Genomic DNA, 72,089 nt, shown 5'->3' with positions numbered 1-72,089 from the left:
TTGATTCACCGAATGAAGGGATTGGAAATTGCGTCATGGCAAAAGACCCCAAGGTATCACACCCCGTGTATTTTGACTTTGATAGTGACGAGGATGACTTGTTAGGAGAGGATGACTTCCTCTATGATAAGACTAGTGATAACATTGAAAATGAACATGATAATAATCATGCTAGTCAAGAGATTGAACGACTAACTAAAGAATTGAACACTCTGGAGTTAGCTCATGAAACTAGTCTATAAGATCATAGATATCTTGCAAGAACTCATGATAAGCTACGCTTCGAGAAGCTAAATTTAGAGCAAGGGCATGAGTTTCTGAAAGCAATCAATGACGATCTTCGAAAGAAGAGTTCTTCCGATCTATACAAAAAATTTCTCTTATCTACTTTTGTTCCACAAGCTAAACCTAAGAACACTAGTAACAAAGGCAAGAAAGTTTCTTCATCTAGTAACAACAATGCTAAAGTTAAATCAAATAATGTAGTTACTAGTATCTCTCTTCATTCCACTAATGATTCTCTTAGCCAAGTTACACTTGAGCAAGAAAACAATTTATTGAAAGGAATTATAGAGAGAGGTGTCTTCAAGAGTCTTGCCGGAAGTAAAGTTCGATGAAATTGTGCGCAAGCAAGGATGACATCGGAAGAAGCATCGTGTTGGCTACTTCAATGCCAATGGAGTTGAATGTGAAGAATGTTAATAGGCCATCCCAAAGTTTTCTCCCCAAAAGGAGAAGTATGATCCTATTTTCCCCAGGGGAACAAGCTCTCAAGATGACTTTCTAACACAAGACCAGAAGGGCAAGGGAAAGCTTCAGGAGGAGATTGACTCATTTGAGGAAGAATCCCAAGACAAGGTCAAGTGGATTCACAAGGACACTTCTAACACCACTTCATCTAGTTCTACGAGGACTCCAAGGATCCCCATCAAGTTGATGTGGGTACCCAAGAAGAAGAACTAGAGAAGTTCTTGAGGGGTGACTCCGCCAATGAAATTCACTCTTATTCATTTTGGCATGAACTATATGCAACCAACTCCAACCATATACATTAGTTCAATGAGTCACCTATTCCCTCATAGGTAAGCACGGGACAAGGTAATTAATGTATCCTTGGAGATCATATCATATGCATTTTATTCCATGCCCATAGATATTCTTGCATATGTTCCTTGTGCTTTGGGACTAACCCATGTAGGTGAGAAGAGTAAGAAATAACAAGGATTGCTCCCAACTCAAGATGAACTTCATAAAAAATGAGCATCCACCACCACTACACCTACTTGAAAGCATAATTTCCCCCTAAAGTGGTTTTGGTAATTAATCACAACCATATGTATGAACTAATGATCTTATCCAAGTATATTTCAGAAAAGTTCAAAGGTGCATTGGCCAAAGGATTGTGAGGAGAAACCCCTTGATCCAAGGAAAGGAATAGGATTGGCTCAAGCTTCAAGCAAGAGAAATCTACATTTACATTTGTGAGAAATCACTTTGAGTCCATATGTAATCCAATACTAATAAAATGCGGTGAGGTATTATGATGAATTCGTTGCTCAAGTGCTTAGAGATAGCCACCAAAAATATTCACTCATTCTCCCATAAATATCTCTGTCCCATGCCAAACAAGCAAAATCGGTGCCGCCAACTTTTCCACTAGGCCCTACCGAATTCCTAGTGACAGATCCTTTGCCAAACCCTAATCTCTCGATACCACCAAGTTTCACATCGGTGGCACCGAAAGCATCTGACCACTTTCTTTTTAGAAATTTCCGAGAATCAGAAATTTCGAGATTGGAATCGGTCTCACCGAGATTTGGAAACCGCTTTAGATCATCCTATCGGTACCACCGAGATTCATATATCGGTCTCATCGAGAATTCAAAAGTTGCCACATTTAGTGCAACTCGGTACCACCGAGATTCATTTCGGTGTCACGGAGTTGGGCAATAATGTTGTAACGGTTGGATTTTGGGGAATGCCTATGTATACCCCTCCACCTCCTCTCATTCACAAAGGAAGCACTCATAACACACACCCACTTGCCAGATCCATTTTTCTAAGAGAGAGCCACCTACTCATGTATTGGGAGCAAGAGATTCCAATCCAAGCATTTGAAACTTGATCTCTAGCCTCCCCAAGTTGCTTTGCACAAAATCAATCTAACCTACACATGCCAAATATGTGAGAGAGTGATTGAGTTTTGAGGAGACTATTTTTTGAAGCACAAGAGCAAGGGGTTCATTGTTCTACCGCATCTATTACCATTTGATGGATGGTGTCTCCTAGATTTGTTAGGTGTCACTTGGGAGCCTCCTACTTTGTTTTGTGGAGTTGAACCAAGAAGTTTGAAAGGACAAGGAGGTCACCTAATTTGTGAAGATCTACCATGAGTGAGGCTAGTCTTGTGTGGACGCAAGCCATGGTGTAATAGACTAGGCTGCTTCTTCGTGGACCCCTTGTGGGTGGACCCCTCTATGGGTTGAAGTCTCCACTAACATGGACGTACGATAGTACCACCTATCGGAACCACGCCAGAAATCGCCATGTCAACCTTTGCGTTTGATCTTCCTTCCCTACCCTCTACAATACATTTGCATGTCTTTAGTTTCTGTTGCTATACACTTAGATATGGATGTGTAGGGTGAACGTGACTTGTCATAATTACTAAAACTAGCCCAGAACTAAAATTGGTAAAAGGGTAAGTTTTTATTTTGTCAAGTAGTCTATTCACCCCCCCTCTAGACATACTTCTTATCCTACAGATAATGATATTGTGAAATTAAAATTGTTTCTTTTTCACTAAAAGAGAAAGCCAAAGCTTGGTTTTCATCTTTACCTCGTAATAGTATTGGAACATGGGATAAGCGTAAGGATGCTTTTATTGCCAAGTATGTTCCTCGTGCAAAAATCATCTCCCTTTGAAATCAAATAATTAATTTTAAACATCAAGATCATGAACATGTTGCAGAATCTTGGAGAAGGATGAAATTGATGATAAGAAACTTTCCAACGCATGGCTTAAACTTGTAGATGATTATCCAAAATTTCTATACTCGACTAAACTTTGTGTCTAGAAATCTTCTAGATTCTGCCGCAGAATGTACCTTCATGGAGATGACCTTAGGAGAGGTCACCAAACTTCTGGACTACATCATGGCACACTATTCTCAATGGCATACCGAAAGAGCTCGAGTGAAAACGTGGACGCTCTTATGAATTTGGTTGCTAATAAAAATGCTTATGTTCATCCTAATGATATGCCTTTGTCTACCTTAATTGAACAAAATAATGATGCTATTGATGTGAACTTTGTCTCACAAAATAGTTTCAACAACAATGCTTATAGGGGTAATTTCAATGCTAGGCCATATCCCTGTAATAATCCTAATGGTTATGGAAATTCTTATGTTAATTCTTATGGAAATTCCTCTACAAATTCTAATAGGATACCCTCTCATCTCGAGAACACAATAAATGAATTCATTAATTCTCAATTTTTTTCAATATTATGGTAGAAGAAAAATTGCATGTTGTTGATACTTTGGCTAAAACATGGATAGGATTTCTCTTGATGTAGAAACTCTAAAAAAGGCTTCGCCTCCTAAGCATGATTTTAGTGATACTATTAAATCTATCCAAGTTTCTATTAATTAAAGTAGCGAGAGGACCGCTAAGCTAAAAGCTAAGCGGGAATTCCTAGAAAGAGCTCTTCCACCCAATTTTTACTGAAATCATGATGAAGATCTTAAAATGATTGGTACTTGTCGTACTGAATCTTTTTTTAAGTATCTAAATGTTAATGATAAAGGGACTTGAGATGAGTCAACTCTAGCAAAGGAGTATCCCATTTGTTTGGAGGGTGATGATTTTTATGCTAAAACTGAAAAAGTGGGTTTGGAGAGGTCGAAACTTTGACTAATGATGTGCCCACTATTTTGGATTACAAGGAATTTAATTATGATAATTGATCCTTAGTAGAATGCATTTCCTCGCTTCAATCCATTATTAGCTCAGACAATGTTTATGAACAAAACAAAGCTTTTAATCAACATATAGTGGAAGCTACGGTAAAATCTTATGATGAGAAACTTGAGCTCGAAGTTTCTATTCCTAGAAAGTTGCATGATGAGTGGGAAGCTACTATCAAAATTAAGATAAATAAATATGAATGCAATGCTTTGTGTGAGCTTGATGCTGGTGTTTCAACTATACCTAAAACTTTATGTGATGTGCTTGTTTTCACTAATATAGAAGAATGTTCCCTAAACTTGCATCTTGCAGATTGTACCATCAAGAAACCCTTCGGCTTGATATTGATTGCAACCCTACATGTACAATTATACTTGGAAGACCCTTTCTTCGAACTATAGGTGCAATCATTGACATGAAAGAGGGAAATATAAGGTCCCAATTTCCATTAAAGAAAGAAAATGGAACACTTCCCTCGAAGGATAATTAGGCCACCGTATTAATCAATCATGAGAGCCACTTATGGGTGGAGTGTCAAAGATGAAAACATTTGAAACTATGCAATATGCCTAGCAAGGGGTGTAAAACAATAACGCTTGTTGGGAGGCAACCCAATAGTTATCTTTATGTTTGCTTTTTTACTTTCTATTTATTTGTGATAACATGATTATTTCTACTGTAATGATTGTGTTTTTATGTTTTAATTAGTGTTTGTGCCAAGTAAAGCCTTTGGGATTATTTGCATGATGAGTAGAATTGATACGATGCAAAAATAGAAACTTTGATGTCGAGTGCAGAATTTTTCTGATTTTACTAGAACATCTTTTTAAGCTGAAATTGTTACACACTATTTATTTGAAAATTCCTGAGTTTTTCCTAATTTTTTAGAATTTTTGGAGTTACAGAAGTATAGGTTCATTACAAATTACTACAGACCGTTTTGTTTTTTCAGATTTTGTTTTTTGCATGTGTAGTTTTCTTGTTTTGATGATACTTTGGATTGTATCGGAGGATATAATCTATGGAGGAGTTAATATATAGTACCCTATGCTAAAATAAAATAAGAATCAACTTGTAACAACACCTCACCGTATTTGATATGTTGGTTATACTAACGGATCTCACAAAGTTTTGTTGAGTTTTGTGTAATTGAAGTTTTCAAGTTTTGGGTATTGCCCTGATGGACAAAGGATAGGAGAATAAAAATCCTAATCCTGGGGATTCCCTAGGCACCCAACGTATTATTCTAGGAATACTCAAGCGTCTAAGCTTGGGGATGCCCCGGAAGGCATCCCCTCTTTTCATCTCAATACATGTGCATGTTACTTGAAGCTATATTTTTATTCGTCACATGATATGAGTTTTGCTTGGAGCATCGTTTAATTTTTTTCGCCTTTACTTTAAGTTTACCACAATCATTGTTTGCTAGACACACCTATTTGTGAGAGATACCCCATCATCACAATTTGTTAGAATTCTCTATGTGCTCCACTTATATCTTTTGAGCTTAGCAGTTGCTCTAGTACTTCACTTATATCTTTTTGATCAAGGTAGCGTGTAGATTTTATAGAAATAGTATGCTCTTGTTATTAACTTATATTTGTTTGAGAGCTGGACAAATGGTGAAGGTAATTTGCATAAGTCATAAGACTAGATCAGAAATAATGGGTATTCAATGAGTGATAATTAAAAACCATCATCTAGCACATATACAGAAGTTGTGGGTTAATGATATTGACGTGGTAATATGAAAAAGGTGTGAGTACATTACTATTAATTCAGAGATGTGTATATATTAAGTGGTTTTAAACTTCTAGTCCATCAAATTTTTTTAAAAGGGCATGGTAATGATGTGTGAGCATTTCTATTCCTCGTTGAAATCCTAATGTTCTTTTGAGTCGGAGTCGCACGATGGTTAATTCCTACCAACCCTCTCCCTCGAGCCATGTGTGGGGACCCTGACTTATAAGTCGAGATCGCCGAATGTATGTGTATAGTGATCCCAAAGTTCAATGCTCAGTGAACACACAGAAGCTGAATACAAGAGTCTTACATCCATACATACCGTGTGATACAAATAGAGACCATTAAGGTCAAGTCTTACATAGATAGGGCCTCGAAGGCCGACACACCAAACATAACTAGCAGCGAATAACTTTATCAAAAGCGTGAACCTGAGCCATCTTCCTTAAACCTGTAAGCATTCTGACTGGGAAGCGTCCTAGTTCGCGTGCTCGACCTCAACGAACTCTTCTCCATATTCCTGCTCTTCCATGCCTGGCCAATTAAATAACCAGTGGAAAGCCAAGGAGTACTTTGAATGTACTCGCAAACAACCCATGATGTGGAACAAGGTAATAATAATGCATGACACGGTGCTAAATAGGTAAGTTTTTTCGGAAAGCTAATATTCACATGCAATGACATGATCAAACTTGTAAAAGCATGCATCATCTTGACGTAGATATCCATATGAACAAGTTATAGTTATCATCATAAGCTGGGATTGAACGCCCCATGTTCAATCCTCATACCAAGTCGTCAGACTTAGCTAAGTATCTTCTTTCTCATATCATCATCTTTTCCACATTCTCTCTCTCTCTCTCACACACACTTATTCGGTTTATTCGAAAACAACTGGACGTAGTTTAAGCAGCACCACGGAAATGTCCTTGACTATGGACACGACTATTCGAATAGTTTTACACTTTGTAGAGGTTGTGCGATGTACCCACGAGACTCGCGGTATATCACATACCCGAGGCAAGCACCCGAACAATGCCTTTCCCCTGGCAACACTAAACAAAGAGTCCACTCGATTGTTACCCAGCCCACAAGATGTACCTCATATGAGCCTCGCTCTAGATCATATCATCCACTTATGGATCAACGGTGTTGAAAGGATCGACATGGTTGACTAGGGGGGGGGGGTCGAATAGGCAACTACCAATTTTTAGCTTATACAAAGTAAAGGTAAGAGATAACCGCAAGTGGAACCAATGGAGACGAGGATGTGTTACCGAAGTTCCTTCCCTTTGACAGGAAGCACGTCTCCGTTGGAGCGGTGTGAAGGCACAATGCTCCCCAACAAGCCACTAGGGCCACCGATTCTCCTCACACCCTCACACAATGCGAGATGCGTTGATTCCACTATTGATGCCCTTGAAGGCGACGACCGGACCTTTACAAACAAGGTTGGGGCTATCTCCATACAAAGCTTGGAGGCTCCCAACTAGACCATGAAGCTTCACCACAATGTAATGTGGCTCCGAGGTGACCTCAACCGGCTAGGGTTCTCAAACAACCAAGAGTGACAAGATCCGCGAGGGATTAGTGGGGGGAATCAAATATCTCTTGGTGGAAGTGTAGATCAAGGCCCTCTCAAGCAATCCCTAGAAAATCAACAAGTTTGATTGGCTAGTGAGAGAGATCGGGCAAGAATAAGCTTATGGAGCAACAATGGAGCTTGGAGAGGTTAAAGGTGAGCTCCTAAAAGAAGAAGAAACCTTTATATAGTGGGTGGGGGGGTCAGATCCAACCGTTACCCACCCACCACAACAATAGCCACGCGGTACTACCGCACTGGGAGCGGTACTACCACTGTGCATCTCACCAACCACTACTATCGTGCCTAGTACTGTGGGGGGGGGAGTATACGAGAAAGTCCATCGGAGCGGTAGTAAAAAAATACTACCGCTGTGAGGGAGGTAGTACCGCTCATGGAGCGGTAGTAAAAAGTTACTACCGCTCTTAGAGCGGTACTACCGCTGACACTAGCGGTACTACCGTTGGCCATTTTGCATAAACATCAAAGATGGGAATGGAGCTCCATTGTAGCTAGGGAAAAGTTGGTGCACTAACTGTGTACCTGATGATTCCATCCAAACCTTTCCAACGCAGAACCCCTCTTAATAGTACGACTTTCCTACGACTCAAATCCACCAAAGAGAAACGTGGAAAGCAACCGTCTTCGAGAGATTCTGAGGGCCATCGAATCGTCTTGTGCCTAGATATGAATTATCTGAAATGCTCAATGCACACGATTAGTCCGCACATGCATTGTCGTCAATCACTAAGACCACTCAAGGAGAAATATGCCCTAACAATCTCCCCCTTTTTGGTGGACTGATGAAAATACATGATTTGCACATAAAGGATATAGAGGAAGCATATGCAAAACCCAAAATGTACAAACTAGAGACAAGCTCCCCCTGGGTGTGTGCATACCAACACACAACCAAGGAAAAACACTCCCCTAGATTTTATAGACTAAGCAATCCTTGCAACAAAAAGCGTAGATATTTATATATGGAAGCAAGGCATAACATGTGAGCATGAAGATAAAGGCACAAGATAATAAGACTCACAAGCTATTAATAAAATAGATAATAATGAGATAAAGGATAGGGAAGATATAGCATATGTCTCACACCATATGATAAAGTCTGACGTCTCATAGTTTCACCCATAAAGCAAAGACAACCAACGAAAGCAACTAAAGTTCAACAAACAAAACAACCACGAAAACGAGAAAATGAGAAAATCCTACACTCTCCCCCCTTGGCATCGGGACACCAAAAAGGCAGAGAGGACACCTACGAGATAGGTGGTAGCTCGAACTCGAGAGAATATAGCCATCAGTCTTCGGTCTCCTCCTGAACATAGTCCTTATCTGAGTCATCATCAGAGTCCTGGTCAGACGCAACCCATTGTAGATTGTTCTTCTACATCCACTCAGCCTCCAAGGTGATCTCTCACTCAGATCCACTAGAGATGTGCACATCAAGCTTCCTCGTGATCAGCTTGTCACGCTGACGACTCTCCTTCTGAGCGACATGGGTCTTGTACTGTCCCTTGGCCTGCATGCAGAACAAGGTCTTCATCCTGTCGGTGAGGTTTTTGGCCCATGACGGCTCGACAGAGGAAGGCATATGTGACTCTGGAGCAACCTCATCCTCATCAGAAGCCCTAGGGGCAACATGTGTAGTTGAGGTGTTTGCCCATTTGTCCTTCTGGCGCAGTTTGATGGGTTCATGACGAATCCAATTAGGAGCAAGAAAGTCAATAGCTGGAAATGCCTTGGTCCACGTCATCTTGATTAGGTAAAACAGGTAAGGACCATAGATTGGGACCTTACGGTTGAAGACCAGAGAGTACAGCTCGCTCCGCATAACATGAGAGACATCCAATAGTCCAGACGGGCAAGTCCGCCCCTTCTAACACACGATAAGCATATCTACCAGGTATGAGTGGACCTGGTCCTTGTTGCCAACTCTAGGAAATAGGGTGTTGCGAAAAATGCGGTGCAATACATCTAGAAAATGGTTCATAACATAGGAGACCTCACCAGATGGGGTCTCCTTCACAATATAGAATGGTAGCAACTTCTCCTTGGCTATAGCAGTAGGGTTAGCATGTGGGCGCAGGTCAACTGGGTGGTAAAGCCCCTCATCCTGGACATTCAGAAGATCCATGAAATCCTTCCAAGTAGCAGACAATACTTCCCCATTTGTCAGCTAGGTCATGGTGCGGTCATCATCAGTGTGAAAGTGAACAATAGCGAAGAAGTGTGCCACTACCTCGTAATAAAAATCTTGCTGAAAAGTGATGAGATCCTCAATCTGAAGCTGTTCCACTATGGACAGAGCATCACCAGAGTATGCAAGGTCTTTCTTCAAATGGTTGATATCAATCCACTGCACAGGAACATACATATGCTTCTATGATTGGATGACGTCTGCAAAAATAAGAAACTGGTCTTTATTCCAGAACATTGCACCTCCAGGGAACTGTTCCCTATTGCTGTTGTAGGGGTTGATCTTTCAGCGCAGCTGAAACTCTGCAAGTGGCATGGTATTCCAGTCAACAGTTTTCCTGGGCTTCTGAGCAGTCTTCTTGAAATTGCGCTTGCGTGCTTTATAACCTTCGGGGACATCTGATGAGCGGGGACGCTTGGAGCTGGCATCCTGAGGTGGGTTAGAGCGCCTGGAACCACCACCTATGATACGCAAAAAGAAAACTCAACACAAAAGGACACAATACATCAAGGAAAATATCAAGAATCAACGGAAAATCCCAAAAAAAGGAGAGTGCAATGTGTATGCTAAACTAGGAGCGGTAGTACCGCTCTGAGAGTGGTAGTATTGCTGCTCGAGTGGTACTAAAAGTTTACTACCACTCTAACAACGGTAGTACTGCTCCGTGGCGGTAGTACCGCTCCAGGAGGGGCGGTAGTACCGCACGCAAAGTAGAGTGCTAGATCTGACAGTTGCATGAAATAAAAACTCCCCAATCCTTCTAACAAAAATCCGGATCTAGAACTATTGCATAAACATGTCCATCACTAGCACGGCATAAAACACAAAAGGGGTTAAAATCGCCGACAGTGTTGGTGGGAGTGGTTTTTCCCTTCTTGACATTGTCACCCCTTCCTTGTTGTTCATCTTATTATGAGTACTCTCACCCTCTTTGCCAAAGACGTCCTTGAGAGAGCAAGATGTCTTGGTCTTGTTTTTCTTTTTCTTCTTAGACTTGGTTGCAAACCCAAGTCCTTTCTTTCCTGCAACTTCCTTTTGATTACTCAAAAGATCATTTAGATTTTCTCGCCTTGGATGCACGTAACAACACCCTTTTGAAGCCATTCTTTCAACTTTGCATTCTGCTCCACAAGATGCACATGCTCACAACAAGGGTTAGTAGCACAAGCATTATCAATTGAAACAAAAGGAGCACAAGTAGAAATCTCCTTAGTTTGTTTTACTTGGAGTTGATCATGAGACTCCTTAAGGGAGGAATGAGCACTTTTCAAGACCTTGTGGGCCTTGTCAAGTATGTCAAATTCTTACTTGAGTCTATCATGGCCAACCCCAAGTGCAACTTTCTCAGATTTAAGCACACGAGTAAGAACACTAGCATGATCAAGATTCTTTTGGAATTTAGCATGATCAACGTTGTGTGACCCCTCAAGAGTCAAACGAAGACCACACTCTTCTTCTAGAGCAATGGATAGTTCTGCTATCTCATCGACGTAATCACGACTATGTTCTTGCATCTTGGAGATAATATCCTCATGAGTCTCAATGAGATCATTGGATTCACCAAGTTGTTCCAAAAGAGCAACAATGTGTCTTTTTCACCCTTGATCTTACACAAGAATTTATCAAATTCATTTTCATCAAGTTCCACTACCTCACTATTGTCAACACAGTCTAAAAAGGAAGGAGAGGTAGTGAGAGTGGTCTTGATGCTAGGGGTTACCTTATTGATACCTTTGGCCATCAGGCACTTGGCGATATGGTTCTTGTTAGTGGCACGAAAGACAAACCTTAGGGGAGGAAGTGGAAATGGCGACGGTGGCCGTTGCCATCCCCTCACGGCCTGTATCGTCTTCATCATCATTGGAGGTGTACTCTTCATGGGCCACCAAGCCTCTTGGATGAGTCTTCTTGGTGAAGGTGTTCTTGCTAGGGAAGGACTTGGGCCTATACTTGCGAATTAGCTTGCCCCCGTTGTCCTCCCTCTTCTCATAAGGACAATCTGCAACAAAGTGACTCACATTGCCGCAGTTGTAGCATGTCCGTACTCGTTGTTTGTTCTTGGACCCACTTGAGTTGTCCTTGGAGAAGTTGGGTCTTGAGTTTCTTTTGTTCCCCCAAAACTGCCTTGAAGCAAGAGCCATGTGCTCATGATAAGCGTATTTTGTGTCACCCTTCGATAGAGATCACTGGGATCCTCATCTTCTAGCATCACAAAATCATCAGCCTGATCAAGGACCACTTCAAAGTTAGACCGTTGAATGCTTGAGCTCCCCTTGTACAACACCATGATGTGCTCCCAATAGCCCTTTGCACGAGTGAAGGGGCGCATGTGTGGGAGATCTTCTAGTGGAACTGTGGATTGAAGGATGAACAATGCGGAATGATTGTATTGGTTGTCCACCTATTCTCTTGGAGTAAGGTACCTTGGATCATGAGGGTAATAGCCTTGCTAGATGATTCTCCAAAGATTTGTTGAGCTGTGATTCAAATGACTTGATGAAAAAACCCAATTAGCAAAATCACCTTTAACAAGTTTTGGAGGAGGTCCTAGGTTACTAATATGCGGGGTAGGAACTGGTCCTCCAGAGACTGTGGGAGGGGGAACTGAGGCAAATGTCCTCGTCCCATTCTTGTCATGTGGGGAGGAAGTTTGAGTACCTTTAACCGCTTCCTTGTCGGAATTGGCCTCCGACACTGATGAGGTGGGTTTAACCACAAGCAACGGGTCGGGATAATTCCTCATCCTCTCAAGTAGTTCTTTAAGCATGGATTTGACTTCGGTCGACACATGCATCTTGAGTGAAGCCATGGCCTCATTCAAATAGTCCCGTGTGACCAAAACTTCCTCCACGGCCTTGCACCCTTCGGGCCGATCCTCACCATCGTCAACCATACTCTTCGGGTGGTGAAACCCATAATAAAGAGACGTAGCTCTGATACCAATTGAAAGGATCGATATGGTTGACTAGAGGGGGCTAAATAGGCAACTACCAATTTTTAGCTTATCTTAACAAATTAGGGTTAGCAACATAAGGTTCTCTATGTGAACAACTAGGTGAGCAACCTATATGATGCTAACTACAAGGATAACAAGTGCAAGCAAAGGATATACCATAACAACAATAAGTACAAACTAAAGGTAAGAAATAACCTCAAGTGGAACCGGTGGAGACGAGGATGTGTTACCGAAGTTCCTTCCCTTTGACAGGAAGTACGTCTCCGTTGGAGCGGTGTGGAGGCACAATGCTCCCCAAGAAGCCACTAGGGCCACCGTATTCACCTCATGCCCTCACACAATGCGAGATGCCGTGATTCCACTATTGGTGCCCTTGAAGGCAGCGACCGAACCTTTACAAACAAGGTTGGGGCTATATCCACAGAAAGCTTGGAGGCTCCCAACTAGACCACGAAGCTTCACCACAATGGAATGTGGCTCCAAGGTGACCTCAACCGTCTAGGGTGCTCAAACACCCAAGAGTAACAAGATCCACAAGGGATTAGTGGGGGAAATCAAATATCTCTTGGTGGAAGTGTAGATCAAGGCCCTCTCAAGCAATCCCTACAAAATCAACAAGTTTGATTGGCTAGGGAGAGAAATAGGGCAAGAATAAGCTTATGGAGCAACAATGGAGCTTGGAGAGGTTAAAGGTGAGCTCCTCGAAGAAAAAGACACCTTTATATAGTGTGTGTGTGTGGGGGGGGGGGTAAGATGCAACCGTTACCCACCCACCACAGCAATAGCCAAGCGGTACTACCTCTCTGGTTGCGATACTACCGCTACTAGGAGTGGTACTACCGCTCTTCATCTCACCAACCATAGTAGTAATTTATATTAATACCGTGCCTACTACTATGGGGGAAAAGTATGTGAAAAAGTCCGTCAAAGCGGTAGTAAAAGAAATTACTACCACTCTGAGGGCGGTAGTGTTGACATGCAACTATTCCTGAGTTGATGCCTCCACGACAATGGAGCCAGAAAAGAGCTGCTCCCAATTGCTCAACAATTAGAAATTATCTTGCAATAGCCCACCAGCGCATGGGATTGAGGCAGTTTTCAAGGGTAGAGTATTCAACCCAAATTTGTTGGTTCGCGCGACGGGAGGAAAAGAATATTCTCCAGTATTAGCAGTTGAGGCATCAGCTCAACCACACCTGAAAGATTAGTGTGTGCAAGCAAAGTATCAGTAGCAAAGTAGTATGATAGCAACGGTGCCAGAAACGATCTGTTGACGAGGCAGACTATTCCTAACGGTTGTATAAATGGCGCCAGAAAAGTATAGTAGCAGGTAGCAGCAACATAACGAGTAACAGCAGTGGAAAGGAACAACAGTAGTGATATCAGTAGCAAGTAATAACAGTAGCAAGTAGCAGCAGGGCAAAGCAGGTAGCAACAACAAAAAGTAACAGTAGCAGCAATAGTAGTAACGGCAGCAGAGCAAAACAAGTAACAGTAGCAATGGGACAAACTCGTAGGCAATGGATCGGTGATTTGTCAGATGACATTCATCATGTAACAGTTATAACACGGAGAGATATGTGGCTAGCTCCCGTTCGTCAATGTGATGTAGGCATGCATTCCGTGTGTAGTCATACGTGCTTAGGGAAAAGAACTTGCATGACATCTATTGTCCATCCCTCCCGTGGCAGCGGGGTCCAAATGGATACTACGGGATATTAAGGTTCTCCTTTTAATAAAGAACCGGAACAACGCATTAGCACTTGGTGAACACATGAACTCCTCAAACTATGGTCATCACCGGGAGTGGTTCCGGTTATTGTCACTCCGGGGCTGCCTGATCATAACACATAGTAGGTAACTACAACTTGCAAGATCGGATCTAAAACACACATATATTGGCGACAACATAATAATTTCAGATCTGAAATCATGGCACTCGGGCCCTAGTGAGAAGCATTAAGCATGGCAAAGCAATCGCAACATCAATCTCAGAACATAGTGGATACTAGGGATCAATCCCCGTCAAAACTAACTCGACTACATGATAGTCTCATCCTACTCATCACCGCCCAGTGATCCTACGAATAGATTACTCACGAACAATGAAGAGCTTCATGGAATTGGAGAGCGAAGAAGGTTGATGATGACGATGGCGACGATTTCCTTGATCCGGAGCCCAAAACGGACTCCAGATCTGCCCTCCAGATGAAGAACGGGATGTGGTGGCGCCTGTGGATCAAAAACGCGATGAAATCTTCTCTCCTGATTTTTTCCGGGATGGAAGGGAATAAATAGCGCTGGAATTGGGGGCGGCAGAGCCACGTGGGCCCCACAAGCTTGGTGGCCACCGCCAGGGGGGAGGTCGCGGCTACAGGGCTTGTGGCCCACTGGCCCGTCCCCTCCGGTGGATCTTTGCGCACGTATTTTTCATACTTTTCAGAAATATTCTCCGTAAATCTTCAGGACATTCTGAGAACTTTTGTTTTTGCACGAAAACAACACCATGGCAATTCTGCTGAAAACAGCGTCAGTCCGGGTTAGTTCCATTCTAATCATGCAAATTAGAGTCCAAAACAAGGGCAAAAGAGTTTGGAAAAGTAGATACGATGGAGACGTATCAACTCCCCCAAGCTTAAAACCTTGCTTGTTCTCAAGCAACTCAGTTGACAAACTGAAAGAGAAAGAAAAACTTTGAAAAAATCTGTTTGATCTTGTTGTTGCAACTATGTCTAACTCATAACCAGAATTTCAACAAGATCAGAAGTTAACCACATAAGCAAGTGACACAAAGGTCTCACGGTAAACTAATATCAATGGCATAATCAGCTAGCGAGCAAATAATAATAAGTTTCAGATACCAACAATTCAATCAAAACAAGCATGAAGCAATATGAATATGTGGTATCTCGCTAGCTCTTTCTGAGACCGCAAAATATAAATGCAGAGCACTTTCAAAGATCAAGGGCTGACTAAACATTGTAATTCATAGCAATAAAGATCCAGTCATAGTCATACTCAATATCAATCAAAAGCAAAGCATAAAAATGACAGAGGTGCTCTCTAATTGGTGCTTATACAAGAGGAGGATGACTCAACAAGAAAATAAATAGACAGGCCCTTCGCAGAGGGAAGCATTGATTTGGAGAGGTGCCAGAGTTCAAGCTTTGAAAACAGAGATAATAATTTTGGGTGGCATGCTTTCATTATCAACGCAATGACCAACACTTCTCAATATCTTCCATGCTACTCATGCTATAGGCGGTTCCCAAACAGAAAAGTAAAGTGTTAACTCCCCCTCCACCAATCAATCACACTCCACGGCGAGCCGAATCCTCGGGTACCATCCATACTAACATCAATCCAGGGGGAGTCTTGTTTTACAGTTATGTTTTCGATTTAAGCATGTAACTAGTCATTCCAATTACCGAACGTTTCTCGTGAATGACAGTGCATAAACACATGTCGAGGATAACATGCCTAACATGGAAGATACCAATAGCCCCCTGTCACCACATGAGCGGTTCGAGCATGCAAAACAGATTATATCTTGAAGATTTAGAGATTGGCACATGCAAATTTACTTGGAACGGCAGGTAGATACCACAAATAGGTAGGTATGGTGGACTCTCATGGAAAAACTTTTGGGTTTATAGAAGTGGATGCACATGCGGTATTCCGCTTAGTACAAGTGAAGGCTAGCAAAAGACTGGAAATCGACCAACTAGAGAGCGACAACAGTCATCAAGATGCAATGAGTTTGACTATCATTGAGTGCAAGCATGAGCAGGACATAAATCACCACGAATACGAACATCATAGAGGCTATGTTGATTTTGTTTCAACTACATGCATGAACATGCACCAAGTCAAGCCACTTGAATCATTCAAAGGAGAATACCATCCTATCATACTACATCATAGTCATCTCAAAATCTATGTTGGCAATCAAGACAAACCATTATAAGCTCTCAGCTAATTAAGCATGGCATTAGAAACTATGATCTCTAAGTTGTCATTGCAAACATGGTTCTCTCACAACAAAGCAGAATCTGGGACGACAAGCTACTCATATTTACAAAAACAAAATAGATAGAGTTCATACCAGCTTTTCCAGTCTCAGTCACTTCATCATATATCATCATTATTGCCTTTCACTTGCACGATCGAACGATGTGAACAATAATAAGAGTGCTCATGCATTGGACTAAAGCTGGAATCTGGAGGCAAACACAAAGGAGAAGACAAAGTAATATGGCTCTTTAACAAATGAACAGGTATGCATGCAAGAGCCACTAAACATTGTAACCAATATCTTCTACCTTGACCCAAAGAAAAAAACTATTTACACGGGAAAGCTCCCAACAAGCAAAAGAAGAAAGGAAAATCTTTTTGGGTTTTCTCAAAAGGACCCAAAACAAGAAAACAAGAAAATGAAAATAAACTAGCCTGGATAATACAGTGGCAAAGTGTAAACACCGACTAACAAAGTGAAAGCATAAGCATGAATGTAAAGTTGGTGCAAACACGTACTCCCCCAAGCTTAGGCTTTTGGCCTAGCTTGGTCTACTCCCAAGGCGGTAAATAACCAGCTCCGGGATACTCGTGAGCGGACTGTGGATGCCACTGCTGTGTGAGCTCCTCTGGCTCCCACTGATAAACTGGCTTCTGGTACTCGACCAGTGGCTCGGGCACGGGCACCTGTGGTTGGGCCAAGCCCCAATATGCGTAGATGTCCGAGGGCATAATAGTGTACCTACCTGCATGAAGATCGAACAAAGAAGGAGCAGGCAAAGTAATAGTCTCTCGAGTACCCTGACTAAATACCAGGTTATAAATCATCCGTCTACTAGCATCTCTATCCAGAAAATCATGGCGAACCATGCTGTTATAATCCAGATATTTCTCACGAAGAAGCATTTCTTCTTCCTCCTCCAGTCTAATGGGTATCTCAAAGTGTCTGGCAAGACGGGTAGCATAGATACCTCCATAGACGACACCTTTGGAACAGTTTGTGTTCAACTGCTGAGCTACTATAGCACCTAGGCTATAAGTCTTATCATTATAAAGGCCTTCGCGCAAAACCGCAAGGTCGGGAGAGCTAAGTGATCCAGCCTCCCCACGGCCAATCAAACATTTTCCCACAAATAATGAGAAGTACCGAAGCACAGGAAAATGTATGCTAGCAATTCTAGCGCGAGACACTCCTCTCTCCTCTCCAACAGCAATACTACCTATGAAATCCTCCAAGTCCCGTGGACGAGGATCATGAATATCCCCAACATAAGCTAATTTGCATACATTGCAAAAATCCTGTAGTATCATGCACTGGGGGATGTCGTATAACATGAACTCAACCTTGGGAGGATTCTTCCTCGAATAAAAGTTGAAGCTTTGAACGAAAATATTGGTGAGGAGGAGGTATTGTGAGCACTTATCTTCAACGAACGCGGTAAGACCTGCGTTCTCCACCAAGTAATAAAAGTCTTCATAAAGCCTAGCGGCGCGCAAAAATTCATCACTTGGCCACTCACACGCTCGAACTTCTGTGACTTGAGGAACCACGTACTTGGGGTGGTTCTTCTCATCCTCCTTGGGGTTACGGCTTGAAGAGCCTCTCAAGAATCTCCTCATCTTTTCCTTTTCCTAACTCTGAAAAATTCTGAAATTTTTAGAGACTTTGAAAGAAAAGTGAGTAAGGATTATCCCAACTCATAGCAACTACTCCTACTAGGGCCTAGAGACCGTATCACGCGCTAAAACTACTTGGGACCAGCTAAAATCAACATTTCGAGCTCAAGAACAGGGTCACCAAGGTAGCAAGAATACGCGAAGGATAAAGCACTAGAGTAGAAACTAATTGGACCCGTGGAGGAGTCACTTACCAAGGAGTAATTTCTCCAAAACGGTTCGGAGAATGGTGCTTTGAGCAAGGAGATCCAAAATCACAGCCAAATGAGCAAGAACACGGGTTTGAGCTGCGAAACGATTTTTTCCGGAGGTAGAAGAAGAGGATGGGAGCTGGAATGAGTGGAGGGGGTCCTTGTGGGCCCCACAAGCTTGGTAGCTGCGGCCAGGGGGGAGGCCGCAGCTACAGGGCTTGTGGCCCACTGGTATGGCCCCCAGGCCAGGTCTCAGTCCCAGTAATTTTCAAAAATGCCAGAAAAAATCATATTTGATTTTCAGGACCATCGGAGAACTTCTATTTTCGGGGTATTTTTTTCTGGGACGCTAAAACAGAAAACAGGAAAACTAAACTAAATCTATCAATTTTCTTCTAAGAAACAAAAAGTGAAAGCTTAAAACAGAGGTATGTGACTCCTTGATTCATCCATTTCATTGTCATCGAAAGAAATCCGTCAATGGGGTTGATCAAATCCTCATGACAAAAATTTTTCGAATCGGAAGAGGAAACGAAGAATTGTTGAATAGCCACTAAGTCACCTCAATGGGGATATGTATCTCCCCAACAAGCAAATCATACTTCATCTTGACACGGGGAATAGGGCATTCAAAGCTCCCAATAAGAATCGATGAAGTTTTTTTGATAGCATTGATGAAATGTAGTTGATATCGTTTCTTCGGGAAGTGCACTGTATGCTCATTACCGTTGACATGGAAAGTGACATTGCCTTTGTTGCAATCTATAACAGCCCCTGCAGTGTTTAAAAAGGGTCTTCCGAGGATGACAGCCATGGCATCGTCCTCAGGAATATCCAAGATAACAAAGTCTGTTAAGATAGTGGTGTTAGCAACCACAACAGGCACATCCTTGCAAATGCCGATAGGGAAAGCAGTTGATTTGTCGGCCATTTGCAGAGAAATTTTAGTGGGTGTCAACTTATCCAGTTCAAGTCTACGATAAAGAGAGAAAGGCATAACACTAACACCGGCTCCAAGGTCACATAAGGCAGTTCTTACGTAGTTTCCTTTAATGGAGCAAGGTATAGTGGGCACTCCGGGATCACCAAGTTTCTTAGGAGTTCCACCTTTGAAAGTGTAATTGGCAAGCATGGTGGAGATCTCAAGATCTGGTATCTTCCGTTTATTAGCCACGATATCTTTCATGTACTTGGCATATGGAGACATTTTGAGCATATCAATTAACCGCATCTGCAGAAAGACATGTCTGATCATCTCAACAAAGCGCTCAAAATCCTCATCATCCTTTTTCTTGGATGGCTTAGGAGGAAAGGGCATGGGTGTCTGAACCCATGGCTCCCTTTCTTTACCATGCTTCCTAGCAGTGAAGTCATTCTTATCGTATCTCTTAGGTTGTGGGTTATCAGGATTAACCGTAGGTTCAATCTCGACATCCTTATCATCGCTAGGTTGAGCATTATTATGAACATCGCTGTCCATATTGTCACCATGTTCATGTTCATCACCAGATTGTGTTTCTGCATCAGACGCAGAAATGTCATTTGGTATTTCAGGTGTAACAGTATTTGGTGAACTGACATGTAGGTTTCTATCATCCTTCTTCTTCCTCTTCTTGGGATGACTGGGTGTGTCAGCATTAATTCCTTGAGAATCTTGATCAATTCTTTTAGGATGGCCTTCAGGATACAAAGGTTCTTGAGTCATTTTGCCTCCTCTAGTAATGACTCTGCCAGAGTTGTCATTTAATTCATTGAGCAAGTCATTCTGAGCTTTAAGTACTTGTTCTACCTGAGTAGTAATCATAGAGGCATGTTTACTCAGAAGCTTCAGATCATTGACATTTCTGTCTACACAAGCACTTAAATGACTATGCATACGAGTACTTTGTTCCAAATGTCTGGTAACATAATCATTGAAACTCTGTTGTTTGGCAACAAAGTTGTCAAATTCATCAAAGCATAGGCTAGCAGGTTTATCAAAAGGAATATCACTCTCATCAAACCTACGCAGAGAATTTACTTCTACTACCTGTATCGGGTTATCGAGACCATGTATCTCTTCGATATGTGGTAGATTTTTGACATCTTCAGATCTAATGCCTTTCTCTTGCATAGATTTCTTGGCTTCTTGCATATCTTTGGGACTGAGGAATAGAATACCTCTTTTCTTAGGAGTTGGCTTAGGCGGTGGTTCGGGAATAGTCCAAGCATTATCGTTGATCAAGATGTTATTCAGTAGGACCTCATCTTGTTCTACAGTTCGTTCCCTAAAAACACAACTGACACAACTGTCTAGGTGGTCTCTAGAAGCATCGGTAAGTCCGTTATAGAAGATATCAAGTATCTCGTTCTTCTGAAGAGGGTGATAAGGCAAAGCATTCTGTAGCTGGATGAGCCTCCCCCAATCTTGTGGGAGACTCTCTTCTTTGAGTTGAGCAAAGTTGTATATTTCCTGCAAGGCAGCTTGCTTCTTATGGGTAGGAAAATATTTCTCACGGAAGTAATAGACCATATCCTAGGGACTACTCATACATCCAGAAGCAAGAGAAGTGAACCACGCTTTAGCGTCATCCTTTAGAGAGAAAGGAAACAACTTAAGGATATAATAGTAGCGGATCTTCTCCTCACTAGTGTAAAGGGTGGCTATATCGTGTAGTTTGGTAAGATGGGCTACGACCGTCTCAGACTCATAACCGTGGAAAGGATCAGATTCGACTAGAGAGATTATCTCAGGGTCGACAGAGAATTCATAATCCTTATCGGTGATAAAGATAGGTGAAGTGGCAAACTTTGGGTCGTATTTCATCCTAGCTTTCACAGATTTTTCCTTCCACTTGAGAAGTAATTCTCAGCGTGGTAGGCATCCTTACACGCAAGAAAATCCTAAGCTATCTCTCCCTCCATAACATAACCCTCACATATATCAAGCAACTCATATCTAGGAGAGCTAGATCTAGTAGGAGCAAAAGCAGGTTCTATCTCAATAGTATCGACAGTTTCAGAAGCATCACGAGCATTGGCAGTAACTCTAGCAATATGAGCATCAAGGAATATCCCTAATGGCATATCAGGCAAAGTAGTATCTCTAGCAGTATCAAGCATAGAATCATCGGGCAAAATAGCATCTCTAGCATCATCAGGCAAAGCAGTATCAAGCATAGCATCATCAGGCAAAATAGCATCTCTAGCATCATCAGGCAAAGCAGTATCAAGCATAGCATCATCAGGCAAAATAGAATTTTTAGCATCATCAGGCAAAGCAGTATCAAGCATAGCATCTCTAGCAGTATCAGGCATAGCACCTCTAGCAGTATCATGCATAGCATCTCTAGGAGTATCAGGCATAGCATCTCTAGCAGTATCAGGCATAGCATCTCTAGCAGTATCAGGCATAGCATCATCAAGCACAGGCGACATATCAAGATTTCTAGCAGGAGGTGGTGTCGCAAACTTACTAATAACTGAAGGTGAATCAAGTGCAGAGCTAGATGGCAGTTCCTTACCTCCCCTCGTAGTTGAGGGCAAAACTTTGGTTCTTGGATCTTTCAGATTCTTCATAGTGATCAGCAGATATAAATCCCAAGTGACTCAGAGAATATAGATATCCTCCCCGACAACGGCGCCAGAAAAATGCTCTTGACGTGCAACTATTCCTGACCTGATGCCTCCACGGTAACGGAGCCAGAAAAGAGCTGCTCCCAATTGCTCAACAATAAGAAATTGTCTTGCAATAGCCCACCAGCGCGTGGGATCGAGGCAGTTTTCGAGGGTAGAGTATTCAACCCAAATTTGTTGGTTCGCGCGACGGAAGGAAAAGAATATTCTCCAGTATTAGCAGTTGAGGCGTTAGCTCAACCACACCTGAAAGATTAGTGTCTGCAATAAAAGTATCAGTAGCAAAGTAGTATGATAGCAACGGTGCCAGAAACGATCTGTTGACGAGGCAGACTATTCCTAACGGTTGTATTGGCGCCAGAAAAGTATTGTAGCAGGTAGCAGCAGTGTAACGAGTAACAACAGTGGCAAGGAACAACAGTAGTGACAACAGTAGCAAGTAGCAGTAGGGCAAAGCAGGTAACAACAGCAGCAAGTAACAGCAGCAGCAACAATAGTAACAGCTGCAGAGCAAAACAAGTAACACTAGCAATGGGACAAACTCGTAGGCAATGGATCGGTGATTTGTCGGATGACATTCATCATGCAACAGTTATAACACAGAGAGATATGCGGCTAGCTCCCGTTGGTCAATGTGATGTAGGCATGCATTCCATGTGTAGTCATACATGCTTAGGGAAAAGAACTTGCATGACATCTATTGTCCATCCCTCCCGTGGTAGCGGGGTCCAAATGGATACTACAGGATATTAGGGTTCTCCTTTTAATAAAGAACCGGAACAACGCATTAGAACTAGGTGAACACATGAACTCCTCAAACTATGGTCATCATCGAGAGTGGTTCCGGTTATTGTCACTCCGAGGTTGCCGGATCATAACGCATAGTAGGTAACTACAACTTGCAAGGTCGGATCTAAAACACACATATATTGGCGACAACATAACAATTTCAGATTTGAAATCATGGCACTCGGGCCCTAGTGAGAAGCATTAAGCATGGCAAAGTAGTAGCAACATCAATCTCAGAACATAGTGGATACTAGGGATAAATCCCCGTCAAAACTAACTCGATTACATGATAGATCTCATCCTACTCATCACCGCCTAGCGAGCCTATGAATAGATTCCTCACGAACGATGAAGAGCTTCATGGAATTGGAGAGGGAAGAAGGTTGATGATGATGATGGCGACGATTTCCTTGATCCGGAGCCCAAAACGGACTCCAGATCTGCCCTCCAGATGAAGAACGGGATGTGGCGGCGCCTCTGGATCGAACACGCGATGAAATCTTCTCTCCAGATTTTTTCCGGGACGAAAGGTAATAAATAGCGCTGGAATTGGGGGCGGCAGAGCCACGTGGGCCCCACAAGCTTGGTAGCCGCCACCAGGGGGGAGGCCGCGGCTACAGGGCTTGTGGCCCACTGGCCCATCCCCTCCAGTGGATCTTTGCGCAGGTATTTTTCATATTTTTTAGAAATATTCTCCGTAAATTTTCAGGACATTCCGAGAACTTTCATTTCTACACAAAAAAACACCATGGCAATTCTGCTGAAAACAACGTCAGTCTGGGTTAGTTCCATTCAAATCATGCAAATTAGAGTCCAAAACAAGGGCAAAAGAGTTTGGAAAAGTAGATACGATGGAGACGTATCAGGTAGTACTACTCATGGAGCGATAGTAAATAATTACTACCGCTCTTAGAGCGGTACTACCACTATGCAAGCGGTACTACCGCTGACACCAGCGGTACTACCGCTGGCTTATTTGCATAAACATCAAAGATGGGAATGGTGATCCACTGTAGCTAGGGAAAAGATGTTGCACTAAATGTGTACATGATGATTCCACCCAAACCTTTGTGACGCGGACCCCCTCTTAATACTACGGCTTTCCTACGACTCAAATCCACCAAAGAGAAACATAGAAAGCAACCGTCTTCGAGAGATTCCGAGGGGCATCGAATCGTCTTGTGCCTAGATATGAATTATATGAAATGCTCAATGCACACGATTAGTCCGCACAGGCATTGTCATCAATCACTAAAACCACTTAGGGAGAAATATGCCCTAACAGGTGTGCCCGGTGCCTGTGAAAACAGCTCATGGTAGTCCTACGAGGAACGACCCCGTCACGAGAGTGAACACACCAATCTCGCCACTAGTAATGTGGGCTCTCTTCTAGCATCGACCAAAGTAATCGACAAGGCTCCATCCAAAAGGGGTATCGTGGTCGCACATGTAAGGTTGAGATGGTCAACAAATCTTAATCTAATCCCATTTTCGAAACCACTCACACCAAATCTTTTCTCGGTACACGACTTCTTCCTCAAGTGGTCACCCATTCTCACACCTTGTCCCTCGGGCATTAGGGTCACCCGATGGGGTTTTCGAAAATCCTCAAAAATCATTTCTTCCACTGTCTCATGCATAATCCTAGCTATTTCCCACCCGCACGACCCTCATAGGTGGTAGGGTCATGCTCATATGCAAGTCTCAACAAGGGTTTTGTCGGGGACAACCCACCAAGGTGGTCATCGACTCATCATGAATCAATTGTAATAGAATATAGTGCTACATGTCATGCAAAAATAAATGGTTTCTTAGACATGGTCAAAGGGCTGCTTGCCTTGCTCAACAAAGTCTCCAGGGTCTTCAAAATCTTCTGGTCCAAGTCCTTCGTGAGCAATGCAATCTATTGTCGCACTAATAACGGGCAAAAATAAGCACACCATAAAACAGGACAAATAATTTTCTCAGAATAATGTCACCCTATTTTTGTAAAATACTAGGGTGATTGTAAGAAATGTAAAAATAGCTAGGTTTTATTTTTGAGGTGTAAAAAGTTGTGAAAAACATTTTAAGAGAAGGTTAAAATGTTTAAAACTAGGTTTTAAAATAAAACCGTGTATCAAAGTTACACAACTGATGTTACTAAATACTACACATTTTTAGAATATTTGTGGTGAAAGAATAAATGCATTTGCACGCATATTGGCTTCTCTGGATTTTTTCCAAAACACAAGGAAAAAGAAAAGCAAAAATGGCCATGTGCCCTATTGGGCAATAGCCGGCTGGCCAACCCGGCCCAGCTGGCGAAGCCAGCCCACGCGAGGCATGGCGCGCACGCCATTAGGTTTAAGCCCGACGCACGGGGCCAAGCGGCCATTGAGAGAGAGGGGGAGAAGCGGGAACGAGGAGAGGCAGGGGAAAGGCTCATGACTGGGGCTCACTGGCAGGTCATCGTCAACCTATGTCCAGGGAGGCAGCGGTGCTCACCGGCGACGATTCCGGCGATGGTGAGAGCAACGAAGGGCAGGAATGGAATCAGGAGGCAGTCGCCGATCTGGTGGTGGTCGTGGGAGTCGCCTATCTGGGGGTGGTCGCGGGAGCCGCCGGAGTGGAGGGAATTGCTGGCGAAGAGGTCCCGCTGCGGAGGAGCCCCAAGAGGTGATCGAACATGGCGCTCCAGGCTGCAAAAACACGGGAAATGGGGGGAAAAGCATCAGCAACCCGCTGCAGTTCTGGAGGGAGAAAGAGAATGGCCGGATATGCCACCTACCATGGGAATTGACGGCGGCTCGAATCGGCAACGCCGAGCTTGATTCCTAGCACTAAGAGTGGGAATAGAGTGGAGTGGTGCAAGGAGGTGATTGGGGTTGGGTGAGAGTGGAAGGGAAGGAGAGGGAGGCTTGCGGCCTTTAAATAGGCGCGGTCACGGTGCACTGAAGGTTTGGTGCGCCGACGTGCTTAGGGTCGAGGCCAGGGGGTATGGTAGAGAGATTGGGAGGGTGTGAGGTGTTCCTTAGGTTAGTCCAGGGCGAGGGAAGAGAAGAGGAGGAGTGGGGTGGCCTGTGTGTGCGAGGCCTGGGCAGGATGGAACACGCGATGGGGAGGCCATTGGAGAGCGAGAGAGGAGGGGGGCGACAGGTGAGAAGGTTGCGTATGCCCACACGCCTTGACTAGCGCGAGGGGAGGCTCGAGGTGGTCGGCAGTGTTGGGTAGAGGGCGGCTACAGTGCGGCTGGGAACTGTGGCGTGCTCAGAATTCCCAAATTGCATGCCAAGTATGCCATCCACGACTTTTGCGCGGCCAAGCATGTCCAGGGGGTCAAGGGGGGAATAAACAAGTGGGCATAGGCTTTGTATGCTATGGAGATTCGACAAACAGAGAGAGGAGTGGAGAGGGGGATTAGAACTTGCTGTCCACGAGGAGATTTGGGGGTTTTACCCCACAAATAATTGAGCTATGGCCATGGGAAATTTACTGTGGTAAGAAGCATCACTAGGAGGAGGTGTGGTAGAAAAATGAAGTGAAGGAGATGAGTAAAGGTGGTGAAAGTAGCAACTTTACTAAACTACCAGAAGGTGTTTGATGATTGCTTGGGCAAGTTACACATACCCAAGAATTGACAAAATCAGATTCGTGATGACTTTGGTGACCAAACCAAGTCCCACAAACGCATAACTTGGTGTAGCAGCCTTATTTGGGGGCTGATACATCTCAAACGTATCTATAATTTTTGATGGTTTCACGCTGTTATCTTGCTTTCTTTGTGTGTTTTATGTACCTTTTTATATCTTTTTGGGACTAACTTATTAATTCAGTGCCAAGTGCCAGTTCCTCATTTTCCGTGTTTTTGACTCTTTCCAGATCTGATTATGGAACGGAGTCTAAACGGAATAAAAACCCCAAAATGATATTTTCCCAAACGAAAGAAGACCAGGGAGCCTTTGGGCCAAGCCAGGTGGGCCCCAGGGAGCCCACAAGCTCCCACCACGCCACCAGGGGGGAGGCAGCGGTGGGCAAGCTTGTGGCCACCCTAGCCGCCCCCAGACCTAGATCTTGCGCCTATATTTTCCCAAATGTTCCGCAAAAAATCAGGGAGCCTCGAAAATACTTTTCCGCCGCCGCAAGCTTCCGTTTCCGCGAGATCTCATCTGGAGACCCTTCCTAGCACCCTGCCGGAGGGGACTTTGGAGGTGGAGGGCTTGTTCATCATCATCATAGCCCCTCCAATGACTCGTGAGTAGTTCACTTCAGACCTACGGGTCCGTAGTTAGTATCTAGATGGCTTCTTCTCTCTCTTGGATCTTCAATACAAAGTTCTCCATGATCTTCATGGAGATCTATCCGATGTAATCTTCTTTGGCGGTGTGTTTGTCGAGATCCGATGAATTGTGGACTTGTGACCAGATTATCTATGATATATATTTGAGTCTTTACTGATTTCTTATATGCATGATTTGATATCCTTGTAAGTCTCTCCGAGTCTTGGGTTTTGTTTGGCCGACTAGATCTATGATTCTTGCAATGGGATAAGTGCTTGGTTTTGGGTTCTGCCATGTGGTGACCTTTCCCAGTGACAGTAGGGGCAGCAAGGCACACATCAAGCAGTTGCCATCAAGGGTAAAAAGATGGGGTTTTCATCATTGGTTTGAGATTATCCCTCTACATCATGTCATCTTGCTTAAGGCGTTACTCTGTTCTTATGGACTTAATACACTAGATGCATGCTGGATAGCGATCGACGTGTGGAGTAATAGTAGTAGATGCAGAAAGTATTAGTCTACTTGTTTCCGACGTGATGCCTATAGAAATAATCATTGCATAGATATGGTCACGACTCTGCACATTTCTATCAATTGCTCGACAGTAATTTGTTCACCCACTGTCTACTTGCTTTCATGAGAGAAGCCACTAGTAAACACTACGGCCCCCGGGTCTATTCACATCCATCATTTACATCTCCGCTTTTACTTTGCTTTGTTACTTTGTTGCTTTCAGTTCTTACTTGGCAAACAATCTATAAGGGATTGCCAACCCCTTCATAGCGTTGGGTGCAAGCTTTTGTGTTTGTGCAGGATCTTGAGATACTCTTCCGCCGGATTGATAGCTTGGTTCTCAAACTAAGGGAAATACTTACCGTCGTTGTGCTACATCACCCTTTCCGCTTCGAGGGAACACCAACGCAAGGCTCCAAGGCCACGGGGGAAATGCTTTGCATACTTGCCTAGGAAGTCCCTTAGGGCGTAGCCGTAGCTGAAGGATTCCTGGTGTCGTTGACACAACTAATTCCTAGCGCCGTTGCAAGGGATACACAGCAGAACAATCTGAAGTATTTTTGGCCCGCTTCTGGGGATCTTTTTGAGGTAGCAGAAGTATTTCTGGCGCCGTTGCCGGGGATACACAGCTGACATTAGAAGTATTTCTGGCGCCGTTGCCGGGGAGGAGAAATTAAGATCTATCCAAGTAGGTCTCACATACTCTTCTCTTGCATTTACTTTTGTTGCCAGTTGCCTCTCGTTTTCCTCTCCCCCACTTCACATTTGCCGTTTTCATTCGCCTTTCTCCTTCGCCGTTTTCTTTTGCCCTTGCCGTTTTCCTTTGCCGGTTTCTTGCTTGCTTGTGTGCTTGTTTGTTTGTTGAAGACATCATGTCTGAAAACACCAAACTTTGCGACTTCTCGAGCACTAATAATAATGATTTTATTAGTACTCTGATTGCTCCCTCAACTAGTGCGGAATCGTATGAAATCAACGCAGCTTTGCTGAATCTTGTTATGAAAGAGCAATTCTCTAGCCTTCCTAGTGAAGATGCCGCATCCCATCTCAATACCTTCATTGAGCTTTGTGATATGCAAAAGAAAAGAGATGTGTATAATGACGTGATTAAGTTGAAACTTTTTCCTTTCTCGTTGCGAGATCGCGCAAAAACTTGGTTTTCTTCTTTGCCTAAAAATAGTATCCATTCTTGGGATAGGTGCAAAGATGCTTACATATCCAAGTATTTTCCGCCGGCTAAGATCATCTCCTTATGTAATGATATCATGAATTTCAAGCAACTTGATCATGAACATGTTGCACAATCTTGGGAGAGGATGAAGCTTATGATTAGAAATTGTCCCGCTCATGGCTTGAGTTTGTGGATGATTATACGAATCTTTTACGCTGGCTTGAATTTCGCTTCTCGCAATATCTTGGACTCCGCCTCAGGTGGAACGTTCATGGAAATCACGTTAGGAGACGCTACAAAACTCCTAGACAATATCATGACCAACTACTCTCAGTGGCACACTGAAAGGTCGCCTGCTAGCAAAAAGGTGCACGCTGTAGAATAAATTAACTCGCTTAGTGCTAAGATGGACGAGTTGATGAATTTGGTTTCTAGTAGAAACGCTACCGTAGATCCTAATGACATGCCATTATCTTCTTTGATTGAGAGTAGCAACGCTAGTTTGGACGTGAATTTTGTTGGTAGGAACAATTTTGGCAACAACAATGCTTTTAGAGGAAACTATGTTCCTAGGCCTTTTCCTAGTAACTCCTCTAACAATTATGGCAATTCCTACGGCAACACTTATGGAAATCATAAAAAATTACCCTCTGATCTAGAGAGTAATATCAAAGAGTTCATCAACTCTCAATTTTTTTTCAATGCGTCCATAGAGGAAAAACTACTTAAAATAGACGATTTGGCTAAGAGCGTTGATAGGATGTGTTGTGATATTGATGCTTTGATAGTTAGATGCGCTCCTACCAAGATCAACTTGGATGAAACTTTGAAAGCTATGCGTATCTCCATGAATGAGAGCAAAGAAAGAACCGCCCAAATTCGCGCTAGACATGAATGGTTTAAAAGGGTGCATTCTAGTGATGCAAATCACGAAGATCTTAAAGTGCTTGGTGTGTCTCCTCTTGAATCTTTGTTTTCGCGTGTCAAACCTACTTATGGAGGGGCTGGATATGAATCCACTTTGGTTGAAAAACGCCCCAATGATTCGGAGTCCACCTATCTTGATGATAAAGGTGTGGAGAGTAGAGTAGAAGAAGTCAAAATTTTGGGTAGTAATGAAACTCCCACTTTGGATTTCAAGGAATTCAATTATGATAATTGATCCTTGTTTGAATGCATTTCTTTGATGCAATCCATTGCAAACTCTACACATGCTTATATCCAAAGCAAAGCCTTTACCGCATATCGTAGATGCTATGATGAAATCTCTTGAAGAGAAGCTCGAACTAGAAGTCTCGATACCTAGAAAACTTCATGATGAATGGGAACCTACTATCAAAATCAAGATCAAAAACTATGAGTGCAATGCTTTGTGTGATTTGGGTGCTAGTGTTTCCGCGATTCCAAAGTCTTTATGTGATATTCTTTGTTTTCATGAGATTGAAGAGTGTTCTCTTAATTTGCATCTTGCAGATTCTACTGTTAAGAAGCCCATGGGGAGGGTCGATGATGTTCTTATTATTGCAAATAAGAACTATGTACCCGTGGATTTCATTGTACTTGACATAGATTGCAATCCTTCATGTCCCATTATTCTTGGTAGACCTTTCCTAAGGACTATTGGTTCTATCATCGATATGAAGTAAGGGAATATTAGATTTCAATTTCCCTTAAATAAGGTCATGGAGCACTTTCCTAGAAAGAAAATAAGATTGCCTTATGAATCTATTATGAGGGCTACCTATGGTTTGAGCACCAAAGATGACTATACGTGATTCCATCACTTTCGCCTAGCTAAGGGCGTTAAACAAAAGCGCTTTTTGGGAGGCAACCCAACGAATCTATCATTTTTCTTTCTGTTTTGTGTTTTTCACACTTTCATAATTCTGTTATGATTGTGTTTTTTTGTGTTTATTTTTGCATTTGTGCCAAGCAAAACTGTTATGATTAGTCTTGAGGATGATCGTTTGGTCATGCTGGGAAAGACAGAAACTTTTTGCTCACGAAAAGATTTTTTTTTTCTGTAAGAACTTTTGAGTTGATTCTTTTTTCTGCTGATTTCCACGCAAATTCTTCAGACCGTCGTAATTTTTCAGAATTTTTGAAGTACCATAGGTATACGAAACATACACATTGCTACAGACTGGTCTACTGTTGAGAGATTCTGTTTTTGTTTTGTTGGTTGCTTATTTTGATGAAACTATGGATAGTATCGGGGGGTATTAGCCATGGAAGATTGAAAGTACAGTAACCCAACATCAGCACAAGTAGAATTTGAGTTTGCTACAGTACCTAAGGAAGTGGTGATTTGCTTTCTTGTACTAATGTTATTACGAGTTTCTGTTTAAGTTTCGTGTTGTGATGTTTTCAAGTTTTGGGTGAAGTTCTTATGGACGAAAAGATAAAGAGTGTCCAGAGATCAAGCTTGGGGATGCCCAAGGCACCCCAAGAGATTCAAGGATGCCGTAAAAGCCTAAGCTTGGGGATGCCTCGGGAAGGCATCCCCTCTCTCGTCTTCAATCCATCGGTAACGTTACTTGGGGCTATATTTTTATTCACCACATGTTATGTGTTTTTGCTTGGAGCGTCTTGTATCGTAGGAGTCTTTTATTTTTGTTGTATCACAATCATCCTTGCTGCACACCTATCGAGAGAGACATGCACACACCATGATTTTGTCGAGCTTCGCTTATATCTTTTGGTAGACAATTCAGCTCACATGTGCTTCACTTATATCTTTTGAGATAGATACTTTTGCTCTATGTGCTTCACTTATATCTTTTAGAGAGCAGCGGTGCGTGGCTTGGTAGTAGATCTATTCTTTGAAAGTAGTCTCAAAAGGGGTAGTTATCCAAAGGGATATGAAAACTTCCACCTTCATGTGCATTGAATAGTTAGAGAAGTTTGATTCATCTCAATAAGTTTTGAGTTGTGGTTATGGTAATATTGAAGTCATGCTAGTAAGGTGTTGTGGATCTAGAAATACTTGTGTTGAAATTAGTGATTACCTTAGCATTCACGTATGGTGAACCGCTATGTGATGAAATCTGAGCATGATTAGTATATTGATTGTCATCCTTTGCGTGGCGGTCGGGATCGCGTGATGGTTTATACCTACCAACCCTTCCCCTAGGAGTATGCGTTGAATGCTTTGTTTCGATTACTCATAAAACTTTTGCAACAAGTATATGAGTTCTTCATGACTAATGTTGAGTCCATGGTTTAGATGCACTTTCACCTTCCACCATCATTATCTTCTTAGTGTCGTGCAACTTTCGCCGGTGCACAAAACACACCATTAGCCTTCCTCAAAACAGCCACCATACCTACCTACTATGGCTTTTTCAAAGTCATTCCGAGATATATTCCCATGCAACTACTACCATGATATGTGCCACCACGTCTACATTGCCTTTGCACGATCGTAAGATAGCTAGCATGATGTTTCCATTGATGTCTATGCCATGCTAGATCATTGCCACGGTACACTAATGAAGGCATTCCATATAGAGTCATAGTTGCTCTAAGTTTTGAGTTGAAAGTGTGATGATCATCATTATTGGAGCATTGTCCCATGTGAGGACATAAAAGAGGCCAAAGAAGCCCATAAAAAAAGAGGCCAGAGAGCCCACCAAAATAAAAAAAAATGAGAGAAAAAGAGAGAAGGGACAATGCTACCACTTTTTCCACACTTGTGCATATTGAGCACCATGATCTTCATGATTGAGAGTCTCTCGTTTTGTCACCACCATATAGTTACTGGGAAATTCTCATTATATAACTTGGCTTGTATATTCCAATGAGAGGCTTCCATAAAATTGCCTTCGGTCTTCGTGAGCAAGCAAGTTGGATGCACACCCACTAGTTTCCTTTAAGAGCTTTCACATACTTGTAGCTCTAGTGCATAATTTGTATGGCAATCCCTACTTATTCACATTGATATCTATTAATGAGCATCTCCACAGCTCATTGATATGCCTAGTTAATGTGACTATCTTCTCCTTTTTGTCTTGCAACCTCCACCACATTCCACACCATCTATAGTGCTATAACCATCGCTCACGCTCATGTATTGCATGAGAGTTGAAAATGTTTGAGAAAGTAAAGGTGTGAAACAATTACTTGGCCAATACCGGGGTTGTGCATGATTTAAATTTGTTGTGCAATGATGATAGAGCATAGCCAGACTATATGCTTTTGTAGGGATAACTTTCTTTTGGCTTTGTTATTTTGAAAGTTCATGATTACCTTGCTAGTTTGCTTGAATTATTATTGTTTCCACGTCAATAGAAAACTTTTGTTTTGAATCTAATGGATCTGAACATTCACGTCACATAAGAGGAATTACAAAGGATACCTATGCTAGGTAGCATGAAAGCATCAAAAATTCATTCTTATCACTTCCCTACTCGAGGACGAGCAGGAGTTAAGCTTGGGGATGCTTGATACGTCTCAAACGTATCTATAATTTTTGCTCGTTTCACGCTGTTATCTTGCCTTCTTTGTATGTTTTATGTACCTTTTTATATCTTTTTGGGACTAACTTATTAATTCAGTGCCAAGTGCCAGTTCCTGTTTTTTCCTTGTTTTTGACTCTTTTCAGATCTGATTTTGGAACGGAGTCCAAACGGAATAAAAACCACGAAACGATTTTTCCCGAACGAAAGAAGACCAGGGAGACTTTGGGCCAAGCCAGGTGGGCCCCAGGGAGCCCACAAGCTCCCGCCACGCCACCAGGGGGAGGCGGCGGTGGGCAAGCTTGTTGCCACCCTGGTCGCCCCCTGACCTAGATCTTGCACCTATAAATTCCCAAATATTCCGCAAATAATCAGGGGAGCCTCGAAAATACTTTTCCGCCGCCTCAAGCTTCCGTTTCCGTGAGATCTCATCTGGAGACCCTTCCCTACACCCTGCCGGAGGGGACTTCGGAGGTGGAGGGCTTCATCATCATCATCATCATCGCCCCTCCAATGACTCGTGAGTAGTTCATTTCAGACCTACGGGTCCGTAGTTAGTAGCTAGATGGCTTCTTCTCTCTCTTGGATCTTCAATACAAAGTTCTCCATGATCTTCATGGAGATCTATCCGATGTAATCTTCTTTGGCGGTGTGTTTGTCGAGATCCGATGAATTGTGGACTTGTGATCAGATTATCTATGATATATATTTGAGTCTTTGCAGATTTCTTATATGCATGATTTGATATCCTTGTAAGTCTCTCCGAGTCTTGGGTTTTGTTTGGCCAACTAGATCTATGTTTCTTGCAACGGGAGAAGTGATTGGTTTTGGGTTCTCCCATGTGGTTACCTTTCCCAGTGACAGTAGGGGCAGCAAGGCACACATCAAACAGTTGCCATCAAGGGTAAAAATATGGGGTTTTCATCATTGGTTTGAGATTATCCCTCTACATCATGTCATCTTGCTTAAGGCGTTACTCTGTTCTTATGGACTTAATACACTAGATGCATGCTGGATAGCGGTCGACGTGTGGAGTAGTAGTAGTAGATGCAGAAAGTGTCGGTCTACTTGTTTCCGACGTGATGCCTATAGAAATAATCATTGCATAGATATCGTCACGACTCTGCACAGTTCTATCAATTTCTCGACAGTAATTTGTTCACCCATCGTCTACTTGCTTTCATGAGAGAAGCCACTAGTAAACACTACGGCCCTCGGGTCTATTCACATCCATCGTTTACATCTCCGCTTTTACTTTGCTTTGTTACTTTGTTGCTTTCAGTTATCACTTGGAAAACAATCTATAAGGTATTGACAACCCCTTCATAGCGTTGGGTGCAAGCTTTTGTGTTTGTGCAGGATCTTGAGATACTCTTCCGCCGGATTGATACCTTCGTTCTCAAAATGAGGGAAATACTTACCGTCGCTGTGCTACATGACCCTTTCCGCTTCGAGGGAACACCAACGCAAGGCTCCAAGGCCACGGGGGAAATCCTTTGCATACTTGCCTAGGAAGTCCCTTAAGGCGTAGCCGTAGCGAAGGATTCCTGGTGCCGTCGACACAACTACTTCCTAGCGTCGTTGCAAGGGATACACAGTAGAACAATCAGAAGTATTTCTATCCCGCTGACGGGGATCTTTTTGAGGTAGTAGAAGTATTTCTGGCTCCGTTGCCGGGGATACACAACTGACATCAGGGGCCTATATCACCTATGCAAAATTTGAGATCATTTGGATAAACTTGGTAATGTAAAGTTGCTCAAGTTTGGTTCTGGACTAGAAGGGATTTGGGGATTTTAGGTGAACTAAATCAACTTGCATTGAGATGAAGTTTTGCAGGGTCACGACATATACCATGGGTGACTTGCTAGACTTTTCTTGGAATTTATTGAGAATATTTGCTTTAAAAATATTTCAAAAGCTTGAAATAGGCAGAAAGGGTTTGAAGGGGTTTTGTCCAATATTTTGAACATGACCATGTGTTGAAACTCATATGTATGGAAAATATATGTCCACTGAGTTTCCCTAAATTTTCTCAAGTATTTTTAAGGCAAGAAAATATATTTTCCCTATGAAATACTATTTTTGGCCTCAAAAAGGGTGTTTAAATAAAATAGGAAAATAACTTTTAAAATAAATATTTTCTGATTTTGGGAAGTCATTTTGATAATAGAATCAAAATAAAATCTTTGGGGTAAAACATCCTTCCTAAATTAAGGACTTTTATTGCAAATCCCAATTCAGGGGTTTTGAAACTTCAAAATAAATAAATGACCTTTTGTTGAGATAACATTTTTATAAAAGTAGCTTCTCGTTCTATACACATGGCATGGTCCTTGAGCAAGGGTTTGGATCAAGGATAGGAAGTTTTTCGAGAGAAGAATAACTTTGGTGACTTAGCACACAATCAATCACACAAGCATTTGCAATCAAAACAACCATCACATGCGACCAAAAAGTTTTAATTGGCTCCAAATTTTGCAAAAACATAATGTGGCAAAGTGGTACAAACACAGTGTGTGATAGCATGCGTGCAATACTTTGATTTGTGATAATACTAACAAAACTTTGTAATAAGTATATGAGTTCTTCATGACTACTGTGACACCATGGACATATGCAATCTCACCTCTTCAAATTTTCTGGCCTCTTCGGTACTGTGCATAGCCCATTCCCACCTCAAGGATTGGTGCAACTTTCACGGGTGGATCCAAACCCCGTGACATGACATGCTCTATTGCACACAAACCTTTTAATATCCTTCTCAAAACAGCCACCATGCCTACCTATCATGGCATTTCCATAGCCATTCCAAGATATATTGCCATGCAAATGCCATCGTCAGTTCACATGACTAGTTCGTACATCATCATATTTCCTTGCGTGATCATATAGAGTTGACATAGTATTTGTGGCCAAGCCATCGATCATTATAGCATTTGTGCCAAAGCCACCATCATCGTATGCTGAATACATGTCACACTAGATCATTGCACATCCTGGTACACTCGTAGAGGAATTCATAATAGAGTCATGTCATTTCATAGTTCATCATATCGAGTTGTCAATGAGTTGTATGTAAATAAAAGTGTGATGATCATCATTATTAGATTATTTTCCCAATGAGAAAATAAAAATTGTGGGGGGGGGGCAAATGAGCCCACCATGAAAAAATGATGAATGAGAGAAAAAGAGAAAAGGGACTTTGCTACTATCCTTTACCACACTTGTGCCTCAAAGTGGTACCTTGTTCTTCATATGGAGAGTCTCATGTTATATCATTCATATGCTAGTGGAAATCACTTTTTAATAAACTTGGCTTCTATATTCCGGTGACACGCTTTCTCAAATGCTCGAGGTCTTCATGAGAAAGCAAGTTGGATGACGTCTCCAACTTATCTATAATTTTTGATTGTTCCATGTTGATATATTATCATTCTAGGATACTTTTGGAGTATTTATATACTAATTTATATTATTTTTGAGCACTAACCTATTGACCCACTACCCAGTGCAAGTTGTTGTTTTCTGCATGTTTTTCACTTTCAGGTTTTCCATACCAAACGAAGTCCAATTGCCCTCAAACTATTTGGTGATTTTGTTCTGGACCAAAAGAAGACCAACGACCATTAGAAGAAGGCTGGAGGCCTCACGAGTGGCCCACAAGCCAACAGGGCACGGCCTGGGGGGGTGCCCTAATGGCTTGTGCCTCCCTCGTGGCCCTCCCAACTCCGTTCTCTGCCCTATAAATTCTCATCTACCCTAAAACATCAGAGGGAGTGTCAAAACACTTTTTATGCCACCGCAAGTCTTTGTTCCGACGGGAGGCCATCTAGAGCTCTGTTCCGACACCCTGCTAGAGGGGGGATCAATCATGGAGGGCCGCTAGATCAACCTTGCTACCCTCATGGTGAAGTGTGACTAGTTCACCACAGACCTACGGGTCCATGGTAGTACCTAGATGGCAATCTCTCTCTCTCTCTTTTGATCTTCAATACAATGATCATCGCATCTTTGCTTTGACCCACATGATGTAATTCACTGTTGTGCGGTGCGTTTGTTGGGATCCGATTAATTGTGGGTTTATGTTCAGATTATTCATGATAAATATTTGAGTCTTCTCTGGAATCTTATATGATTATTATGTGCATGATTATGATACCTTCGTAATTCTCTTCGATCTACTGGAATACTTTGGCTAACTAGATTGATATTTCTTTAGTGAGAGAGGTGCATTGTGGTAGGTTCAACTTGGGGAATTTCTATACCCCAACAATAGAAGGGGACAATATGCCACTTTGTGTTGCTAGTACTAAGGATACAATAATGGGGTTTATTCATATTGATTGAATTTACTTTGTCTACATCATGCCATCTTTCTCCAAGCATTACTCTGTTTCACTTAATACTCTAGATGCATGATGGATAGCAGTCGATGAGGGAAGTAATAGTAATAGGTGCAGCTAGGATTCAGCCTATTGTTTATGGACGTGACGCCTCTATACACATGATCATTTTCATGAAAACCGCATAACTATCCACTTTTCTGTCAATTGCCCAACAGTAATTTGTCTACCCATCGTATGTTATTTCCCATGAAAGATGCCACTAGGCCCCCCGAGTCTATTCACAACATATTGATAAAACATTCAATACCTTGCTGCCAATTATTTATTTTCTTTTTATTTTGTAATTTACAATTATCTACAACTATGTACACACCTCACTTGCTTGCATATAACAAGACAAGAGGACTGACAACCCTCTTGCCCGCGTTGGGTGCAAGTTGTTTGTTCTTTTGTGTGCAGACGCTGAAGAGGGTTGTGGTTTATATTCCTATTGGATTAATAAACCTTGGTTTCATAATTGAGGGAAATACCTACCCACATTACGCTGCGATAATCCATTCGTCTTCGCGGAAAACCTAACACAAATCACAAGTATCAACGTCCAAAGCCGCCCGCCATGGGTTCTACTAGTTGTTTGCCCAAGCGGACGCCAAGGAGCTGGTCAAAAAATGCAACGGTTGCCAACCTTCAAGGCGCGAAGCCACCAGACGGCCGCCGCCCTCCAAACCATCCAGCTCACATGGCGCTTTGCCGTCTGGGGCCTGGACATGTTGGGCCCATTCAAGACCACCGGGGCGGCGTGACACATCTCTTGGTGGTCGTCGAAAAATTCATGAAGTTGATCGAGGCCAAGCCGATCAAGAAGTTCGACGAACCGACGGTCGTCAAGTTCATTGATACGTCTCTAACGTATCTATAATTTTCTATTGTTCCATGCTATTATATTATCATTCTAGGATACTTTTTGAGTAATTATTTACCAATTTATATTACTTTTGAGCACTAACCTATTAAACCGGTTCCTAGTGCCAGTTCCTATTTTTTGTGTTTTTTGTTTTGTAGAAATTGCATATCAAACGAAGTCCAAATGCGATAAAAATTTACAGAATTTTTTTCTCAAAATATATGTGAATTTTGGGAGTTGGAACCAATGCAAGACGGTGCCCGAGGGCCCCACAAGCTAACTGGGCGAGACCTGGAGGGTCGCGCCCTAATAGCTTGTGGCCATCCCTTAAGTTGGTTGATGCTCTCCTTCTTATGCAAGGACGATATTTTTGTGATAAAAATACACTCAAAATTGTAGGCCGATCGGAGTTACAGATCTCCGGATATTTAAGAAACGGTGAAGGGCGAGAAAACACAAGCGAAAACAAGAGAGAAATAGAGAGAGAGATCCTATCCTGGAGTGGCTGCTCCCCTCCGAGTGTCATGGCAGCCATGGACCAGAGGAGAAATCCTCCTCCCACCGAGGGAGGAGGCCAAGGAAGAAAAATAAGGAGGGCGCTCTCTTCCCCTCTCTCCCGGGGGCGCCGAAGCGCCGCCGGGGCAACCCTCGTGACGACAATCCACACCAACAACTTCACCGTGATCACCATCAAATCTCTCCCCCTCTTTTCAGCAGTGTAAAACCTCTTCTCCCGGCTGGAATCTCTACTTAGACATGGTTCTTAATGATGTATATTATTATCCAATGATGTGTGGCTATCCTATTATGTTTGTGTAGATTTGTTTTGTCCTACGGATTAATCGTGGTATGATGTTATTGATATGAGTTGTATAATGATAGGGTGCTGTCCTAAGGTGCCTTCCGTGAGGTGCACACATGAAGGAATCCCGTTGGAGGGTTTGCAACATGTTCAAAATTTTCTTATAGTGGGTGGCTAGAGTGAGAAAAGCTTACACCCGAGTAAGGGAGTTGTTTGCATATGGGAGTAAACATGACTTGATGTTTATTGCTATGGTTGGGTTTACCTCAATGATTTCTAGTAGTTGTAGATGCTTGCTAGTGGTTCAATCATAAGTGCATATGACCCAATTACACAAAGTGTGTTAGTGTATGCCTCTCCCTCATTTGCATATGATAAGTATCTATCATGTTATATTCAAATGCCTATGGACAATCTTTCTCTTGCGTTACACAAAAAATCTTTATAATAAACAACTAAGTAAATTAATATTTATTAAAAACCAGGACCTAACTCTATTTTTGTGTTTTTATTTTTTTGCAAAACTATCTATTACACCTACTAAGTACTTCTAGTTTCTTTCATGCAAAGTAGTTTCATACTTGTTCTAGTTAAAGTAAGTGTTAGTGTCCGTAGAGTTGTATCTATGGTCAATAGAACTTGAGAGAATATTAATTCTACCTTTAGCTCCTTGCTAGGTTCAACACTCTTACTTATAGAAAAAGGCTACAAATGATCCCCTACATTTGTGGGTTATCAAGACCATTTTCCGGCGCCGTTGCCGGGGATCAATAGCGTAGTGGGATATATTCTCGTGTTTGCTTGTTTGATTTATCACTAAGTAATTTTTCTTTTCTGTTATTAATTTTTTTATATCTTTAATAATGGATATGGAGATGGAGATGGGGAACCTCCTAAAATCCTCGATGATGGTTATGTGAAACGCATTAGTTACAACTTTGATAATCCTCCTAATTCATCTGCAGGATAACAAACCCAAAACCAGAGAGTGGTTTCTTGACAGTGGGTGTACAAATCACATGACTGGTGATAGAATCGTATTGATGAATATCCCATTGACTCCGTCACCACTGAAACATATCACCTACACTGACAAAGTTAAATGCAAGGTATTGGGACTCAGTAAGGTAGCTATATCTAAGGACCGACACATGGAAAAAGTCATGCTTGTCGAATCCCTTCGGTTTCACCTCATGTCAGTCTCAATGCTTTGTGATCTTGATATGATTGTCATCTTTGCAAAATATGGATGCGTGGTCATCATGGAATGTGACAAATCCACAGTCTTCGAAAGATTTAGGAGAGGGGACTTGTATATTGTTGATTTCTCTACAGGTCCTCAGTCGACCACGTGTCTACTTGCAAAAGCCTCAGAGGGCTGGCTATGGCATCGACGACTTGGTCATGCAGGCATGAGGAATATGCACATACTCGCGAAGAAGAAGCATGACATTGGCATCGAAACCGTCAAATTCCTCAAGGATTATCTCTACGGGGCTTGTGAGTCTGTTAAGATGATCAGATCCAAGCACCCCTCAAAGACTATCATGACTACTACACGTCCTTTTGAATTGATTCACACGGATCTCTTTGGACCTACTCATTATGCTACTCTAACCAATGCAACATCTCTATATGGCTTTGTCATCGTTGACGACTATTCTCGTTATACTTGGGTGCATATCATTCTTTATAAAACAGAAGTGGAGGAAGTCTTCAAACAATTTTCCTCAAGGGCCTCGGCGAACTTCGGCATCAAGATCAAACACATCAGGAGTGACAATGGGAAAAAATTCAAGAATACATGCCTTGATGACTATCTTGATGAACTTGGTATTACTCACGAATTGTGTGCTCCTTACACTCAACAGAATGGCATCGTCGAGCGCAAGAATAGGACTCCGGTTGAAATGTCATGGACTATTCTTGAACAATATCAGTCTCCTCGTCGCTTCTAGGCTGAGGAAATTAATACTACCAACCACCTAATAAATAGGGTATATCTTCACAAATTCCTCAAGGGGACTTCATACGAACTCCTCACTGACAACAAACCCAGTGTAAGTTATTTCAAAGTCTTCGGTGCAAGATGCTGGACCATCGATCCTCACCATAGTTCAAAATTTCCACCGAAAGCACATGATGGTCTTATGCTCGGTTACAGGAAGGAGTCGCACACCTACAAAGTCTTTAAAAAACTACCACAACAAGGTTGTTGAAACTTTAGATGTGCGGTATGATGAAACTAATGGCTCGCAAAGAGAACAACTGCCTCATGTGCGAGATAAGTTGACTCCTAAGGAAGGTATTAAGCTCAAGAATACTGAAGATATAAGACCTACTGAGGAACAAACTCCTATTCAAGAAGTCGTCCCCAACAATGAAGAAATTCAAGCGGGTGCACCTCACGAAATTCCTTAACCCAACGAAAGTCTTCAACCTACACATCCAAGAATTGCAAATGAAGAGGAAATTGACAAAATCCTCGATGACATCAATGCGACATGTCCCCTCACTCGCTCAAAAGATTCACATTTGATTAAATTTTTTGGGCATTCTTCTTTCACGCCTATCACAGAACCCTCAAAAGTTGACGAAGCATTCATGGAAACTGAGTGGATTCAAGCTATGCAAGATGACCTTCATCAATTCAAGTTGAACAACATCTGGGAATTCATCAAAAGGCCTGATCCTCACAAGCACAATATCATCAGCACCAAGTTGATCTACCGAAACAAGGAATATGAGGATGGTCATGTAGTGAGGAACAAGGCACGTCTTGTAGCCCAAGGCTACACACAGGTGGAAGGAATCGACTTTGATGAAACTTCTGCACATGTTGCTATACTTTAAGCTATTCGTATATTGCTTGCTTATGCTAATCATCACAATATAACTCTATATCAAATGGATGCGAAATGTGCATTCCTCAATGGTAAGCTTGAGGAAGAAGTATCTGTTGCTCAGGCCCAGGTTTTGAAGACCCGAAGCATCTTCACAAAGTCTTCAGTATCAACAAAGCACTCTATGTCATCAAGCAGGCCCCTCGGGTATGGTATGATACGTTGAAGGAATTCCTAGTGAAGAAATGCTTCAAACCCGCTTCACTCGGTCCCACTCTTTTCACAAAATCCTATGATAATGAACTGTTTGTAGGTCAAATATATGTGGATGATATCATCTTTGGTTGTACTCACAAACGTTAGAGTGACAAATTTGCCTACATGATGGGTGAAGAATATCAAATGTACATGATGAGGGAGCTGAAATTCTTCTTAGGGCTTCAAATTCGTGAGCAACGCAACGACATCTTCATTTCTCAAGAGAAATACCTCAAGGATGTCGTGAAGAAATTCAGCATGAATGAATGCAAAGGTGTCAAAATTCTCATGCCTACCAACGACCACCTCTGCACTGAAGAAAATGGTAAAGATTTCGACCAGCACGTATATCATTCTATGATTGGCTCTTTATTGTACCTATGCGCATCTAGGCCACACATTATGCTTAGTGTTTGCATGTGTGCCCGTTTCCAAGAAAAACCGAAGGAATCACACCATAAGGCTGTCAAACATATTCTTCGACATCTAACTCATACTCCAACACTTGGATTATGGTACCCAAAGGGCTCAAATCTTCACCTTGTTGGATATTCTGATTCTGATTATGCTTGTGACCATGTGGATTGCAAGTCAACATCAGGCACCTGCCATTTCCTTGGATGATCCTTAGTCTGTTGGTCCTCAAAGAAGCAGAATCGCGTGTCACTTCCCACTGCTGAAGTTGAAAAACATTCTTGTTGGTTATTGCTATGCTCAATTTTCGTGGATGAAGCAAACCCTCAAGGACCACGGCATCAACACGAACAATTTGCCACTCTACTGCTACAATGAAAGTGCAATCAAGATTGCATACAACACAGTACAACACTCAAAGACCAAGCACATCCAGATTTGTCATCATTTTCTTCGTGATCATGTACTCAAGGGCAACATCGTCATTGACCACGTGAGGAATGAAGGCCAGCTAGCAAATATCTTCACTAAGCCCTTGGATAAAAAGATATTTTGCAAGTTGAGGTGTGAGCTAAATATCTTAGAATCTTTGAATACTCCCTTAAAAAGGCACACTTCCTAACACTTGTGCAAAATTGATGACTTAGATGTGAAACACACGAAGAAATGTTTTTCTTCAATCAAAGAACAATAACACTCCCAGTGTGAAGAAATCAATGAAGAATTTGATTCTTAGGGCCCTACGACAATTGTACGCAGTGCCTGAGATCATCATTCTTAAACGATGGGTCATGGCAGCACCCAATTTGGAATTCTTCAAGTTGAAATTCTTCAAAGTTGATGTTTTTTCAAAATCTTCAAAGTCTTCAGATTTTCAAAATCCTCAAGATTGCAAATTCCTAAAAGGTTCAAATTCTTAAAACTTTTTGTTATGATCTTCATTGACTATATACTAATTATGAGCTTTCAAAGTACTCAACAACATTCTATTGTAGCTAAGTCTTCATGCTGTTTATTTCCTCTAAGTGAATGTGATCACACCCTCTCCCCATCTTTTTGTTAAGCTCAACCTAGTCTGTTCTCAAATTCTTCATATGCGTTTTTTTAAACTCGTTCAAAGTCTTCACTAAGTCCTTGTCAGCTGAAGAACCTGCGAACAAAGTCCTCAAAAATTTAATTCAAAATTTTCAGTCGTTACCAATCAAACCGCACACACTACCCACGATTGGATAAGCACTAGATCCACTAACTCCACTGCTTAATACGTGGGTGCCAGATGTCACGCGGAGAGGAAGGGCCAAGGGTATTTAGGTCCAAATATTTTGCACAAGACAGTTTCTCACCTAAGGTGTAAATAGCCACCTACCCCCTTCAGCAAAATCTCTTCCTCTCGCTCTCATCTTCCCCGCTCGAGATCTAACCTAGCGCCACCGCTCGCAATCTTCGTCACCAGTGAGGAACATCTTCACTGCATCCACCTCGCCGTCGCTGGACTCACGCCGCCCGTGGATCATCTTCCTCCGTCGCTGTCCTAGCTATCTTCAGCCGCCAAGTTAGGGCACTGGAGATCTGAACCGACGAGCTTACCTTTTCACCTTCACAGTTCGTCGTGTTCATCGTATTCCTCACGCAGGGTAATTAAAATATGATTTTACTGCCTGTGTAGATCTTTGTGATTCCCTAAAATCTGCAAAACATGTTATTTCTCGGCACATTCATCACATTGACACATGTATGCCTAGAACACTTGATGAATTTCTCTAAGTTACTAAATTATTCACGATATTCCACAATTGCATAAATTTTTGGATCTACACAACTCTGGAACCCAAGACAAGAATAATTAGCAAAATTCCTCAACATAGTATTGGTCAAATTCCTAGACTCGAGGCATTTTTGAAATTCCTCAACTCTGAGAATGCATGTGACCTCTTCAAATTCTTTGCACGTATACTCTATTTAGAGGTACAAGATGTCCGTTGATGAATCACTAGGTTCTCATCAACTTAACTCATATGCAGCGTTTCTTGAAGAAAATCTTCCCGTGTCATCACATTCCTGAATAAATTCCTCAACTGAAGAAAATGGCTAATGATAAGAAATAGAAGGGTAGAAAGAAGGCGTAGAAGAACACTACTTTTGAAATTCCTGAGGACATTTATGATGAATATCGCACACATGATCAAAAAGTCTATGGGAAAGAAACCAAAGAGAAGCGCAAAATCAGGCTTCAGAAAAATGAACAGCGATGGGCGAAAGAATGGCGAGAGTACAGGTATGTGACTCCGAAGTACATGAAGAAATTCGCCCTGAAGCCTTCATGCAATATGGCTCCTTTGGGTGATTAACAATCTGCACATCCCTCAAGCATGGCTGCTATTGAAGACTATCCTGAAGAAAAAGCCAAATATCTAGCAAAACTGAGCAAACTTGCCAAACAAGCTGTGAAGAGTTTCCATGAGGAAGAAATCACGCGTAAAGCTCAAGTCCTCAACAGTTCCAAAGCAGGCCCTGATGAAGAAATCAGGCGTAAAGCCCAAGTCCCCAACAACTCCCTCGACACAGCAAAATCCTAAGCTAGCTATAAGTGTTGCTGGAAAGTCCTCAACTGCTCCAAAGGCCTCAATTGTTGTGAAGCCTGAGTCAAGTCAGCATCCAGCAGTGACCCCAATTTCCTCAAGACCATTTGCCTCTAGCTCTGCACACAATTCTTCAAGTGGAATTGTGAAGAAAAGTCTGACTGTTGGAAGAGGAACAAGGCCCAACTCAAACAAAGTGGTCTTAAATGTACCCTCTGGATCAGATGAGGATGAAGCAGATGATGAAGAATTGGCTGCTATCATCAGGAATAAGCAAGAAAGAGTTACTATGGCCAAAGGCTCAACCATTCTGTAGGATCGAAAGCATGTCTAGAGGGGGGGTGATTAGACTACTTGACAAAATATTTTTTTTCCTTTTCCCAATTTTACTTGAGAGGCAGATACGACAAAAGAGTAAGGTAGGTAGATCAAACGCATGAGGCTGGCACGACGATTTTTGGCGTGGTTCCGATAGGTGGCGCTATCGTATGTCCATGTTAGTGGAGACTTCAACCCACGGAGGGTACCGGCTGCGAGTGTCCATGGAGGACTCCACCCACGGAGGGTCCACAAAGAAGCAATCTTGTCTATCCCACCATGTCTTCCGTCCATGGAGGACTAGCCTTACTCATGGGAGATCTTCACGAAGTAGGCGATCTATTTGCCCTTACAAACATCTTGGTTCAAATCCACAACATGAAGTAGGAGGCTCCCACGCGACACCTAACCAATCTAGGAGGCAGCACCCTCCAAAAGGTAATAGATGGGGTAGATCAATGAACTCCTTGCTCTTGTGCTTCTAAAGATAGTCTCCTCAACACAAATCACTCTCTCATAGAATATTCATGGGTAGGAGATGTTGATTTGGTGAAAATCAGTTTGGGGAGGCTAGAGATCAAGTTTCAAATGATTGGATTAGAATATGTTGGTCTCAACACATGAGTAGGTGGTTCTCTCTCAAAAAATAGGTCTGGAGATGAAGTGTATGTTCGGAGTGCTTCTCCCACAAATGAGAGGTGGGTGAAGGGGTATATATAGGCAGCATCCAAAATCCAACCGTTACACACAAAAGAGCAAACTCGGTGACACTGAAGTTGGAAACTCTGTGGTACTGACTAGCACTAAAGGTGTGAACTTTTGAATCTCGGTGAGACCGATATATACAATTCAGTGGCACCGAAAAGGTGACTAACGTTTAGATGGCCAAACTCGGTGGCACCTATACCCAAACTCAGAAATTCCGATTTTGTGTATTTTGGCAACAGAATGTTGGTCACCCAAACTCGGTAGCACCGATGCAGTTTCGGTTGCACCGATTTGGTGGGAATAGCTAGGGTTTTGTCTGAGGTTCAAACTTGGTGGGTCCGATGTGGAAATGTTGGTGACTAACTTTAAGCATTTGAGCAATCAGTTCATTTTACTAGTATTGGCTTTCCTATGGACTCAAAAAGTGATTTCTCACAATTATAAAATGAAGAGTCTTCTAGCCTGAAGCTTGAGCCAATATTATTCCTTTCTTGCATCAAGGGGCATCTCCAAAAAAACCTTAAGACATAGCATCTTTTGAACTTTATTGAAATATACTTGGAAAACATATTAGTCCAATGATGCATATGTTATGATCAATTATCAAAACCACCCTAGGGATCAATTGTGCTTTCAATCTCCCCCTTTTTGTTAATTGATGACAACATATAGATCAAAGCTTCGACAAAAGATATAATCAATGATTAGCATCGACGCTTTGAGAAGTATGTGAATAGCAAGAGCTCCCCCTAAATTTGTGCATTATTTAAAATTGGTGTTTGAATGCAAATGCACAATTGATTAGGATCATGGGTTACTCTTCCATGTCACATACATCTTGGTGGTCCGTAAAAATAATAGCAATGCACATGACACCAACAAGATAAGTGAGGGATCATCACAAGGAAAGCATCACACAGGATAAAGCGTATGATCAATCACATAGATAGGATAAAGTCATCCAACAACCAATTTTTTTTAAAACCAAATTAGAGAAAATAAAGTCAAAAGCTCTCTCTCATACGAAGTCTATGATATATACCTTTCTCCCCCTTTGGCAACAAATTACCAAAAAGTTCAAAAGTATAGAACTACTCGTCTCTCTGGACAGCTGATGAGGGAGTCGATAGAACAACGTCTATGAAGTTGTCTGCCAATGTCCCTGGAGCTGGAGGAGTTGATACTGGAAGTGCTTGAGCTGGAGCTGGTGCTACAGGTGCTGAAGCTTGTGCTGAAGATGTCTCACCTATCTCCTGAGCTGGAACATCAACTGACCAAGGCCTGGTGCTGAACCTAGTAGTAGTGGGAGGAGGAGATTCATCCTCGTCATCATCATCATCTTCATCTTCATCTTCATCCTCTAAGGGTGGAATCTCTACAGAGTCAAATTCATGTTGAAGCTGTCTGACAATGGTGGTCAACTTAGTTACCTTCACATCCATGTTATGGATTTTTGTTTCCGCAACTCTCTCAAGACTCTTCTGATTTTGCATGATCTCTTGGATGTTGTTCTCCATGCCTTGGGCAGAGCTCACTATAAATGTCATTTGCTCGACTAGGGTTCTGAGCTGTGGAACTCGAGGTGGCCTATTTCTAGCAGTTTCAGCCTCTGCTGCCTCTGCTGCCATTCTTGATGCAACTGAGTTGGGATCATTGTCATCCATCACAACCTCATTATCTTGAAATTCGGGCTAAAGAGGTTGACGGGGACGATCAAGTAGATATGCATGATTTCCTAGCTTTACATTGATGAGAATCTAAATGTAAGGTGCATATCCATATGATCTCTTCTGATCCGCAACAGTTCTCTGGATAGTCTGAACTATCAAGTCCATCACTCTAAATCTGGTATGTATGTCTATCAGGTGCAGCAGGTTGATAGAATGTCCTCTAATCATCTTTTCATCAGCTCACTTAGGCACGAGGATGTATCTCAGAATTTTGTTAGTTGTAGGAATGCCTGCTTGCACAAAGTACAGTAAACCCATCTTGTGACTAGCCAAGTACTTGTGTGGAATTGTCTTGTACATATTGGCCATTGAGTTGTGACTCTTCTTTGCTTCTGCATACACATCTACATCTTGATCTTCCTGCTTAGGGGCACCAATGATAGCAGCCCATTCAGGAATTGTAGCTTCATACTTGTGACCATCAATCATCCGGACTAAAGAGTCATCATAGAAATGAATAGTTGCATAGAATTGCATGATCAACTCATCATTCCACGGGGTTATCTCTTTGCCAACAAACTTTTCAATGTCCACTAATCTAAAGTTCTCTTGGACATGGGGAAAGAAATTCTCATTTTACTTGATATATGACCATTCGACATATCTCATATCACTGACAGCAGGACTCTTGTCAAACAAGACAGTCTCATAAAAATCTTGTTGTTCCTTGGTGTAAAACCTTGGATCAACAACAGTTCTTCTTCTGACAACATATGGATCATTAGCTCTCCACTTTCTTAGTCCGTCATCCTTCCTCTTCTTAATATCTTCTTCTACTTGATGAGCAACATTGTGTATAGGAAGGGTTGGTCTGAGCTTCCTGAGAAATGGAGCATTCTCATCTTCTTCCTCCTCTGCGGCATGGGCTCTGGATGCAGGGCATTTGCCTTGGTAGCTGCAGGTCGGTCCTTGGTAGTCCTTTGGGGAGCTACAACCTTCTTTGCTTTGGGAGGAGGCTTAGGAGCAGATTTCTTTGCATCAGCCATCAACTTCTTTTTCTTGGGAGGAGCTGGGATCTCCTCGGGAGCTTCTTCCTCAGCATCTTCTGTGTCTTCATACATTGAAGTCTTTCTCCCAAGAAGATGAACAGCTCTCTTCCTGGGTTTCTTCACACCAGCCTTCTTGGCAGGTGCATCCTTGGAAAGTGATGTGCTTTTCCCGGAATATTCAGGTGCTCTCAGATCAGCACGAGTACCAGTTACTTTCCTGATACCTTTCCTTGGAGCCTTTGAAGGAGCTGAAGTTTCTTCTAGCATAAAATATGAGTCCTCTTCATCAGAAACTAGCTTCTTCCTTTGCCTAGTTGCTGCCTTGGGTAAACCATGAGAACTAGGAGAACTTGGGTCTCAAGCAGACTTCTCTGGACTAGTGCTTGAGTCCATCTCAACACACTGCTATCTGAAGCATTCTGACTATCTTTTGAACCAGACATATCTGACAGGCAAGCACAAACTCAGCGGCTAACAACAAAACATGTGAAGTGGATATAGGAAATATAGAATGGCTGAGCATCACAAAATTCAGATATTTTTGAAAATTTGAAGTGTGAAACTTAGTGTATGATCTTTTGTAGGACGTAAATCGGTGGCACCGAGTTGGCATTTTCGGAGTATCCGAGAAAGCTTACTCTCTTAACAAAAACTTGGCAGTCATTTTCGGTGGCATCAAAAAGAGCTGCTCGGTCTCACCGAGTTACTTCCCAGGAACCCTAAAACAAGAATCAGGGAACTGATTTTACAAACTCGGTCTCACCGAGTTGCATACTGCGGTAGAACAGATCCAAAATTTCCTACTTCTACTAATCTAAGGATTCATCTGGTGGCCAGGAGGTTTGCACACGGCGGTATGAAGAATAAAGATTACAATGCATGAGAATCGGATGGGGAAACGCAAAGGAGATCGAACCGTACCCTAGCTCGGTGGCGGTTTGGCTACGACGACGGCGGCAGAGTAGATTGCGTCGACAATGGCAAATCCCATAGGCGGCGGTGCTCGGGGGCAGCGAGGGTTTGGCGAATGAACCATTTTGACGAAGTGAAATCAAAGGATTCGGTCCGCGGATATATATACCCGTGCGCTGTTGGTGTCACCGAGATGGCAAAATCGGTGTCACCGAGTTCCTCAACTGTCAGTAGACAGGGAAACTCAGTGTAACCGAGTTGGCGATTTTGGTGGTACCGAGATAGGAAAACCTGATCAACTCTGAAAAATCGGTGGCACCGAGTTTGTGGAGTTGGTCACACCGAGTTTTTTCAAAGAGGTTTTGGAAGGCAGCCTTTGACGATACGGAAATCCCAGTGCACCTTCGCACAGAGGGATCGACAAGTGCTTGTTCAAGTTTTGTGATGAAGCATGAATAGAACTTGAGATGAGATATCATAGATAGATAGAGAAGGGTCCTTGGCATTCTTGTCCATCCAATTGGCAAAAGATAAATCAAAAGCCAAATAAAAACAATTGGATATCCTCGAATGATCAAACACAACCAGACCAACATGCTCACACAATAAGAATGATGAATAAAACATGGCGAACATGCACAAACATCCTAGCAGCTATCAAGCACTTGCGCGATGGCAAAGTCATCTATATATGAGTATATTGACATAGGAGCCAAGTAAGAATAATAGATCATAGGTCATACTCATCGTTAAGCACAAGTGGGGTTACCACTTTTACATAAGCATTAATGTGTTCATATCCTTAGGAGATGCTTATACTCAAGTCTTAGAGTAAAGCTCCCCCTTGATATGATATCCCCACTAAGAGGGACCTACTAACCTTGGGTTTGGTCGTAGAAGACTTCAAGTTGGTGAAGTAGTGGTGGATGCTCAATGTTGATGAAGATCATCTTGAGTTGGGAGCAATCCTTGTTGTTTTCATACTCCTTTCAACTCCATGGGTTAGTCCCAAAGGAAAAGGAACATATGCAAGAATATCTATGGACATGGAGTGATGCACACATGGGATAATGTCCAAAGATGCATTAATTACCTTGTTACTTGCTTACCTTTGAGGAATGTGTGACTCCTTGAACTAATGCATATGGTTGAGGTTGATTGCATATAGTTCTTGCCAAAATGAATAAGAGTGAATTTCATTGGCAGAGTCACTCCTCAGGAACTTCTAGTTCTTCCTCTTAGAAATCCACACAAAATGGAAGGGCATCCTTGTAGTTGTGGTAGCACTTGTTGAGGAAGAGCTAGTAGTATCCTTGGGAATCCACTTGACCTTGGCTTGGGGTTCTTCTTCAAATAGGTCTATGCCATCTTGAAGCTTTCCCTTGCCTTTTTGGTTTCGTGGTAGAAGGCCATATTGTGAGCTCGTTCCTTCGGAAGGAGTAGAATCACACTTCTCTTCTTGGGGAAAAAACTTGGGAGTGGGATATGGACCTTCTTCCCAAACATCTCGGTTGACGTTGAAGTAGCCAACACCTTATTTTTTCCGATGTCATCCTTGCCTGCGCACAATTTCCTCAAATTGCTTACTTCCGGCAAGGCTCTTGAAGACACCTCTCTCTATAATCCCTTTCAATAGATCATTTTCTTGCTCAAGTGTAACTTTGCTAAGAGAATCGTTAGTGGAATCAATAGAGTTACTAGCAACAATATTATTGGATTTAGCTTTAGAATTGTTGTTACTAGATGGAGAAGCCTTCTTGACTTTGTTACTAGTGTTCCTAGGTTTAACTTGTGGAACAAAGTTAGGCAAGAGTAATCGTTTAGCTAGATAATAAGAACTCTTCTTCCGAAGATCATCATTGATTCCTTTTAAGAAGTCATGCTCTTGCTCCAAGTTGATCTTCTCGAAGCGTAGCTTCTCATGGGTTCTTCCAAGCTCTCTATGATCTTCTAGAGTAGTCTCATGAGATAACTTAAGACTTTTTACTTATTGAGTTAGTCATTCAATTTCTTTCTTATGATCATCATTCGATTTCTCTTGACTAGCATGATAAATAGAAACTTCATTTTCAGAGCATTCACTAGTTTTATCTAGAAGCAAGTCATCTTCTCCTAACAAGTCATCCACATCACTATTGAAATCAAGATACTCAGGATGTGATACCTTGGGGCCTTTAGCCATGAAGCAGTTTCCGACTCCCTCATTTGGTGAATCAAATAAGTTGTAGGAGTTGGTGGAAACAAGCGCAATCCTGGCAACACCTTCATCTTGACTACAGTCGGAGTTCGAGTGATAGCTTCTCTAGGAGTGGTGATCAAACTCAGAGCCAGAGACCCATTTAGCAACATGAGCATGATGTCTTCTTCTTGAACTGCTCTTAGTGTATTTGTCCTTCTTCTCCAATTCCTTGCATCTCCGTGAGTGTCTTCGTTCATAGTGATCTTCTCTACTCCTTCTCTCTCTACGAGGTAACTCATCTCTTGAGCTTCGTCTTTCATGTGACTCTTATCTTCTTTTGTAGGGAGCCGAACACTCATTTGAGTAGTGTCCGGGCTTCCCGCAATTGTAGAAGTTTCGGTCACGACCGGACGAACGCTTCTCATGATGTCTTGAACTTGAGCTTCTATCTTTGCATGTACTCTTGTAGAACTTGTTGAATTTTCTGACCATGAGGCTTATCTCTTCATCAGTGACAAGATTGTTTTTTGAAGTAGCGGGAGCATCACATGAATATTTATAAGCATCGCTTTACTTGTTGTGAAAGTCATCTTTGTCCTTGAGTGACATCTCATGAGCAACAATCCTACCAATGACTTCAGTTGGCTTGAGATCTTTGTAATTTGGCATCATTTGGATCAATGTGCACATTATGTCATACTTGCCATCAAGAGCTCTAAGTATCTTCTTGATGATGAATTTCTTGGTCATCTCTTCGCTTCCTAACCGGAAATCTCACTCGTGATGAGAGCTAGCCTAGAGTACATTTCAGTGACTCCCTCACCATCCTTCATCTTGAACTTGTCAAGCTGACTTTGAAGCACATCCAACTTAGATTCTATGACAGAATCAGTAACTTCGTGCATATCAACCGAAGTATCCCAAATTTCTTTTGCATTCTCAAGATGACTGATTTTGTTGAATTCTTCAGGGCAAAGGCAGTTGAAGATGATATCACAGGCTTGAGCATTAAGTTGTAACATCTTCAGTTCATCAGTTTTCGCATCATGATCTGGTTGATGCCCATCTACAAAGAAGTTACCTTGCACACCAACATGAATAACAACGCAAACATGAGGATTTAAGCCAAGTATATGCATTTTCATTTTATGCTTCCAACTAGCAAAATTAGTGACATCGAAGTAAGTACCTCTATGATGATAATTTCCCTCGGTAGATGCCATACTCTCCTAGGTTGCTAAACCAATGAAATGGAGACCAAAGCTCTGATACCACTTGTAGGATCGAAAGTATGTCTAGAGGGGGGAGATTAGACTACTTGACAAGATAATTTTTTTCCTTTTCCCAATTTTACTTGAGAGGCAGCTACGACAGTTATAACAAGTCAAGTACACCGTACACATAGAGTTGTAATAGTATAGCAGCGAAAAGTAAATATGCAAGGGTAAATAGAGGAGTAAGGTAGGGAGATCGAACGCATGAGGCTGACACGGCAATTTTTGGCATGGTTCCGATAGGTGGCGCTATCGTACGTCCATATTAGTGGAGACTTCAACCCACGGAGGGTAACGGCTGCGAGAGTCCACGGAGGGCTCCACACACGACGGGTCCACAAAGAAGAGGCCTTGTCTATCCCACCACGGCTTCCGTCCACGGAGGACTAGGTTTACTCGTGGTAGATCTTCACGAAGTAGGCGATCTCCTTGCCCTTACAAACATCTTGGTTCAACTCCACAACATGAAGTAGGAGGCTCCCAAGCGACAGCTAACCAATCTAGGAGGCACCACCCTCCAAAAGGTAATAGATGGGGTAGATCAATGAACTCCTTTCTCTTGTGCTTCTAAAGATAGTCTCCTCAACATAAATCACTCTCTCACAAAATATGCATGGGTAGGAGAGGTTGATTTCGTGGAAAGCAGTTTGGGGAGGCTAGATATCAAGTTTGGGAAAGCAGTTTGGGAAAGCAGTTTGGATTGGAATATCTACACGCAGCAGCCAAAATCCAACCGTTGCACACAAAAGAGCAAACTCGGTGGTACCTACTAACACTAAAGGTGTGAACTTTTGAATCTCGTTGAGACCGATATATACAACTCAGTGGCACCGAAAAGGTGACTAACGGTCAAATGGCAAAACACGGTGGCACCGATACTCAAACTCGGAAATTCCAATTTTGTGTATCTTGGTCACCCAAACTCGGTAGCACCGAGGCAGTTTCGATTGCACCGATTTGGTGGGAATGGCTAGGGTTCTGTTTGAGGTTCAAACTCGGTGGTTCTGATGTGGAAATGTTGGTGACACCGAATTTGTGAATGTGGAACTTGACAGAGTGGATATGTGGGGAAAATGAGTAAGTGTTTTGGTGGCTAACTTTGAGCATTTGAGGAATCAGTTCATTTTACTACCTCACCCCCTTTTAATAGTATTGGATTTCCTTTGGATTCAAAAGGTGATTTCTCACAAATATAAAATGAAGAGTATTCTAGCTTGAAGCTTGAGCCAATATTATTCCTTTCTTGCATCAAGGGGCATCTCTACAAAAACCTTAAGCCATAGCATCTTTTGAACTTTTTTGAAATATACTTGGAAAACACATTAGTCCAATGATGCATAAGTTGTGATAAATTATCAAAACCACCCTAGGGAGAAATTGTGCATTCACATTCCACTCGCACTTGATATGAAAGTGGTTCTGGACTTCATTGATCTTTGGTATGAAGATACAAACCCACCCATTGATGATTTGAAGCTTCCACCTGGACCTAGTCACATGGTGACTACCTTCATCAATGAAGAAAAATGGAAGGCCTAGAAAGCAAGACAAGCTCAAAGGGCAAAGGCTCAAAAAGAAACATTTCTACAGAGGAATATTATGTCCTTAACGCCAGTGCAACTTGTCTCCACTCAGACTGAGATTAAAAATCTAAGTGAGGACTATACTAGCTACCATGCTGATCGGAAGGGAGCTAAAGTGAGGTTCGTCAAGGAAGCTACTACAGCTGTAGGAAACTACAACAAGAGGGTTGCAGCCCCAATGGAACAATCAATTCCTCAGGCTAGCTACACTGTTAAACTGCCTGATGACTCTGATGAAGAACCTGCTACTGATGAACCTTCCAAGCCAATTGAAGAACATGGTGTGCATGAGGAAACTGCTTCTTATAGGATGAATGCATCAGCCGTGCGTGAAGAAACTGCTCTACCACCAAATTCTTCAACGGTGAAGAAAATCACTCTTCCTTGTGCATCAGAAGTGAAAAAAACCAAAGCGGCTGAAAAAGAAGCCAAGAAGAGAAAGGCATCAACTGCTTTGGTGTCCTCTGAAGAAAAACACATGAGGACTTTGAAAAGTACCTCAACAGCTCCAATTGATGCCACACCAATCAACACTACACCGTCTTATGTGATTGTGCCCTTTGGTGTCGAGCATGTCAAGGATAATGAAGAACAGCCTCTTTAACATTATTCATGGACTCGCAATGAATCTTCACGACTTCTTCATGAGGACTTTGGACACAAATTTCTTGTCACCATTTGAGCTGAAGATATACGGGCCATGGATTATGAGATTCATGAGGACCAGATCCTCAATACACTATCAGGCTGATTATCTAAATCACCATAGTTAATTGCCTCCTCTTGAAGTCCTCAGGAAATCTTTTGAACTAATGGAAGGATCTCGACCACTGGATGGCCAATTTCGTAAGGCAGTATCATATTTTACCAATGACGTCACTTCATCACAAGAGTGGGATGGTAAGGCAAAATATCCTAGCCCAAAAAACCCATGGGTGATGACTGACCGAGAGCTTCTCCTCCATCTTCATGAGAAAGTTGATCGAAACCATAAGTAGGTTAAGTGTCAGTTTGGTTCCATTGTGAAAACCCTCAATGCAACTCAGAATGTTGTGAAGAAAAACCACTACTATCTTCACGAACTATTTGATCGCACTTGGGCCATACTGTCACACCTCAAGACTCTTAAGGAACTAGCAGAAATGGAATTCAAGCAATACTTCGACTGGTCATGGCCGCCAAAGAAGAAATTGAAGAAGATCTGGTGGATAATTCATTTTTCTCATTTCGCTCTGTTGATGAAGATGAAGATCTTGATGACACATCTAGTGGTCCAAACAGGAAGAATGACCCCAAAAATGCTGGCGCTCCTCCTCCATCAACAAGTTGATATTCATGAGGGGCATTAGTCCTCAGTTTTAGTCCCTTTTCATCACTTGATGACAAAGGGGGATAAATCTGAGTTACTCTTCAAGAGGGTCTACTTTATGGGCTATTATATACTTTGTTAAGTTACAACTCTCGTTCTTCTGAAGTTTTTTGCTGTAATGAGTTGTAACTTACGCCCGGTGGTGGTGTGACACTTCTGAACGTTTTTCCTCGCATGCTTATTACTCAAGTTGATTAAATACATGCATGCTGAAATTCGTCACACACCATTTTTTTCATGCATTTCAAATTCCTCATGTTATATGTTAAATGTGTGTATGAATTACGAGATATAGGGGGAGATATCCATGGTATTAATCCTCAATGTGCATTTGCAGTCCAAAGCAAATTCCTCAAATATGCACATTTTCAGAGGGAGTTTCTCTATATCTTGTTTTCAAAATCCTCAAACTCTGTACTTACACTTCATATTTGTATCCCCGTTGAAAACTAAACCTATTTGTCATCAACCACCAAAAAGGCGAAGATTGTAAGTGCATCTAGTGCCCCTTAGTGATTTTTGTGGATTGAAGACTTATAGATTGAGAGACTAATGTGTTTGTGAGTGTACACATGCTATATAAGTTGATGGGGAGTTTGAGTTATTCGAAGAATATCAACCCCTAAAAATGTATGTATTCGTGTAGAGACTTTGGTCATTCCTTGAAGACTTTGATAGCGAAGAAATTGCTATTCCTCATGAATACTTTGATAATGAGGAATTTGGTGTATCCCGAAGAAAATGCTCTGAAGACTTTGAAACTTCAAGATTTACTCTTTATGTTTCATTTTCTTCTTTCTTGAGTCATGGGAACACAATACTGTTAAAGGGGGTCGAGGTAATACTAAGGAAGAGTTTCCTCATGATGCTCAACTCAAAGCCTACAAATACCAAATCCTTCAAGTGAAGCCTTTGAAAATATCTCATAGCTTAGTCAAAGTCTTCAGTGACACAGACGAAGTTCTTCTGGTCGCTGAAGAAATTGCACTAACTTAGGAATTAGGATTTCGCAGTGCGAACTACCTATCAGTGAGGAACATGAGAGACATAAGGACTGTCATAGTTGAAAGATCCGACCATTGTCGCATCGCGCTCCACCTGTCCCCAATCTTATGCACCCAAGGTCATATCATTGGGGGCATTAATGTCAAATCATGATGGGATGCTCCCACGCTATGAATAGCCGCCCCCACGACCACAATTGGTTGGCTCCTCCGAGAGAAACTGACACTTGTCATTTAGAGCAGCAAAATCCTCGAGGACTTTGAGAAAAAATCATTAGTGAGGAAAAACCTCAAACACCCAAACCAATACCAAAACACGAAGTGATTGAGCATCACTGAAGAGATTGTTCCTGTGTGGAATCGATGCTTGTTACCTTTGAGGATTGTGCATCTTCCAGACGGTTAGGCGTCAAACGTCTAGAGCATCCAACAGTCAATTGTGGATCTCCGGGTGACCGAATCTGTGAGGGTTTGGAAGTCTGCTCTGGAGACTTTCCATGAGTGTTAGTTGAGGACTGTGTGTCCTTAGCTCAAGGAGAATACGGTAGGGACTGTGTGTCCTTTGTTTTAATTACCAAGCCGCTCCAAACCAGAGGTACAATTGTCACATTAGTCGGAACGAAGTCATCAAATCATTGTCTTCATCGAGCAACGGGTTCTAATTCCTCAACTCTTTCATTTCCCCAATTGCATGTTGATGACTTTGATCTTTATTGTTTGAAGAATTTGACTGAAGACTTTCTCTAATTCCTCACCTCAAATTCTTCACTTAAGTTGTTCATCACCGACTTATCTTGATCACGAAACCTGTGCAACCTGAACATTTCACTTCACTCCGACGACTAAGCTATAGCTATTTTTGCACATATGTTTGAGTACTTATTCTGCTGCACTCAGTTCGTGACTAAGGACTTTCCTCACTAGGAATTTCTTCAGTGCCAAATTTGTAAAAATCGCCTATTCACCCCCCTCTAGTCGATATAACACACTTTCACATTCGACCAACTTAAAGCTCTGCTTTCCACCCACCCGGTGTTAGGTGCTCCGAGCAGCCGGGAGCCCTTGCTCCTACACATTGCTGCCAATAGCCAAGTGGTTAGCACCATACTCATCGTAGAGCGTAAAGAAGCGGGCAAAGCGTACAAGGTACAAAGGCCCATTTACTAAATCTTCGAGGTACTGACCCCCTCAAAGCAAAGATATCCACACTACGTGAAGCTGGTTTATGGGATCTACTTGAAAGTAAAAATGGTAGTCCACTATGTCCAAGATCACTCGGTCACTATCATCAATGACGCCCCCTAGTGGAAATCCTACACAATTGGGATGCTACTAGCCGAGTGGCCAAGTGGGCGATTGGCCTTCTACCACTGGATATCAAATTTGAAGCCAAGATGGCAATCGAGTCTCAGGCCTTGGTGGGCTTTCTTGCCGAATGAATAGAGCAAGAGCAGCCGGCTCCGGACATCCCCGAGCATTGGAATATGTTCTTCGATAGATCCAAAACGCTCCATGGCTTGGGGGATGGATTTGTTCTCATTTCCCCCAAGGGAGACCGACTGAGATTTATGCTCCAAATCCAGTTCGATTCATCCAACAACAAGGCCAAGTACAAGTCCCTCCTGTTCGGGCTCCGCATGGCTATCTCACTTGGCATTCGTCGTTTGACAGTCTATGGTGACTCGGATCTTGTTTTCAATCAAGTAACGAAAGAATGGGACATTCGAAGCCCAGCAATGACAGTCTACTGCAACGTAGTCAGGAAACTAGAGAAAAACTTCGAAGGGTTGGAACTGCAACACGTGCCCCGAGCGAATCAAGTGGACAGTGATTTGGCAAAGATTGGGTTCACTCGAAAATCTTCCCGAAGGGCGTGTTCCTCGAGCATTTACGCACTCCCTCGATCAAGGATGATCACTTCACAGAAGAGCCCCCGCAAGCAACCGGTTTGTCTAATCCGACTGAGATCAACGTCCCGGTCATGGTCGACCTCGGCCACGAGATGTTGGTCATCACACCGAATGGACACAACCTTATATGGCTTACTTTCTCTGGAAAGAGCTCCCCAAAGACGAAGAGGAAGCCCACAAAATCATTCGTCGGTCTAAAGCTTTCAAAATACTCGGGAAAAAATTGTACAAGAAGAGCATTACACGAGTCAATCAAAAGTGCATTTCCCCATAGGAAGGACTACAGATCCTGCACGAGATCCACTCACTTACCTGTGGACATCTCGCGTCCTCTCGAACCCTGGTGGCCAAGGCCTTTCGATCAGGTTTTTATTGGCCCCGAGTCAATGAGGCAGAAAAAGACTTGGTTGACCTGTGTACTGCATGCTAGTTCTACAAGAATCAGTCGCACAAGCCTGCATCGACACTGAAGGTGATTCCACTCACTTGACCATTCGCGTGTGGGGCCTCGGCATGGTCGGCCCTTTGCACACTGGGACGAGTGGATTCACCCACCTTCTAGTTGTAGTGGATAACTTCACCAAGTGGGTCGAAGCTAAACCCATCAAAAGCTTGGACACGGGGACTATCGTGAGCTTCATTCGACAGATCATCTTCAGATTTGAAGTCCCTCACGACATCATCACCGACAATGGAACCAACTTCGACTTGGAGGAGTTCTGCAAGTTCTGTCACTCCCAATACACTCGGGTTAATTACGCCTCTGTGGCGGACCCGTAGTCGAATGGGCAGGTGGAACGGGCGAACGGTATGATACTTCAAAGATTGAATCCCCGACTGATGAGAGATCTCAAATATGCCACACTACTTGGGTAGAAGAATTGCCATCCGTCTTATGGGGTATGCGAATGACTCTGAATCGTTCAACCAAGCATACTCTATTCTTCATGGTGTATGCGTCGGAAGTCGTTCTGCCGAGCGACTTACATCACAATTCCTCTCGAGTGGAACAGTACAATGAAGCTGGATCCGAAAAAGCAAGCCAAGATAGTTTGGATCTCCTAGAGGAAGAGAGAGAGAGCTGGCCCTCCTTCTGTCCACGTCATACCAGCAAGACCTATGACACTACGATGACAAGCTAGTCAGGGGCCCAACGTTTCAAGAGGGAGAATTGGTACTCCGACTGGACCAACAGAAACCCCACAAGCCAGCACCTCCATGGCAAGGTACATTCACCATCACCAAAGTCCTGCGCAACGGAGCTTATCGGATGTACAACATCGATAACAACGTGAAAGAGCCCAGGACCTGGAACGCGGACCTGCTCCGCAAGTTCTACACATAGAACTTTCCCCTTTTCATTCCTGTAATGAATCTGAATAGCTAGAAAGAATAAAGTGCTTACTTTCTTCAACTATTCACAAATACTTCACTCCGGTGAAACACGCCCCGAGTGGGTGAAAATCCTTGACTGCAAACCTGTTTTCGCTTAAGGTAAAACCTATATCGAGTACGACAACCTCTACACTCGGGGGCTTAGCTGCGAACCAGCTTTCGTATAAGTTAAAACGGTTCCGAATGAAGATAAGATCTCCACTCGGATACGAAGATGGATAGGACCATCAACAAGTTCGCAAGAACAATCACTTCATGGCAGCGAACCTATTTCGCCTAAGGTAAACCCTTCCTCGAGTAGGGACAACCTCCAGACTCGGGAGCTTAGCTGTCAACCAACTTTCGCCAAAGTTAAAGTGGTTCTGAATGAAGACAAGATCTTCATTCGGACGCCAAGATGAACAAAACAATCATCTCTTGGTAGCAACCTCTTTCTCCTAAGGTAAACCCTCCCCCGAGTGGGGACAACCTACAAACTTGGGGGCTTAGCTGTGAACTAGCTTTCGCCTAAGTTAAAGCAGTTACAAATGAAGAATAGATCGTCATTCGGACGCCAAGATGAACAGAACAATCATCCCTAGCAGCGAATCCGCTTTCGTCTAGGGTAAAACAATCCCAGGTAAGGACTACTTCCACACTCGGGGCTTAGCTGTGAACCGGCTTTCTCCTAAGTCAAAACGGTCCCAAGTGAGGACAACTTCCACACTCGGGGGACTAGCTGCGAACTAGCTTTCGCCTAAGTCAAAAGCGGTCCTAAGAGAGGACAACTTCCACACTCGGGGGCTTAGCTATGAACCAGTTTTTGCCTAAGTCCAAAACGATCTCGAGTGAGGACAACTTCCACACTCGGGGGCCTAGCTGCGAACTAGCTTTCGCCTAAGTTAAATGGATCCCGAGTGAGAATAACTTTCACACTCGAGAGCTTAGCTGCGAACCAGCTTTCACCTAAGTCAAAAACTATCACGAGTTAGGAAAAATTCCACACTCGGGGGCTTAGTTGTGAACCATCTTTCGCCTAAGTCGAAAACTATCTCGAGTGAGGACAACTTCCACACTCGGGGGCATAGCTGCTAACCAGCTTTCGCCTAAGTCAAAAACGATCGTCAATGAGGACAACTTCCACACTGGGGGGCTTAGCTGTGAACCAGCTTTCGCCTAAGTCAAAAATGATCCCGGGTGAGTACAACTTCCACACTCGGGGGCTTAGTTGCGAACCAGCTTTCGCCTATGTCAAAAACGATCCCGTGTGAGGACAACTTTCACACTCGGGGGCTTAGATGCGAACCAGCTTTCGCCTAAGTCAAAAATGATCCCGAGTGAGGACAACTTCCACACTCGGGGGCTTAGCTCTGAACCATCTTTCGCCTAAGTCAAAGACAATCCCGAGTGAGGACAATTTCCACACTTGAGACTCGGATGGGAATCAGCTTTCGACAGAGTAAAAGTGATCCCAAATAAAGACGACCAAGGGAATAAGATCCAAACTCGAATATCGATAAATGGAATCAAGTTCAGCTAAATGTATGCATAAGAGAGGGCCCAGGACCCACCTGAAGTTTGGGGGTTAGATAAAACCACTCGGCATCCGGAGGCGAATTGAAACTTTAATGTCTTTCCTCCGAGCATCACTCGGAGGCCGAAGATTCCACTTCTTCCACGAAGGTGTCAAGATCGATTCCTTCCGCAATACGAGTGGGGACCGCCATGAACATCTCCATGAAGTCTTCGAACTTGGTGATTTTCCGACTGAGGACCCGGAGACTATTCGGCTTCTCTTCATCCACCCATATACAATGGATGCGGACGAGTGAAAGGGCAATGTCAACTCCAGTCCTCGCCGATGACTTCGTTGAGGAGTTGAGTTCACTGGGGATGGCCTTCACACGGTCCATCATGGTCTGGGCGTCCTTCAGGGGTGCATTGTCTTGTGTTTTCTCCTAGTCTATCTCCCCAACGTCCGACTGGAGCCATTTGAACCAGGCCAATACGTAACCGACATGAGCCTATAGCCTGAGGAGAGCCAAAGCAGCGCTGTCCTTTAGAAGCCCTCCCTTGGGGTCAAGCTCTTTCTCTCTTCGCATTGTCTCTTCTTCAACATTAGCAGCGAAGGATGACATCAGTGGGAAAACAAAAGATGAGAAAACATCACTCGAAAATTTCTAATTGGCAATGGGGAAGCTTTCGGATACTCAACATACCTTTGAGCTTCTCGCAGAGTTCCATGTTAAAGTCTTCAATGAACTTCTCCAGCTTAGCTTTCTTGACGGCGACCTTCTCCAATTTGGCCTCCCACTTGGCATAATGCCTCTTTAGCTCGACAAGCTCCACATCAGTCTTCTCCGCACTGGCCTTCAAAAGCCGATTCTCTTCTTCCAGCGTCCAGACCGTCTTGATCTTAGCTTCGGTCATGTGGGTCTTCAGCTTGGCCTCCTTCCAAGCGGGCGCGAGCTCTTCATCCCTCTTCTCAAGGGAATCCTTCATGGTAACTAGAGAAATGAAATTCTTTAGCCTCTCAAAAAGGCGATCTGACAAGACAGCCTTAGTCGAATAAGAAAGATAAATGAAAAGGGAATCAGTCGGATAGCGAGAGCTTACCTTCAGTTGTTCGTTTCTCCTGCTCCAGACTCTTGTTCTTGGCTTTCTCCACATCAAGGCTCAGTCGAAGTTCGTGCAACTCTTTCTCTACAGAATCATCACAGCCCCCGGGCCGCAAGGAGTGTGCCATCAACAAACACAAGTAAAACATAATATAATATAACAACTCTAAGACTACCGCCGACTGCTTCAGTCGATGGTAGCCTCGAGGACTACACCTAGTGGGTGCGCTCAACGAGCCTACACTGGAGGGATAGAGGAGAAGGGCTCTGCACCCAACCAGCCTCTATCAGAAAAGACAAGAAAACTAAGACTACCGCCGACTGCTTCAGTCGATGATAGCCTCAGGGACAACACCGAGTGGGTGCACTCAACGCGCCCCCACTGGAGAGATAGAGGAAAGTAAACGGCTCCACACCCTACTAGCATGTGTCGAACATATAAACAAACTGAGACTATTGCCGACTGCTTTAGTCGATGGTAGCCTCGGGGACTACACCTAGTTGGTGCGCTCAGTGCGCCCCCTCTGAAAGCCAACACCCAATTGGTGTGCCTTCAAGCATATCCACTCGTGATTCCCACTTGGGAACAGATTCAGAAACAAGTATGAAGCAAATACGTACGTCAAGGACTCAACTGGATGTTATTTTCCACGGGTTCACGCGTGTCATACGCCTCCTTCAATTTCCCAACCATAACGTCCAACTAAGCCAAGGCTTCCTTGCGTGCCCCCTCCTCAGCCTCTGAGGTATGGTGGAGCTCGAATATGTTGTGACCCTTGGGGAGTGGTGACGGAGCGGTCAAAAGATCTAGTCCGAGTGATGCCCCAACCGAGGTGGTCTCCAGCACCACAGGATTCTTGTCCTTGATGCTCACGCGGCTGGGAGTCAAAGCCTGCTTCCACACTTCGCCAACTATAGAGGTGACGTCAGGGTCGAGTTCAATCATGTTTCGCGGCTCTACACATGTTCACAAAGTATTTGAAAGGCCACTCATGTGGCTAAAATCCGAGTTTGGAATAGTTAGCCAGAAAAGTTCAAGGATTACCTTCGGATGAAGCAACATTGACATCGTCTCTCCCTTTGTCAGAGGTCTTCGGTTCTAACAAAGCAGTCGAGGTATCGGCCCTGCAATAGAAACAACAAAAATCCAATCATCACTCGGAAGACATTTCTCAAACTGCGTTGGATCACTCGGCGGGAATACCTATGTTTAAGCCACAGGTACGTCCACCTTAATGCATGGCAGAACGGCCTTGCGAGGTTTGGAGCTCTTGATATTAGGCTGATTGGCGACCTGCTCCAATAGCGTCTCACGCTCGCTCCGACCCTGTTTGAAACTGCAAGTCGGCATCGCCAACTCACTCGGCTTCATCACCGACAAAGTCTTCAAGGTGCCAGCACGGACTCTAGGGTCCTGGCGCGCCTTGGAACGGGTATCAAGTGGAACCTCGCCAGACGGAGAAGATTCTGCCTCGTCCCCGTGCTCGTCGTCGCTCTCCTCCGTCTCCTCGTCATCTCCGTCATCATCATCGTCACCCTCCAAACCCTCCGGGTTCTCTCTATCCTGGTTCTCAACGTCGCTCTCTACATCGATGGGCGAATGGCCAACCACCGGAATAGAGCTGACCAGCTCTGTAAACGTATGTTGAATGAAGAAACAAAATCACAAATAGGTATTGTAGCAAGGAAGAAGTTCACTCAACCTAGATGCTCGATAACTTACCTCATTCGGCAGTAGCTCCGCGGAGAAATGGGGCACCAACCTGGTGCCCTTGAGATTGTCCCTCACTGGTGTGATGGCCTTGAGTTTATTTTCCAATGCATGTGACTCGATCTCCTTAGGATGAACACGGGTTGGATCACTCGGCCCCTCATACTTCCACATTGGATGGCCTCTCGCTTGGAGGGGCTGAATCCTACGCTGAAAGAAGGCTTCCGGGAAGTTCATTCCATTCACACCTTTCCACAACAGGGAAACTAACGCTATCACTAAGATATCTACATCAGTCTTCTCCTCCTTGGACACGGTCAAGGAAGGAGCCAAGTGGATCCTATCAACCTTATAGGGCGGGAGGCCCGATTGACCCTCGCTGACTGGGAGGTGTTGGTAGTAGAACAAAGAATCCTGCCAGTTCTTCACCGAATCTAGAAAGTTCATCTGGGAAAGCTACTTTTGCCCCTGAGTTGTATGCCTAAGCCTCCACAAGGCTGCACCACATTGGTCTTCCCGCTAGATGGGGAGAATTTCTTCACGGTCATCACTCGACACGTGAACAAGCGTTTGAATAGCCCCTAGTGCGGATAACACCCGAGGAAGTTCTCACACAAGGACACAAATGCATCTAAATATGAGACATTGTTGGGGGGAAGGTGGCGGAGTTGAGTACCGAAGAAACAAAGAAACGCTCGGAAAAAGGGGTGTGGAGGCAAAGAAAAACCTTTCTCTATGTGGGTGACGAGAAGCACTCCCTCGCCGTTCCGAGGTGTGGGCTCCTGCTCGTCGTCTTCACGCATTTGCCAGCTCCTCGGAACGATTAGGCCCTCACTCTCTAGCTCCCTCAAATGCCCCTCAAAGACTCAAGACAGCATGCAGTCGCCCTGTATCCAACCACACAGCGGCGCTCTGGTGCTCAAAGAGGATCTGCCGATCCCTTCTTTGCCCGCTCGGCCTTCGCCCTTGCTACCTTGACCATGCTGCATGGAGGAGGAGTCGAGGTAGGGAGTCGTCGAAGGTGGCAAGCGGCTCTCGGTTTCATCAGTGACAGATGAAAGTGGGGATGGAAATGGCCCAGATTTGAGGCGTAGTTTCCTCTCCTGTCCACCTCGCTCTTTACATACCCAACGGGAAGATACGCCATCGAGTACTTCGCCAGCCCGAGGAGGATCCGCAGAATCCCAAGGATGGCGCGCACTGTAGCACGACAGCGACATCACGGGCGCGCAAATCGGGGCATCGCTCCACTACCTCCACTACCACATCATCGCAGTAACCGCCGCCCGCGCGCACTCCATCAATTCAGAAAGCGGTGAAAAAACCGCCCCTCATATCTCGAATGGATTCCGTATCCATGGCGTGTGATGAGGTGGAGAAAATGTTCTCCTCGCTTGTCCCTGTGCGGGACCCCGATCAATCGGGTAACTAACGAAGGCGAACATGTCATCCTTGCCTCGGTGCGCGTGGGATCCGTCCCATCTCACCGATTGGACATTCAGAGCTCGGAGCTCATGATTGTTCGATTCATTGAATCTACCTACCAAAAAGATAATCGTTCACTACCGACTTCACACATACTAGTATGTTTGGGCATTCGGGATTCGTCGCTCTTGAATCCGTAGTGGTTTGCTGAGACTCTGAATGATGCAGCCTCGAGCTGCAACCTTAGCGTCTCCAAAATGCTAGGGACATCTAAGGAGATCATTCACTCGGTCTGTTATACATCAACCAATTTGGGGGCTACTGCGGGGTTGTATATTAGCGGTAGGCCTACGGACCTGCTTCCCAAGGCCCACCTAAGGCCCATACGGATATCAGTGTCCTTCAGGTCACCGGTATAGTCTCAACCTCACTCGGAATAGCATGCCGACACTCGGCTTACATGGACTCACTCGGATCGCCTTCTGTCAGTCGGACGCACCCTGGCACACAGACCACAGCAAGATGATGGTACTGAACAGGCCGCAATGGCTATGGACTTAAACCATCACGTGAAGTGCAGTGAAGACCCGCGTTACCAGTAACGCCATGAGTTATAGATGTCGTTTCTAGTAACTCCCTTATTTATTAGCATTAATTTTCCTTGTAATCAAGCTCGGTCGGTCGTGGCATGCTCTATATAAGCCACTCCCGTGCTCTAGCTCAAGGGTTCAGCACCTTGTAATCTTACATACGCCATAAGAAAACATCAGCCCGAGGGCTCGAGACGTAGGGTTGTTACCACTCCCGAGTGGGGTCCAAACTAGTACATCCGAGTGTATCCACTGCACTTTGTTAGGCTTTGCCCCTCTGTTCATACCCCCGGTACTATTGTCAGGGTCATTCCCACGACACTTGGCGTAGCCCTGCCGGAATAACACCACCACCTCCACCACCACACTGTCGTTTTGCTAGAGAACTTAGCTACTACTTCACCCACACTCACTGGATCGAGGTGGTGAAGGCATCATCGAGTTGTACGTATGCTCAACACGGAGGTGCCATCCGTTTGGCACTTGATCGGGATGTTTGTGATTTGATCGTGGGACGGATCGTGATTGGATCGCAAAGACGTTCGACTACATCAACCGCGTTTCTCAATGCTTTCGTTTAGCGATCTATAGGGGTATGTAGATGCACTCCCCCTCTCAGAGTTGTTGATCTCCATAGATAGATCTTGGTGAGCGTAGGAATTTTTTTTGTTTCCCATGCAACACTCCCCAACAACTGGCCGGCTCCGGATAGATGTGCGCGCCCAACCTCCATGTCAAGATAGGGCCGCCTTAGTCGGCCCGACGGTGCGGCCTGAGCTCGCCGCCTGGCTGGGCCCCCGCGTCCAAGACGGGAATGACGCTCACCGCCACCTCGATCGACTGGCCCAGCCCAACCTCCTAGAGGAGGAAGGGATGACCGGCCCGGCCTGCTTAGGCCCCTGCATCCGCAATGAGCCGTTCCCCACCGGCTTCACATTGCCACGTGACACCCCCCAAGTATAACAGCTCCGCCAAGCCGGAGGACTGGCTGGTCGACTACACCACAACAGCTGACATCACCAAGGGCAACAAGCGTGTGGCGGTGCGCTATGTCCTACTCATGTTACTTGGCTCGGCTTGAACTTGGCTCAATAGCATGCTGATACGTCCATTTTGCATCATGCTTTCATGTTGATATTTATCGCTTTATGGACTGTTATATTACTTTATGGTACCATAATTATGCATTTTCTATCTTATTTTGCAAGGTTTATTTGAAGAGGGAGAATACCGACAGCTGGAATTCTGGACTAGAAAAGGAGCAAGTCTGAGTCATCTATTCTGCGCAACTCCAAATGCCCTGAAAATCTACGTGGAATTTTTTGGGAATATATAAAAAATACTGGGCAGAAGAAGTGCCAGAGGGGAGCTACCAGGAGCCCACAAGCCTGGTAGCCGCCACCTACCCCCCTGGCGGCGGCTACAGGGCTTGTGGGCACCCTGGTGGCCCACTGGCCCCCCTCTTTTGCTATATGAAGGGTTTCGTCCGAGAAAAAATCAGGGCGGAGCTTTTTCGTGGATTCTCCGCCGCCACGAGGCGGAACTTGAGTAGAACCAATCTAGAGCTCCGGCAGGACGACCCTGTCGGGGAAACTCCCCCCCCCCCCTAAGGGGGAAATCGTCGCCATCGTCATCACCAACACAACTCTCGTCGGAGGGGAGTCATCTCCACCAACATCTTCATCAGCACCATCTCCTCTCCAAACCCTAGTTCATCTCTTGTAACCAATCTCCGTCTCGCGACTCCGATTGGTACTTGTAAGGTTGCTAGTAGTGTTGATTACTCTTTGTAGTTGATGCTAGTTAATTACTTGGTGGAAGAGTTTATGTTCAGATCCTTGATGCTACTCATTACACCTCTGATCATGATTATTGTTATGCTTTGTGAGTAGTTACTTTTGTTCCTGAGGACATGGGATAAGTCTTGCTAATAATAGTCATGTGAGTTTGGTATTCGTTCGGTATTTTGATATGTTGTATGTTGTCTTTTCCTCTAGTAGTGTTATGTGAACGTCGACTACATAACACTTCACCATATTTGGGCCTAGAGGAAGGCATTGGGGAGTAGTAAGTAGATGATGGGTTGCTAGAGTGACAGAAGCTTAAACCCCAGTCTATGCGTTCCTTCGTAAGGGGCTGATTTGGATCCACTAGTTTAATGCTATGGTTGGACGTTGTCTTAATTCTTCTTTCGTAGTTGCGGATGCTTGCGAGAGGGGTTAATCATAAGTGGGATGCTTGTCCAAGTAAGGGCAGTACCCAAGTGCCGGTCCACCCACATATCAAACTATCAAAGTAACAAACGCGAATCACATGAACATGATGAAACTAGCATGACAGAAATTCCCGTGTGTCCTCGGGAGCGTTTTTCCTCCTATAAGACTTTGTTCAGGCTTGTCCCTTGCTACAAAAGGGATTGTGCCACTTTGCTGCACCGTTGCTACAACTTTTTACTTGTTACTTTTCACTTGCTATGTTGCACCTCTCTACACCATCACTTGTTACCGCTACTTTCAGTGCTTGCAGTTATTACCTTGCTGAAAACCGTTTATCAGAGCCTTCTGCTCCCCGTTGGGTTCGACACTCTTACTTACCGAAAGGACTATGATTGATCCCCTATACTTGTGGGTCATCAAGACTCTTTTCTGGCACCGTTGCCGGGTAGCCAAGCGCCTTTGGTAAGTGGAATTTGGTAAGGAAACATTTATATACTGTGCTGAAATTTATTGTCACTTGTCACTATGGAAACTGTACCTTTGAGGAATTTGTTTGGGGTATCTTCACCACGAACGGAAGCACGAGGAGGTGCTCCTCAACCTGAGGTACCTACTGAAAATATCTTTTATGAAATTCCTTCGGGTATGCTTGAGAAACTGCTGGCTAATCCTTTTACAGGAGATGGATCATCACATCCAGACTTGCATCTGATCTATGTAGATGAAGTTTGTGGTTTATTTAAGCTTGCAGGTTTGCCCGAGGATGAGGTAAAGAAGAAATTATTTCATTTATCTTTGAAGGATAAGGCGTTGACATGGTATAGGCTATGTGATGATACTGGATCATGGGACTACAATCGGTTGAAATTGGAATTTCATTAAAAGTTCTATCCTATGCATTTAGTACATCGTGATTGGAATTATATTTATAACTTTTGGCCTCGTGACAGGGAAAGCATAGCTCAAGCTTGGTGGAGGCTTAAATCAATGCTATATTCATGCCCCAATCATGAGCACTCGAGAGAAATTATCACTCAAAACTTTTATACTCGGCTTTCTCATGAAGATCGTACCATGCTTGACACTTCTTGTACTGGTTCTTTTATGAAGAGGGATATTGACCACAAGTGGAATTTATTGGAAATAATCAAACGTAACTCTGAAGATTGGGAGCTTGAAGAAGGTAAGGAGTCAGGTATAAATTTCCAGTTTGATTGCGTTAAATCTTTTGTTGAAACAAACACTTCTAGAGATTTTAGCGCTAAGTATGGACTTGACTCTGAGATAGTAGCTTCTCTATGTGATTCTTTTGCTGCTCATGTTGATCTTCCCAAAGAGAAGTGGTTTAAGTATTATCCTCCTGTAGAAGTCAACATAGTTAAACCCAATCTAGTTGAAGAGAAAGTCATTGCCTTTAGTAATCCTATTGTTCCTTGTGCCTACGTTGAGAAACCACCATACCCTGCTAGGAAAAAGGATTATTCCAAAGCTCCAACTGTGATACGTAGGGGTTACATTAGACCACTTGCACCCCCTGAGGAAATTAGAGTTGAACCTAGTGTTGCTATTATCAAGGATCTCTTAGCCGAAGACATAGACGGGCATGTTATCAAATTCTGTGAGGACTCCGCCAGAATTGCTAAACCTCACGCGAAAGACAAATACGGACCTGTAGTTGGCTTGCCCGTTGTTTCTGTCAAGATAGGATATCAATGTTATCATGGTTTATGTGATATGGGTGCTAGTGTTAGTGCAATACCCTGGTCCCTATATGATGAAATCAAAGATGAGATTGCACCTGCTGAGTTAGAACCCATTGATGTCACTATTACGCTAGCTAATAGAGACACTTTCTGCCCTGTGGGAATTGTGAGAGACGTAGAAGTCCTGTGTGGTAAGACGAAGTATCCTACTGATTTCCTCGTCCTTGCTACTGCAGAAGATAGCTTTTGTCCCAACATATTTGGTAGACCCTTTCTCAACACTGTCAATGCTCATATTGATTGCATTAAACAGACTGTCACTGTTAGTTTCGAGAGTGTGTCTCATGAATTTAACTTCTCCAAGTTTGGAAGACAACCCCATGAAAAAGAATCGTCTGGTAGGGATGAAATCATTGCTCTTGCCTCTACTGATGTACCTCCTGCGGATCCTTTAGAGCAATATATGCTTGAGCATGAAAATGATATGCATATGGATGAAAGAGATGAGATAGATAAAATTGTTTTAGAACAATATCCTATTCTCAAGAATAATTTGCCTGTTGAACTGCTTGGGGATCCACCCCCACCAAAGGGTGATCCTGTGTTCGAGCTTACACAGTCGCCTGATACTCTTAAGTATGCCTATCTTGATGAAAAGGAGATATATCATGTTATTATTACTGCTAGCCTCTCAGAGCATGAAGAAAGGAAGTTACTAAAAACTCTAAGGAAGCACCGTGCTGCTATTGGATATACTCTTGATAATCTTAATGGCATTAGTCCTACTCTATGCCAGCACAAGATTAAAACTGATCCTTACTTCAAACCAGTTGCCGATCATGAAAGGAGATTGAATCATAAGATGAAAGAAGTAGTAAGAAAAGAAATACTAAAGCTCCTGGAAGCAGGTATCATTTATCCTGTTGCTCACAGCGATTGGTTGAGTCCGGTACATTGCGTTCCTAAGAAGGGACGCATTACCGTTGTCCCTAATGATAAGGATGAATTGATCCCACAGAGGATTATTACTGGCTATAGGATGGTGATCGATTTTAGGAAATTGAATAAAGCCACTAGAAAAGATCATTACCCTTTGCCTTTTATCGACCAAATGCTAGAAAGGCTATCCAAACACACACACTTCTGCTTTCTAGACGGTTACTCTGGTTTCTCGCA

Source organism: Hordeum vulgare, chromosome 3H, assembly GCF_904849725.1.
Source record: "Hordeum vulgare subsp. vulgare chromosome 3H, MorexV3_pseudomolecules_assembly, whole genome shotgun sequence".
NCBI classification, from domain to species: domain Eukaryota; kingdom Viridiplantae; phylum Streptophyta; class Magnoliopsida; order Poales; family Poaceae; genus Hordeum; species Hordeum vulgare.
The sequence above is the reverse complement of the archived record's forward strand: the minus strand, read 5'-3'. Positions refer to the sequence as shown.